Source organism: Phragmites australis, chromosome 6, assembly GCF_958298935.1.
Source record: "Phragmites australis chromosome 6, lpPhrAust1.1, whole genome shotgun sequence".
Taxonomy (NCBI): domain Eukaryota; kingdom Viridiplantae; phylum Streptophyta; class Magnoliopsida; order Poales; family Poaceae; genus Phragmites; species Phragmites australis.
In genome coordinates this window covers 5,548,220-5,617,678 of record NC_084926.1, presented here as the reverse complement: position 1 = coordinate 5,617,678, position 69,459 = coordinate 5,548,220, and the positions used below count along the sequence as shown (strand labels likewise).

Sequence of the window (69,459 nt, the reverse complement as noted above, 5' to 3'; positions counted from 1 at the left end):
CTGATGGATGAGGTAGAATTCTTATTAACTGCATACGTCCAGCTCCATATTGGCCTTCGAACACAAGCATGCCATGTGTGTAATGTGTGCATCATTGCTCTTTCCTCTATTTATGTATATTATCCCCCCATAGACAAGTTTGTGATTAGAGGGAAAGAATGTAGTTTGTGCTGTCACTACTTCGCTAATGACAGGTTTGTGATGCCAACGACTGTCCTCGTGGCTTTAGTCTAGGTAGTCCAATCTTCATGGGCCCACGCAATCTAAGCAGGCAATCTAATGCTGACGGGAAAGGTTGTTTACCAACTACTGAATTCATTATTTCATTGATTGGAGTGCATAACAAGGTCAGTGGGTTGTAGTTTAAATGGCAAATGCTGACTCATTCTTTTTTTCATAACTAATCATTGACCAGTACGACACGTGACAACGCTATCATTTTGTATACTTTTTCCTCCGTCCATCACCAATTATTCAAATTTGTATTCTGGATGCGTACATCCTTCAACAAAATAAAACATATATTAATTTAGGCTAATATCACTTGCATTCAATCTGCACGGACAAGCATGTATTGGTGTGTGCTAAAGAAGAAGCGTAGCAGATGACATCTGAAACTTGGTGAAGCCAAGCACGGAGGTGGCGGAGCAAGAGCAACACCTTTTGTCGTGCACACCAAACAGATTGAGAGCAACAACCACTGGCCAAAAGTGCACATCGATCGGCCTCATATAGGAAGCCTTGAATGGTGGATTGATTACATATGTCCCATAAGGATCCTTAAGCATCTACTATCTCTCTCAATTTTGGGGATCCGGCTACGAGATGATTAGGCAGTACTCTTGTTATGATGTGACGCCAGCCTTCACGGCCTCGGATCCTCCCCAGGCTACATCGAACTAGATCACTGGTCACTATAGGGTCCACTGCATGAGCATTTGGGATCTGTTTGGGGAGCTTCAGTTCTAATTTGAAACAACAAGAGTTTTTTTTTCCTTCTTAAGCATTCCTAGATCGATGCAGCAAATCAGTAAAACTAACTTCTATCCCTTCAAAACTGATGTAACTAGCTGCCTTTGTTTCGGCTGTTCACTAGCCGATCCTTAGCAGTTTATTGTAGAGTTGCCAGTCCTTTTGGTAGAGCTGCAACGAGATCAAATCGACCTGGAGGCCTTGGTTGATTTTCATTATTTGAACCTGCTGTAAGCTGGTAACCCCAGCCGTACTCATCCATATTTTGCTTTCAATATAAAGCACAGTCGATGCCTTTGGTCTAAAATCAGTAAAAATAATCTAAACCCCATTTTACACCACCAAGAAGTCGAGCCTTACCTTGTATCTAAAGCCCGGTTTCCGAAATAAGTTGAACCCTTCCAAACAAACCTTCGGATGAATAAGTAGGTTAAACCTAAATCTAAGGTATGAAGGTAGGCCGGGTGTCGTTGTTAACATTTGCAATATATGGTTCGGCCTTTTTCTCGCTTTGGTTGTGGTTTCTACGATTGGGGCATCAAGCGTTTGTGAAATCGGCAACAACGACGTCACAACCGCAAACTTGGTGATCCCTTGCGAAGTAGCAACATCTGCAGCATGCACGTTGCGTGTAGAGGTAAGGAATATGCCCTTGTAAAGGAAAATAATCTTAGGGTGTCGCATAGTTAAAGGTTAAGATGGCATATAATATTTTATTTTTGAGAAACTAAATTGAGATATGTCTTGATTTGTTTATAATGAGTCATTGATATCATTGGTCTTGAGTGAAACTTGGTTGGCATGAGTGTGTTCATACATGATTTTGCTTATGGCTGACCATAGTTGGAAAGTACAATGGAGTTGGTGTGAGTCCAGGAAAAATTACCTCACAGGATCATCCAGTGCTTAAGATTTTTCGCTCACCGGATTGTTCGGTGTTAAGGCGAAGAGAGCATCAGAGCGTTTTAGTGTAAAAAGAAAAGTGAGAGTAGTACACCGGATGGTCCAGTGAGAGCAAGCGATGTTATCGGACTAATTCTTGCACAGAGGGTGCAGAAGCGAGTTAGGTGGAGATGAACGCACCAGAACATCCGGTGTTTTATGCCTTGTGCACACTGGACGATTCACCGAACAAATTCTTACAGAGAGGTTGCAAATGAGAATCTGGTGTACGTGAACTGACCGGATGATCCAGTGATGGATATGAGATCACTAGAGCATCTCACCAGGGCTTTTCTTGCAGAAAATAAATTTTCTATGCGCAAATGAAGTTGAACGTTTCATGCAGTACCTCCGGAGATTGTTGGACGTTTCTTAAAGGTCTGCGACAAGGTCTGTCTTGGTCCTGCTTTTGACGACCACATCGTCCACATATGCCTCGACGTTTCTTCCAAGCTGTGGCCGGATAATGAGTTGAATACACCATTGGTAAGTGGCACCGAGGCTTTTTAAGCCAAAAGATATTTTTACATAGCAAAAGACCCCAAAGGGTGTAACAAAAGCCATCTTTTCCTCATCTTCCTTAAACATATTAATCTGATGGTACCCCGATCGAGCATCTAAGAAATATAAGAGACCGCTGTCGGCCATTGAGTCAACTAGCTGGTCGATTCGGGGAAGTGGGAAAAGGTCCTTTGGACACGTCTTGTTAACGTCAGTGAAGTTGATGCACATTCTTCACTTGCCATTGTGCTTTCGGACCATGACTAGATTAGCCAGCCATTCTGGGTATTGCACCTCCCAGATTAAGCTAGCTTTCAGGAGCTTGTCAATCTCCTAACGAAGCGCTTCATTCCAGTTGGTTGTGAATCGACGCACTTTTTGCTTTACTAGTCATGCGTTTGGTCGCACAGACAATTTGTGCTCAATCACATCCTTGGGGATTCCGAGTATATCGGACGTACTCGATGAAAAGACGTTCACGTTCGTCCGGAGGAAGGTGATGAGCGTGAGTCCCTATTTGGGGTCTAGTGCGGCCCCTATCTGGATCGACTTGGTTGGGTCAGTGTCGTTCAGGCTCACTGCCTTGAGCCGATCGTCTGGGCTGGCAATGACATGGACCTTTACCGGTTGCCCGCTGGGTTCAGCAGTCACGGGTTGCTATCTGGGAGTCAGCTCGACTATATCAAGTTGGGTCGGTGTCATCCAAGCTCACTGCCTTGAGCCGATCGTCTCGGCTGGCAACGACATGGACCTTTACCGGTCGCCCGCTGGGTTCAGCGGTCACGGGTTGCTATCCGGGAGTCAGCTCGACCATGTTGAGGCTCCTCTTATCGTAGTGCATGACTGTTTTAGCATTTCCAACAATGGTGATGGCCTCAGAGATGGCCTAGTTCGTGGTCGCGGACACTCTTTTACCCGATGAGAAGCTGGGTCAATTCAGCATGGGTAGCAAGGAGAAGGGAAGGAAGAAGGTGACTACCTCCAAGAGGAAGAAGAAGGCGGAGCCAAAGACGGACCGAACGAAGTGGACAGACAAGGAGGACGAGCTGCTCGTGTCTGCATGGTTAAATGTGAGCTAAGATCATGTGGTTGGAACTGATCTATCAAAGGATACGTATTGGGGTAGGATCGCTAAGTATTTCAACATGTATAGGAAGCCGACCATGATGCCTAGGTCAGATAAGGCTTCGATCAACCACATGAAGCTCATCACGGACGCAATTAGCAAGTTTGTGGTGCACGTAAGGAAGGTGGAGCAGCTCAATCCCAACGGGACCAACGAGCGTGACAAGGTATATAAGTTTCAATTAAGCTTTGCTTGTCACAAGGTACCTAACACATGAAACTCACAAATACTTGTATGATATTGCTTCTCTCTAGTACGCCTACTGATAAACTAAGGTAGCCTTATGCATATCTTGTGCATAACACATTGAAGTCATGAAGTTCTCTTGAAAATAGCTGAAATACTATCTGAGTTGTATTTGCTAGTGTTTGAGATCTAGATACTTTTTCTTTTATGATCTTTATGTATAGTATGGAAGTCTTACCTTGATGGAACAAGATCCATGGATCTGTTCAGTAGTCCGAACCAATTAACATTTTTCCTTTCTAATAGATGTCACATCAAGTAAGAACAATCTATGTGATCTTCAAGTGTAAGTAGTTTCGTCTTGTTCTTGTGAGGCCCTTTGAGGATATAGCAAATTTTTGTTCACCTCTACTCTGGGTTTTTAAAAACAACTTTTCAACAATTTATCTTACATTGGCAAGGAACTGGGAGCAGCTGGTTACCGGTCCAGTTCCAGTCATGTTCAGTTTTTCCCTCATTATTCTTTCAAAACTTCAAGAATTTTCACTTTCCAACAACATCTAATAGCAAATAGAGTTCAAAATCGAAGGACAGGGCATAATCCCACTAGTATTTTCTGCTCCTAGTACCCTCCAAGATTCCAGTTCCTTGTGGTCTCCAATAGGATTTGGTACCATGTGTGTAGCATTGCCTCTCTGAGTTTGAAACAGAATGATGGTCTTTACCAAATAGTAAAACATGGACCCTTTTCTCTTTTGAGTGAGATAATAGGAGTACTTAAACATTTATCTTAGGATGCAGTATTCTTGATCTTTAACTCATTTTGTGTGTGTTTTCTGCCATCCTGTGAAACTTCAATTACTTTGGTGTCATGCCATTGTGGGATGTTTGGATGTACTGGTTGCAGTGGGAGTTTTGTTAACTTTTAACAGTAGAATTTGTTTCAATACTTGTATGATATTGCTTCTCTCATGGTTTCCTCGATTTGCAGATGGCGCGGGCTTGCACAACATACAAGGGGATTGAGGGGAAGCCATTTGCTTACGCGCATTGTTGGGCCATACTTGCCGACCACCCCGAGTGGCATGTGCACGAGTCCGCGAAGGTGCACAAGATGCAAGAGGGAGCCGACGCACAATCCAGCCAAGCAACATGCAATGAAGTGCCGAACGATGCAGCATCGAACGCATCTACTGACCTTCCTAAGCTCATTGGAAGGGAGGCAGCTAAAGCGACCTGTGCTTGAAAATCAGCTTCCAATATATCTTTGCCTATCGTGTTGAGTGGGATGTATGCAAGTCACCTTGCTGAGATTAGTGAAACAAAGAAGGTTATGGTGGAGTTGAAGAAGGAGCAGATTTTGGTCATGCGTCTGTAGGCATCCGTCTGAGTAAATGATCAGGACGAGCGTATAATGAAGGTCAACTTGGACAATGTTAGTGGTCCTCTTAGGGAGTACTACAGGAAGAGGCAGGAAGAGATCTTGGTGCCATGGAGTGCTGTAGAGCACATCCCGTAGACGCTCATTGATTGCGTCTTTACAAGGTGCTTTTGCCGAATTTGCGAGAACTCTTTGTTGTGCCATCCTATGTGTAATAATTTCCAAATATTTTGCACTTATGTGTGGACTTGCATGTAATCAAGTTCAGAGAAAGCCTAGTTCATTGTAGACATGCGATTCTTCACTGACATGAACTGAAACTCACATTATGTTACATTACGATGCCTAACATTGCAACTGACATAACTTACATGCACATTACACTACATTACGATGGTTGTCATGCCAACAGCGATGCTTGATCTAGACAGAACATGATGACTGATCTACTGTACTCCATGACGACTCCATAGGTGCTCGGCTAGATCATCACGTAGTTGGTGGTGCAATGCTCGGTTCATGATTGCTTCAGTGACTTCAATGTACTAGAGGACGGCTTGGTTTGGATCGCGACGCACTATCGCTTTCTTGCCCATATAGTCGTACACCTTCTCCACATTGGCGCCTCCCCTCTCATCCTCAATTATCATATTGTGCATTATGACACATGCGGTCATCATATTGTGCAGCGTGCTTTGATTCCAAACTTTTAATGTACCGTGAATTATGACGAACCTCAATTGTAGGACACCAAATGTGCATTCAACATCTTTCTGAACTGATGCTTGCATGGTGTAGAAATGCACGCTCTTGTTCCCCTTGGTGCTGAAATTGGCTTCACTATGGTCGCTCATTCGGGGTAAATCCCATCACATAGGTAGCAGTCCATGTCATACGTGTTACCACTAATAGTATATGACACAGGTGGCGTAGTCCTGTCCGTGAGCCTGCTGAAAATATAAGAGCAGTGCAAAACATTTATGTCATTCAAACCACTAGGCATTCCAAAGAAAGCATGCCACATCCATAGATCGTACGACACAACCGTCTCCAAAACTATAAAGGGTTTGCACGTATGACCTGTATATGCACCATGCCATGCTTTTGGGCAGTTCTTCCAAACCCAATACATGCAGTCAATGCTTCCCAACATCCCGGAGAACCTTCTTTGCTTACCTATGGCTAATAGTCAAGCAGTATCCTCCACAGTGGGAGCACAAAGGTACTCATCAGAGAAAAGAAAGACAACAGCTTGCACAAACTTTGTCAGGGCGAGTATCGCTGTGCTACCCCCGATCCAAACATACTCATCCATTACATTTGCACTGACTCTGTATGCCAGCTGCTGTCACATCCCAAAATGCTAATTACGTAATTAAGCATGCATGATCATCATTGCATGTAATTATACATATTTGTTTATCAAGTTGATTTGAAATGTGTTTCAAGTACTTTAGAGTTAGTTTAGAGTACTTTGAAGAAGCCCCAAATACTTAGAAAAAGGTGAGAGTGAAGATAAGGGGACACTTAGGAAAATTTAGCAAAAACCGCCCTCACGACCTGACCAGGCTTACCCACGGTCTGACTGTCAGGTGTGCAGCCATGTGAGCTTGACATGTCGACTTATTGTGATCTAACCGGGAGCATTGGCGGTCTGGCCGTCAGAGCGCAGAGGCTCGACATAAGTGACTCTATCACTCTCTCTTGTTCTCTCTCACACACTCACTTCCTCACTCTCTTCCCCACTCCACCTTAGAGAGAGAACGAAAGCTCAACCTCGATGTCCATGATGATCGAAGATCGACGGTGGGAACCTCCCCAAGCTTTCGGAGGACTTCCTCAAGCCGCTCCCCTCTTCTCGCTCGCCGGAGGTATGTTCATCCAACGTCAAGCCCGCACGCCACCCTAGAGCCCGATCTCCAAACCGGAGCTTCTCCGAAGTGGATTGATCCACTAGGAAGCTACCATAAACTAAGGTGAGGCATCCTCTACCGTTTTCTAGTTGTTTCCGAGATCAATTCGACCCTCGTGTCGTTTAGATCCAAGTTCAACCTTGCCTAGATCTAATCCATGGGGTATTTTGAGTTTAACTCGGTGAATGTTATCCAAATCACTTTAGAAGCACTACACTAGTCTCATATATCACTTTTGTACCCTTCATCGTTGAAGGTTTCGCCAGAGTCCTCGTCGGCGACCCCGCAAGGGTGTTGTCAACAAGGTCTGGCGGTCTGATCGCCGATAGGTCCAATCTGACCGCCATTTAGGGCCAGAGAATCTGAGTTGAAAACCCTATATAAGGGTCTGACCGCCACTAGAGCCGGCTTGACTACTAGCATGCCTACGGTCTGGCTGTCAGAGACTAAAACCTTCTGCACATCGGTGGTCTGACCGCTAGTTCAATGTCGGTGTCGAGGGTAAATCTCTGACAATGATTCTGAGGTATGCTAGACAGTGGGTGCATGATCAGCGTTCCGGGTGTGCCTATGGAATGTGTGGAATGTGTATATGTTTGTTGCTCAGGAACACCAGATTATCCAGGTTTAGACCCCTCATGAGGTAATAGCCCTACATCCTATGCATTCTTCTTCATCCTCTCTTCTTTACAGAAGATATCCCTCCTTTATATTCCAGGGGGAAAAGTCTTACAAGTGGGTCCAACCAGAAGACCCATACTTGTCCTAAGAAACGATATAAGCAACCATTACAAGCCTACATTCATTGTGCCTACCCTAGGTCCCTGCGGCAGCTGTCCCGTCCATCGGTGGCACCCCCGTTTATCGGCACCCGAAGCACCCGGCTTGCCCTGTCCTGTCGCAGGCTCCCCATGCGTGCCTGCAGCGCCCCCTATCACGTTTGTGCGCCCATCCCACAACAATTAATGTATGCTGGATGGGATAAGGTAACTCTGCACTGACCATGCCGCCTTAGCTGGAGTAGACTGCCTAGGGAAGGAAAACGGCGTGAGTAGCGACATTAAATGAGTTTTAATTGGCCTAGACAAGTACTTGCCCCGCGACTAGTAAGGACTGGTCGTGGGGAACCCTACGGAGGCCCTGGTCGTGGTCATGTTGGCGTCGACTGGTCGTGCGGAGGTCATGGGTCAAAGAACGAAAGTGGGTACTGCCCAAAGCTGACCTTTGCGGGCCATCTCGGTGGGGGGCGCCTATATTCTTTACATCGACAGTCGGTCTGACTGCAAGCCTCTGAAAACTAGATGGACTTAGATTAGCTTATCCGGGGTTTCAAACTTCAAAACCCTAATCACTTAGCGATCTTTTACAAATGTTTTTGAAGCAGACGCTCTAGTATTATTCAAGCATGCGTCATGTGCACACTTTTCCATCGTTTATTATTTATGTAATGCATTCTTATTCTGTTTAGAGAGCGTTGCGCCGACAATCTAAGCGAGTGAAGGCGGCGTCAACCTCCCGAAGTTTTGCGAGTGTTGTGTGGGAAATACCAGGTCAACCCCAAAGTAGTAAGACAAATATCTAAGCATATTGCACCCTTTGATTGAATTGTGGAGTCAAAATTGATAAGTTATGGTTTATGTAAGTTTGCATGTACACTGAGTTGATGTCGGACATCTATGGGTAGAACCTATATTGATGCATTATCTCTACCTTGAGTTATTGATTATTCATATCCTTGTAGCCTTAATAACGTTATCAATGTTTAACTTAAAAGTCATCGGTAGAAGTCGAGCAATAGTTCATCCGTTTTTCGCTAGCTTAGGGGTTACTTATTATTCACAAATATTGATTATGATATTGATGGTTGGATGAGTGGTGAGGTTGAGGCGAGACGTGAGCGGTGCTAGGGGTATCTTCTGTCCCCAATGAGTTCCCCGGGGTAGTTCAGGAGAGGAGCTCGGGCACCATAGATCGCTTGCATCATTTAAGCACCATCCATCGATGCAGCTGGCTCTAGCACTTTTCGTACTAACCACATATTGATCTAATGGTAAGGTAAGCCAAATATCATACGCCATGCCGACACTTACCTTGCGGCCCTATGACGCGTAAGAGAAAAAGAAAATGAGAAGCAAGGTGGCGGGGAACCGGAGGTGTCCGGACACGCTCGCGGTAAGCCCGGTGCCATAAGGGTATTGCAAGTGGGTAGTTCAGGGTATGAGAAAGGATGACACGGGTACCCCCTTGGGTGAGTCTATGTGGTCACTCAAGCCGTATAGTCCTTGTGTCGTGTGGGTAAACTTGTACCCCTATAGGGTGTAAAAACAATTTGAATTGACATGCTCTCGGTCATAAGCATGCTCCTGTCCATTTGCATCATTCGTAGAGTCACGAATGTGGGATGATTGATATGGTTTTGGTAGGCACGGTTGTCGATGGTCGTTAATTACATGAAATGGTTCAATTTACATTTATATTCATGTTGCTTATTGATTTGAAAAGTTTTGGTTAGTTAAGTATATGTGCTCACACATATGTCTTTAGGTTGCTTATGCATATGAATTTACTTAATCTTGTGATCTTCTCCTTTCTAATGGCTCCATGCATAATTCTTAGAGTCGGGTTATCTATATGTATCATATATAGATTAAGTCTTGCGAGTATCTTAATACTCATACTGCTCTTTCATATACTTTTGGTGAGGATCTCATTTTTTACTACTTCACGTCGGTCAATGTTGGTGATAGGCCCGAGTAGGCAATCACTCTCGAGTGGTGAAGCTTTTGGGGTGGAGCCTAAGGGCATATAGCTCCACTCTTTTTTTGTTGTCTATAGTTTTGTTTCTGTTGCATAGTTATTTTAATATTTCATGTAAATTGTTATAAATGGTTGAATGCTTAAGAACTTGTAATCTAATGTTAATTACTTGCTTTTTCTTAAGCTTTGTTTTGTTGTTATACGTTTGAAAGGCATGTGTTCTGATCTTAGACACAAAACACGTGCCGGGACTACTGAAATGGTATTTATATGTTGTGATTAAGCAAATGATTCTCTTTATGATTAATTAGAATACTATTTAGACGGTTCCTCACAGTTGTCCTATGACAGCTGCCATCTTTACGAGTGGGCTTAGGCCCAGCTTCACAGTGGCATCCCTTTTGTATCGAAACCATAGGTCGTGGTTCTCCACAGTAGCGGCAATTCTCAAAGAACAATGCCCTACTCATCTGAAACCTTAGAGGGTGAACAGTCGTTAGTACGGATCACAACCTATAAATATGTTTAGTCGGGAAGATGGCATCGCCTACGACGAAACAATGTATCAACATACACAGGGCTGTCGACGAAGTAGTCCCAGAATAACCCAGCAGTATCTTCCTGATGCCCATGGTCTATGACCGCATGTCGTGGCATGGAGCCACGCTGACGGCTGCGACCTTGGGCAGCAAGCTCTTCCTCCTTGATGGCGATCAACAGCATCAATTTGTCCTCATCGTCGTTCGAGTCTGATGAGAACGGATCTTCCGACGTAGATGAGCTCATTGTGTAAATGTGAAATGTGGAGGCAAGTGTGCCTCTCTACTATGGTAGCTGCCCTCTTTTATAGCAACGACTATCTTCTAGAGCAAGCAACATGCGTCTGGCTTCCCATGCAAGGTACCAGACATGTGCTTAATTGCTTCCGTGGGACGACTCGCGACCATGAAGCCAGCATGCATGTGGTTCTTGCCTTCCATGAGAAGAATCTTGTACACGAAGCTAGCAGTGAAACTGGTTTGGAATTAAGACCGTTTATGTACAAAACACATATACATATTGCTGGTTTAGTATTTGTTGCCGCCATGGAATAGGTAGCGTGCGTTCATCTCTACTCTTTGGATTTTGGAAAGCAACAAAATAGAGAAGATAATGGTTGAGAGATTGATAACGAAAAAAGTTTAGATTCGAGACGCAACGATCCTTTTTGTCTAAAAAATACATGTGCAATATATACGTACCACGTATTGCAGCCTTAATGTATGTGTCGTAGCAGTTATGAGAAAATGATAGAATATTGAAAATTTGTGGAAAAGAAATAGGAAAAGGAATGTCGTTGAATTGCATAAATCTGAAAGAAATAAATCTGAGAAGAGAATCTTTTAAACATGGATTTTAGGCTGAGAAGGACACCAAAGGTTAGGGATAGTCTTACATGGCAACACGGTCACATCCGAGCCGAGGCTAGGTTTTCCCACCCTGCATGCACGCGTGCATCGTGCATGTGGCCGCAGCGGCAACGACAGCGAGGCCAGCCCGATGCGCCGCCCCCGCCCAGCATACCCGTCCTAACCGGAAGATCGCAGGACATGTCAAACGTCGGGTGATTTGTGCTCGGGGAGGCTAATTATTGGGGGCCGCGCGGGTCAAGATCGCATGCACCACGCGGCGAGTTCGGCACAGCGCGGCTAGCTGTACCGCCGCTCTCGTACAGGCGGATCGGATCTGAGGAGCTAGCGCGCGCGTCACATGCAGATAGGCGCGGGGCCGTGGACCGCTCAGGAACAGGCGCGCCGTGGACCGCGCGCGCCGGCCGGATGCATGCACGCGAGCGACAACGGCCGCGGGCGCGCGGCTGGTAGTGCGACGGGGAATGGCGCGGAGGGCCACGGGTTGCGTACTTGGGTGGCCACCGGCCCGCCGCGCGCGTGATTACGGCGTCGGGGGGTGGTCCATCCATGCGAGTACGGCCGTGTTGGCGTACCGCGAATGAGATGGAGCAGGACGCAGTGCCAACGTCTCAAGTCTGAACCCGTTTCCGTTTGTCTCGTCGGAGTTGGATGACCGTGGCGTCACGTACTCGCATACAGACAAAACCAACGGTGGACGATTAGGGTTCTTTAGTAGATAACACAGCTACGCAAGGAAACACCAAAGGGTAAAAGTAACACATGGACTTGAGCACAGTAGCTTGATGGCAAGTTGACCAAGCAAGGTGTAACAAAGAAGTGTTCGGTGAGAGATACTCTGCCTATGTCGCAATGTGGTGTGCCAGGTCCTGCGCGTAAGCATCCACTTGCCCTCGAGACTAATGCAGGCAGCACTGAGGGTGGTCTCAGTTAATCACTTGCTAACCGGCCATTGCCCATCGGAACTGAACTGATAGTCTTCTGACACTGAAAGCGCCACTTTTGCTCACGTGTTCATGATGATGGCCTAGCTTTTCTTCTTGCTCAGTAGCGTCCTGGGCTCTGAGGACCGCACTCTCGAATCATGGATGCATGCTGGTTCGTCGTGCTGTGCATGGAGCTGAGCATCCAATCCAATGATCATGGGTGTATTGTACCTTGCAACTTTCACACAGCTGAACTATCGGGTTAGCATCATGCTGAGCATGCAAACAGAGATCAGGTGCGTAACTCCTTTTTTAGTGAGCTCTAGCTTAGCCCAAACCTAAAATCGCTATCAAGCAGCTTCGAGTGGCATCCAGTGCATTTCGTCCTTAGTGTTTTATACTGCCTTGATTCTGTGGACCATTTGGTCACCAACACATGATTCGATTACCTCCTCCATAAGCAGCCATCATGGTGATATTATTCGGAACGAACAGTTCCATTCGGATCATCAGCGCACTGCCACTGGGCTTGACCTATTGTGTCTTGACATGCACACAACCTCCACGCGTGACAACACAGACAGGAACAGTCATAGAAACGTACTATACGGTGCACATTAGACTATGCTTATGTTGATACCCTACTGCCTACCGTCAAAAACATACTTGACGTCGTATGGTCTTTGATACATAACTTTGATCACTATTTTTAATTAAAATATATTTATAAATTTGATAAATTTATAATATTACGAAAGTAGCTTCTAAGATAAATCCACATATATAATTTTATATAATAAAACTAAATATTTTAAAAGTTACTGATATATCAAAAATTTAAAAGTTTGATTAAATCTTATTTAAAATGCCATATATTTATGACCGAAGCGAGTAGTTCGCTACTCTCTATCGTCAAACACTCCCTGTGATAACAACAATTCGCACGGCATAAGTAAAACTCAACATCTTGACAAGGACAACCATATATTTATGACGGAAGCGAGTAGTTTGCTACTTTATATTGTTAAACACTTCCAGTAATAACAACAGTTCGCCTGGCATAGGCAAAACTCAACGTCAACCTGAGTATGCAACATTACCCCTCCTACAGTCCTGCCTGCATGCAACTGCAAGCCAAAGCAATGCATAAGAACCGTGCGCCTCTAAAAAAACCGTGTGATGTGGCAATTAAAATGTTCATTCTTTTTCTTGGAAGAAAAATGCTGCAGTTTGCTTCTGAAAACGAATACCCCGGAAATGGTTTTGACTGCGATGAATGCATGGCACGATGCAGTGATACACAAGATTTAGAACGATAAAGGTTTGAAATGGATCAACTAACATGGACACCATAATGCTGGCAGCACATGCGTCCACATCGATCAAGTGCCACAATCTCGATGATAGATGATCTAAGACGACCAGGGAATAGTGCTACCAATGAACAAAGGTGAACAATAAAAACTGAAAGTGACACGATGATACATTTGTCCATACCCGGTGTCCCTTATGCAGGATAGATTAGGTAGATTGGTGTGCTTTACTGCGCCTGTTTCGAATAAATGTTGTGTTGGAAGTTTGCGTGATTTGCAGTAGTTTCAGTAGCGTATCGATTTTTCACCGTTAGTATATATTATTGGAAGGGGAACATTAGATTCATCTAGACTCATGTATACACATATACACACACATAATATATTGGTGAACAGTAGCTACGTTAGTAATACGAAACTAACAAAATTTGTTTCGTATTAGCACATTGATTTCTCCACCATTAGTATATGTTATCGGAAGTGGGATGTTGGATTCATGAATGTAATATACATATATATATATATATATATATTTTGTGTGTGTGTATATATATATAGACACATAATATAATGGTGGATAGTAGTTACGTTAGTAATACAAATGTAATGAATTTTGTTTTGTATTTTTTTGAGTTTTAGTTTTTTTTCTTTGCACTTTAGATTGTTTCAGTCGATTTATCAATATAATTAATTTTCCTTTCACATTTCCTGGTATTTCCGAAAAATAGAAATTATATTATATATATATACGAATATATATATATACACACACATTTACATATAGATATCCGTATAAATATATACATATAAGAATATAATGGTATATATATTTCCTTTCTCCTCTTGCACTCTTTTCTCCTCTTGCACTCTTTTTTCCTCCTCTCTTTCTATCTTTCTCCTTCCTCTTCCATATCAAAAAATCGGAGAAGAGACTTGAGGTGGGCTCCCAAGTGCGTCGGGTAAGAGGCTTGAGTTTCCCCTGATCACCGCCCCAAACTAAGGGCATTGTTTGCTTGACATGAATAATTTTAAAAGGATACCATAAGGGTACATACAATCTTTAATTAAAAAGATAAAATAATTATCCAACGGTGGGCATGTACATCAAGGCCTCCCACCAACCGAGGGCCAAGTTCCAAGTAGGGAGAGTTCACATCCGAATCCTTTAAATTTTGTTCAAATTTGGACTAAATTCCAAAAGTTGAAGCGGAAATACCCTCACCCAACTGTACGAATTACCGCCCCATGAATAACCCATGATTACCTCGTCATAATTTGGACGTAATCTAATCAGTAATCACTCCCGGTCCCGACGCTTTAAATAATCCAGAAACACCTCCCTTCATCCTCTCTCTCCTCCGGTTTTCAAACGCACTGTTGCGAGCAAGACAAAGAGAGCTAGTGAAGCAAAGCGCTCACCGCTCAGCAGCGAGCAACCACCCGAGCCCCGACACCGCGGCTAGGGTTTCGCCCCCCGATCGGGTATTGCGAAGGCAGCAGGCCACTTCCCGTGCGGCGGATTCGGAGTTCGCGGCGTGGGGCTACCGAGCGGTCTCGGCTGATTTGGATGGTGGGTTGCGGCGCCGGGGCTCAGATCTGATTGAGATGGCCGACAGCGGCGGCGAGGAGGGGAATGCTTCGGTGCACAAGGGCTCCACGCGGCGGCGGGGGCCGGTGCAGACGGGTCTGGATGCGGACGAGCTCCTCGCGCTGATGCACGGGTCGGATCCCGTCAAGGTCGAGCTCAACCGGCTCGAGAATGAAGTGAGAGGTGAGTTGATTTGTGGCTTTTATAGCTTGGATTCAATTTTTGGCAGATTTTTCTGGATTTTAAGGGTCTTATTTCGCAATGTTTGATTTTTTTTGAGGTTTCAGATAAGGATAGGGAGCTGGCCGAGGCGCACGCGGAGATAAAGGCGCTGCGGTTGTCGGAGAGGGCGCGGGAGAAGGCCGTCGAGGAGGTAATCTCCGAATGCTCTTCAGACTTGTGTTAAACCGTCGTTTTCAATGATCATTTCATTTGGTTTGTAGATTGTAGTAGTGTCGGCGGACGAGATATTATGTGCAAAATTTGGTGGATTTGGGGAAATAGCCTTTGAGAGGCTCGAAAATAAGGTGTTCTTTAGTAGGAGTTTTAAGGGCAAGATATTTGAACTTGTGGTTGTTTCTGGTGGTATATCATTCAGTTGGGTTGATGGATTCTAAGGATTTTTACACCTCATTTCTGGGTGGCATTTTTTTTAGTTCAGCATGTGTTTACTGTTATGTTCAAATAGTTTAATTTAGCTTTTTTGGCACTCAAAACAAATTCGTTTCTTTTTCGGCTGAGCGTCAGATGAGTAACTCCATAACGGCTTGCTGCTTCTTTTATGGTTTCATTTTTCCTTTTCCTCATGCCCTGGTGGTTTATCAATAAGGTATAGCATAATACAGTGAGCCAGAATGTCAGTACTTGGGACTAATTGTGTATGGAGTATTTGTTCTGTGCTGGCGTTTTTCCAAATATGTCGGACTGTAGGAGTTTGCTAGAGTGAATAAATTCCTATTCCCTGATCTTGGAGCTTCTTCTACAAGTTTTGTGGAACCGATTTTCAGGACAAAGCCTTAAAACACTTTTGAAGTAGTGTGCTTATAGTTTTCCCAATTTATATCCTGTCTGTGATCTATTTGTTTCTTAAACATATGATTATAGTTTCAATATTTATTGAGCCTGTCCAATTGAAATGAGAGTTAGATTTACAACAAACCATGTCCAGTGTGATCTTAGTTTGGTGAGTGAAATGTAGTCACCAATTTTTATAGAAATTAAGGTAAATCCTACATTGATATTCAGCTTTCCCTTCGAGTTGACGTAAGATGAGATATCTCGTTTTGTGGGCATTTATAATTCATCTGGATCCAAGTTTCCTTTAAGATCCTCCATTCACTTCTCCCTTTGGAACTCAAAATGTCATAGGTTTTCTGAGCAGTTAAATATATCTGGTTTTTATATCGTCCTTGCTTATTGGCAAATCTAAGTAGCTCCTGAAACGTGAGTGACTCAACTTTTGATTTAGGATCAGTTAACGAACTCAATCCTTTAATTGAGATTTTGTTCCATTTGGGTGCCAAGGTAAAAGTCTGTTCATCTTTGGTGTATAATTTTGCATTTATTTGCGTTTTTAGATGTTTCAAAGTAGCTATTTCACCAGCTAAGGAAATATTTTTCAAATGAAAGCTACCTTTTCACTTTCCACATAAAACCGGTGTGATGCAATGTTCCGTCCAGGGACAATTTAATTTATATAGATGACCTGACTCACATATCGAAACTAGTATGCTATTCGCGAAGTTAGCTCATGCTTGTTTTCATGATGAGAACTGGGCTATGTATTAAATAGATGAAGAAATCAAGGGAAAGAGCAAGTGTTCCTTGCATTTTGTTGTTGACGTTTATTTTAAATTGTTAATATGATTGTTAACTTGTTGTATTGTGATGACAGCTCACTGCTGAATATGAGAAGCTGGATGACAAACTCAAGCTGACAGAGTGTCTCCTTGAAAGCAAAGTATATATCCTATGACTCCTTTTAGTTGTTTCTGTCCCCTCTATTGGCTGCTCCCTGATATAGTGAAATTTTGCAGAACCTAGAACTAAAAAAAACAAATGATGAGAAAAAGGCTGCAACGGCTGCTCAGTTTGCGGCCGAAGCAACGCTACGAAGAGTACATGCAGCCCAAAAGGATGATGACATGCCGCCTATTGAAGCCATTCTTGCACCACTTGAAGCAGAGTTAAAGCTTTCTAGGCAAGAGGTAACACTGTACCCCGCCCTGTATCTGTGATGGGAGTAATCATGTTTTTCTCATGCTTCTTTATATATCGATTTCCTCTCTTGATTGCATAGATCATATGCATCTCCTATTTATCCAGAGGATGCATATTTGCAATAATTGACAAAAGAATGCCTGGTTATTTTCAGATTGCAAAGCTCCAGGATGACAATAGAGCTTTAGACCGTTTAACAAAACAAAAGGAGGCAGCACTACTAGAAGCAGAAAGGACTGTACAAATTGCATTGGCAAAAGCTGCTATGGTTGATGACATGCAAAACAAGAACCAAGAGTTGATGAAGCAAATTGAAATCTGCCAGGTAAATGGAGGCTATTGTATTTTAGAAGGCCTTTATAATATAATAACCAGTCAAGTCATTCTGATTAAACTATTCCATTTGTTATCTCCCTGGATTGCAGGAGGAAAATAAGATCTTGGACAGGTTGCACCGCCAAAAAGTTGCAGAAGTAGAAAAGCTTAGTCAAACTGTGAGAGAGCTGGAAGAGGCTGTTCTTGCTGGTGGTGCAGTTGCCAATGCTGTTAGAGATTACCAACGGAAAGTTCAAGAAATGAATGTAACATACTATCCTTCAACTGTCTTAATTTATGCAATTCTTCATTAATTCCTTGCACAAACATGGTTGACCTTTGCTATTTTCTGATTATGACACACTTAGGAAGAAAGGAAAATTCTTGACCGTGAACTTGCTCGGGCAAAAGTTACCGCAAACAGGGTTGCTGTTGTAGTCGCAAATGAGTGGAAAGATGCTAACGACAAAGTAATGCCTGTTAAACAGTGGCTTGAAGAGCGCAGGTTCCTGCAGGTAGGATGCTTAAACTGTTTCTTATAGCACATCTGTGCTTTTAAATTTCTTACAAGAAAATATGCTTCTTGCAGGGTGAGATGCAGCAACTTCGTGACAAACTTGCTATTGCAGAGCGAACGGCCCGATCTGAAGCTCAACTAAAGGTAGTAGTCGATGTTCATTTTGAGTTATAACTTTTAAGCCTGAGACTTATAAATTTTGAACTGATTATTAAAAATTGTCTGAACTCAGGAAAAGTATCAGTTGCGTCTAAAAGTTTTAGAAGACGGATTGAGGGGGGGCCCGAGTGGTTCTAGTCGTCCTCCTACGGAAGGGAAGAGTATATGTAACGGACCTCCCCGCCGACTTTCACTAGGTGGTGTTGATAGTATGTCTAAAGTGTCTCCAAATGGTGTGTTAGCAAGGAGATCTCCATCTTTCAATTCAAGATCCTCTCTCTCTACCAGCAGCAGTTTGGTCCTGAAGCATGCAAAAGGAACTTCAAGGTCATTTGATGGTGGTACCAGGTCGTTAGACCGGGGAAAAGTTCTTGGGAACGGACCTCATTCACTCAATAGATCTACAGACGCTGTTAAAGATTGTGAAACAACTGATAGTTGGAAGGCTAATGCAGAAGAAAAAGGTAGCGAAGCCACAAATAGTGAATCAAGTGATATGGTCTCTGGCGTACTCTATGACATGCTGCAAAAGGAGGTAGTTTCCTTGAGAAAGGCATGCCATGAGAAAGACCAAAGTCTTAAGGACAAGGATGATGCGATTGAGGTATGGTTCTTGATCAGTAATATACATAAATGTTTTCAGATTTGCCACGTGGAATTGTATTAGTGTGGTACAGGCCATGTCAGTGTCCAAAACAACAACTATAAAACAGAATGGACGCAATACTTATTATTGCATTTGTGGGAACAGCAGCTGTGGTATTATGCTTTTGCTTATCACCTATTGTTTGCAGATGTTAGCAAAGAAAGTGGATACGTTGAATAAAGCAATGGAAGTGGAGGCTAAAAAGATGAGGCGAGAGATAGCTGCTATGGAGAAAGAATTCGCTGCAGTGCGCCTTGAGAAAGAACAAGAAAACAAAGCCAAACGACTTGGTAATTTGAAAGGACCTGGAACTTCTCATCAGACACTTTCTGGAAGGTATGTCCTTTGAAATGTTCTATATGAGAACTTGATCTTTCTTCTATTGGAATGCTCAAACGCATATGCCTCAGATATGGAAAATTTGTTAAAACCTAATTATGCCATCTACTTCAATTGTAGGTATTCATATGTCAATTACTGTTAACCTTTTAATTGATGCTGTGATTAAATCTGTTTTAGCATACTTACTTTTATTCTGTCAGTTGACTGAATCTTGTTTCTTGGTCAGGGAGTTGCCTTTCTCAGGCTCAAATTATCTAGCTTGCTTATGTGTTTGTTTGTAAACAGCGAGCTACTTTTTTACTGGTGATGTTGAACAGCAGGATTCACTAGTTCTAACACTAAAAGTTGCCCTTTTTTATATATTTGGCTTCGAAAATATTAATATTAGCAACTCAAGTTATTTGCTGACAAACAAATAACACTAGGACTGTATTTATTTTGGGCAATATTTAATGTTGCATCTTCATTTGTTTATGCCTTCCTAAATCACCTTGGATTCTGTTTTATTGCTGCAGAACTGCACCACGGGGTGGGTTGACGCGCAACCTCCAATAGCATACCTCTAACATCAGGCAGCATGAAATTCTTCCATAGGCTTCATTTCCCATTGTATTTGTTCCCCTGTTCCTAATCATTTTGTGATGAAATAGCACAGATGACCCTGCGATACCTAGATTGGGGAAAGAGTAGGTTTGCATCTGACACGACTTGCTTTAATGTAGTGAAGGTAATGCTTCGGTAAGGTTTAACCTTGGGGCACGCTCTCATTTTGTCGAGGCAGTGCACGTTATGGTTGTATAGGTTGGACAATCCTTACGAGTATTCTTTCCATATGTAGTTGAGTTAGTGTGTTTGCTTTTGCATGTCTGGGTTGTGAATATCGTTATATTCCGCTATGGTCTCCTTTCTACTCTGTTTGCCCTTGGTTGGACTGGAATTGGTTCTTGGGACACCGTTTGTACTACCATCTTGTTCGACGTCGAGCTGAATCAGAATGGAGTGGTTTATCATTTGATGGCATCATGTATTATATAAGAATTTGCTAGTGCAAAAGCCAAACTGCCAAGGTCTTAGCATGGAACTTCTGTTCATGATTCGGAGGTGGGCTGCAGCCTGCAGGAATTGTTTTGGATTTCTTTGTGGTGCTGGCCGGGTTACCAGTTTGATGCTGTCTGTAAGGGTATGTAGCTAGTACATTGGAGGTACAACATGAGCGGTGGGTGCAAGTGCGTGCTCATACACGTTTCTAGACTTGATTTATGGATGCAAATTATTGTTAGACTGTTCTAACATCTAAGACTTGATTGTCATGCTGGCGTGGCACTGATTATGAGTCTAGTGTGCACCTATCTGCATGTGGGCGAGTCCGACACCCATCCACATCACTTCGTGGGCTTGAATTACTGATCTGCAAATGAAACATTGAGCTAATTTCCTTTCATCTCTTGTCTCGTGAATCCTGATGGTGCTTTACGGCCACAAACAAACACCTTGATACGGTGCCAAGGGGATAGACTTGTCGCGTACTCGTGTGCCTCTGCGTGCCCGGTGGTAGCGCGTGGACAGAGCAAGCGCAATCCTTGCTCTGAAGGCGCGAATGGCTGCACGGCTGGTCATCTTGGAGGGCGTAGCATCCGAGACGGCACTGCTGTCGTTCAGGTCACTTGTGGTGGCGATCCCGCGAGTGCAGCCACAACTGATAGCGAGTGCCTGCAGAAGCGGATGCCGTCGTGACGAGAGGAAGAAGAACAGACGCATGGCGGCGACTAGACAGTCGCGTTGCGTCACCTTTCGTGCCTCGTGTACAGTCACCGCTGCTGGCGAGTAATTGCTACACGAACAGCTGCAGCGCGCCTTGTCACCAGCTTGCCACTCTGAACCAGTTGTCATCAATGCACATGCAAATCAAGTTTAGTGACATGTTTCATGATGGCATGGCGCAGGGGAGTCCTCGCCGACCACAGTCTGAGCTCGTCGGCCAAGGCGGAGCTCGCCACCGCGGTGGAGACCGGGTGCCTGTCCTCCACCTCCTCTTCCCTCTCCCCGTTCTAATCGCCGCGGGCCCAATCGACGCCGCCACCGGATCCGGCGTCGTCTTCCCGGCGGGATCCGAGCGGCCGGCGGCCAACCACCCTCCTCCCCTCACTAGTCGGCGACGGATCTAGCAGGATCCGAGCCGCTGGTGGTGGAGCTTCGAGCTCCGCCCGTCCTCCTCGCCTTCCCTCGTCCGCCGGCCTCTCTACCTTGCGGCGGGGGGAACGTGAGCTCCCGGCTGCGCGAGGATCCCGCCAAGTACGACCTGTATCCCGCATGGACTCCGCCGTCCATCACGAAGGAGAGGAGCAGCGCGGGCCCACTCGCGTCTTCTGTTCACGCGCTTGAAAAAGAGCTCGATTTGCTTTCTGTTCGTTCTCTCGCCTCCACGTCGAACGAAAATTCCACTAGGCGGTTATCGGCACTATTTATTTAGTTTGAGATTCGTATTAAAAAAATACATAAAAAATTATATGATGGATGGAACAACTAACTAACGGATAGATAAGTATCTGGTGTGAGAAATATATAGTTAAGATAAAATGTAAGTAGGATAAATAAAAAAATAATGGATAGATGAAGAGTTGCATTTCTCTCTCCACGTCGGGTGGAATCCGAGTCAGCTAGCTTTGTCGATATCATGGAGATGGCCTAATGTGTCTTCTTCAACCTTGGTCCTTGCCTCCTTGGCATCCTCCAGCTTTCCGTGTTATAGCGCGTGGGACGGGGAGCAGGAGGCATCGTCGTCTGTTACATTTCTTTGTCCAGGCCACTTTGTGACCGTTTTTTCTCCTCGTTGCTTCGCTTTCCACCATGGTTTCCTGTCCTTACTGCTTTGTATCCATTCCACAACCGTACATGCAGCGAATGGGCTGCGGTTGCTTCGCCTGGAAGGCCCTCTGCTTTCAGTGCAAGTCAAATCAAGTCAAGGCTCCAGCCACTGAGCGAGTGGGAGCAGGATTCTGAAGCATTTCATCATTGCATGAGGCTATGGGTGTTAAAATTGCTTCTTTTTGTGGCCCTTCGTCCTTCTTTGTAGAGATCTTGGCGCGGGATCAGGAGGTGATCTTCGTCCCCTTTTCGCTGCCGACCGTCAATTGGTGGAACGGACTAAAATAGCATCGTCATCAACTCATCGGTTTCCTTTCTGTTGCAAATGGGCGATAAAAGTGTGTTTCTGGTGGACTACATATCTCTTCGTTTTACCTTTTAGGAATAAGATGCGATTACTTGGTAATAATTTATTATTTTTCCAGTACGTTTATCTTTCTTAGGAATAATATCAGAGAGAACGCATATCAATTTTATAGTCTGTTTGATTGAGGATTTATTTTTTGTTACTCATATATATTGTTTTAGTTTGGCTTATCGGATATATATATACGTCTTCAGTTTGGTCTGAGAGTAAAGCTTGATTCGAATTTTACTTCGCAGCCTGATTCGATAGAAACAAGCTGGGTCATCTATTAATGTCACAAAATCATCTTCATACAAACAACCTATCACAATCTCAACTATCAGCTCAGCTTATCCAAACAAATACAACCGACTAAACATTTTTCTTTTCAACAAATATAACTACATTTAGCTTATTTTCTCTCAACCTACTTACACATACGATAAGACTTATACAGATAACTAATTACAACCTTAATGTTTCTCTTTCAAAAAGAACTTATCATTTTTAACGTAAGGTTTGATAGTGTCTCTTGTTTTAGAAAAAAAAAATAGAATTATTATCTATTCCCGAATTTGTTGTGACATTTGATTTTGAGTTACATGATAAACTCACGAATGCTCTTCCAAATCTCAGTCCATTCAATAAGATAATTGCTTAATTGCTAAAAAAAAAGAAATTACTATTAAGGATGATATACAAATCGCTCTAAATATGTAGATATGAGGTAGGATAATAAATGGAATACCACCGAAGATCACATGGCAAAAAAACGAATGCCCCTATTCAATTACCCAGTTCCGGCTTTATCTTCCGTGCCATGAGCCCCTCCATACCGAGCAAATCAACACCGCACACGGTCCCTCGAGATCTCCTTGCACGAATCCCGGAGAGAAATCGACGGCGCCGCTAACCTCCAGCTCTATCTAATTCCTCCCCGAACTACCGGGCCCACCTTCCTGGCCTCCGTTTAAATGTTACGTGCACATTGACCCGACTCCACCCCAACTCTTCTTCCCACCAAAAACCATCGTTGCTGGCGAGAAAAAGCCGAGCTCTCATCGCCTCATCGGTGGACCGACGCAGGAGAAGGTGCGATCTCTTGCGCCGCCTCCCCACCTCCCTTCCCCTGCCGCCGTTAAGTCGCCGGTGAGCGGTAGCCCGGCCAAGCGGTCGCGGGATCTCGCCTCTTCCGGCGCGCGTGATCGTTCCCTTCACTGGGTGCTGCGAAGTTTAGGTTGTCCCTTTTAGTGTTGGTGACCGTTGCGGGGTTACAGGCCTTTTCCGGCCTTCCCAGGTGCGTGAGGAGGGTGATCTAGTGGTATCGATTCGCTTCTTCGTGGAGGTTTAATTTTTTTTTTTGGGGGGGGGGGGGGGGGGAGGTGAATGGTTTTGGGGGGTTTAAGTAGGGGTCTCTGGGTTTCTCAGTTGGGATGTGATAATCTTTTATGTTTATTTTTGGGAAGGAGTATGGGTGGAGACTGGAGAGTGTCAGCGGTGGAGAAGTCGGGGGTAATGAACGTGTTTGATGATGACCGCTGATCGCTTTATTTGGCGACAATTTTATTGCTGTGAACGAAATTTTATCTTATCATCAGTCCATGCTTTACCTCAGTAGTATTTGTTAATGCTTGATGAAGAGGGGTGTTTCGTGTTCGGTTTTCTCGCCATGTTTTTGCTACTGCATTGCTTTGATTTAGGCTCCTCGAGGGAAACATGGGATGCTTTTGTTTTGTAAGATATGATTATGTATGCATCAGGATATCAAATCAGACGCCCAATTCTCAAAAAATGTAGAATTCCTAATATCAGAAAATTATAGTAAAGTGGCGAGGTAATCTAACTGGAATAAGAGAAAAGTAAAATATGTTTTTTTCTGAAGTCAAGGCCTGCCATATATCTCCGGAGCTGTGTCTTTCCTAATGACTGATTAATTTCATCACGATATCTGTTGTTGTAGTTGTGATATGCACCATGGGCCGGACTCTTCAGGTGTCAGGATTTGCTCTAACTGACAGTGCTGACAATGTCAAGGATTTTTTGGAACGAATTGCCGGCACTGGGACTGTCTATGCTCTCAAGCTAAGGCATCCAAAGAACATCTCTGCAACCTCAAAAGCGTTTGCTATAGTTCAGTTCCAGACACAGGAAAGTGCTTCATTGGTAGAAAGTGCAGCTCAAAGAAATGTTCTTCGGAGTGGACGTTTTTATCTGAAAGTCAAACCTGCGGATCGTGACATTGTTCCAAAACCAAGAACTGCAATGTTTTCTCTGGAGGATGCAACGCTGCATCTTGGTTGCATGGTTAAGGAAAGTGTACTATCTGTTCTTTGGAGTGCAAAGGAAGTTTCTGTTCAATTTGGATTTGATATGAAAAAGATTCACTTTTACCTGTCCCACTATCATACTAAATATAAACTTGAAATTTCTTACGAGAGTATATGGGAGATGCAGCTTCATCGTCCACCTGCTTATAGGTCGCGGACAAAGTTCCTTTTGATTATGGTAAGCCTTTTTACAACGTAAACTTTATTGTACACATCGCTTGGTTCTTGTTAGGTTCTACCTTCGCTATCCTTAAAGATTTATAAATGATTGAAGTAGGCATTAGTTACTATAACTGAGTTGTTTCCTACATTTCGCTTGTCTTCTCGTATTCCTATTTCCCTTGTCTTTATGTCAATGAATTGTACGTGTGCACCATCTTTTATAGCATACTGATGATCCATTCAGGCAAAGGCTATGTTACGTGAGTTCCACATATTTTTGTATTTTGGTGGAATGGAAATGACATGTGCTGGTATAACTGATTTCCAATATTTCGCCAAAATTCTTAATAACCTTCCAACTGGTGATCCGGTGTAGTATTCTGTAACCAATCTTTAGTTACTTATAAATGTAGTTATTTGGTGAAAGTTTCAGACTTTAGAGTTTAAATAGATTCAGAACTTTGTCCGTTTCAGGTTCCGGCGGCTCCTAAAATTTATGAATACCTCCCACGACGTTCTGGTCATGTGTTTGAGGATCCTTTCTTTAACTATTTTAGGGATGACACAGATGATCAATGGACCAGAACAATTGATTTTACTCCATCAGCTAGCATTGGGCAATCATCTATTCTCTGTCTGGAGGTGCCAAAACATTGTGATCTCCCAAACATTGGTGACTACTTTGTTTACTACAAAGAGCACAATATTGACTTTTATTGTCAGAATGGGTATTCATATTCTTGTGGTACCCGCATTGTTCCAGTTGTGAAATCTCCTGATAACATAGATGTCCCCTATGAGATACTCTTCAAAATCAATCATTTGGTTCAGAATGGGACACTCAGTGGGCCAACAGTTGATGGCAACTTCTTTCGTCTGGTTAGCCCAAAATTTGTACCGATTGATCATATAAAGCGCGCGCTTTTAAAGATGTCATTTTTGAAAAGCACCTGCTTGAATCCAACAAATTGGTTATCTGTGCAATACTCAAAAATCCGGAAATTACGCCATGCACTGCAAAGATCACCTCATATATCTCTGGATGATGGATTGGTTTATGTCCACAGGGTGCAAGTTACCCCTGCTAAAGTGTACTTTTATGGACCAGAGATAAATGTATCCAATCGTGTTGTAAGGCAGTTCTATGATGACATAGATAACTTCCTTCGGGTTTCATTCGTTGATGAGGACTGTGAGAAGCTCCGTTCAACTGATTTGTCACCTCGTTCTGCTTCAGGGAATAATGCAAGGAGAACTGCTCTGTACGATAGAGTTCTGTCAGTCCTTTCAAATGGCATCAGTATTGGTGACAAGCACTTCGAGTTTCTTGCCTTTTCTTCAAGCCAGCTCCGAGATAACTCTGCATGGATGTTTGCTTCTCGGCAGGGATTAACTGCGAGTGACATCAGGAAGTGGATGGGGGACTTCCGCAGCATCAGAAATGTGGCAAAGTATGCTGCAAGACTTGGCCAATCTTTTAGTTCCTCAACAGAAACCTTAAAAGTACACAAGTATGAGGTCGAAGAAATTCCAGATATAACAAATGGCACGGAGTACATATTCTCTGATGGAGTTGGAAAGATTTCAGCTGATTTTGCAAAGGAGGTGGCTATGAAGTGCAAACTGAAACACTTTGCTCCGTCTGTTTTTCAGATAAGGTATGGTGGTTACAAAGGTGTTGTCGCTGTTGATCCAAGATCAAATCAGAAGCTTTCTTTGAGAAAAAGTATGTCAAAATTCCAGTCAGAAAACATCACACTGGATGTCCTTGCATACAGCAAGTACCAACCGTGTTACCTGAATCGACAGTTGATTACTCTTCTGTCGACACTCGGTGTTCGCGATAGTGTCTTTGAATTAAAGCAAGAGGAAGCCGTGAGGCAGTTGAACAGAATGGTAACTGAACCACAGGCTGCTATTGAAGCAATTGAACTTATGCCCATGGGACAAATAACCAATGTGGTTAAAGAATTGTTGCTCTGCGGCTACCAGCCTGATCACGAACCATATCTTTCCATGCTGCTGCAAACTTTTAGGGCATCCAAGCTGCTAGAATTGAAAACAAAGTCAAGGATATTCATCCCATCTGGACGAGCAATGATGGGATGCTTGGATGAAACCTGCACGTTGAAGTATGGCCAGGTATTCGTTCAAGCTTCTTCCCGTGCAAATGAGCATAGCAAGTTTATTGTGACAGGAAAAGTAGTCGTCGCCAAAAACCCTTGCCTCCATCCGGGTGATGTCCGGGTTCTCCAGGCTGTCAATGTTCCTGTTCTGCACCACATGTTTAACTGTGTAGTCTTTCCGCAGCAGGGACCAAGGCAAGTATTCTAGTACTTTTTAGAAGCTCTTTTCTTGGAGCATATTATTTCTCGGTTTGATATGGTAGTACCAATAGATATTTTAGTGTAATTGCTCTTCAAATTGAGATTTTAGAACCTAACCCTGCTTCAACTTTGTAAAGCTTAGATTGAAGAACCTTTTTATTAGTCCAGTTTGGGATAACTTAAGGCCATGTCTTATGTTGTCCTTTTATTTCTTCTTGGATGGATGTTATATTCTTCTCTTGTGCGGCAGTTGTTATCTAAACTATTTTCAAATTTGGTTGTTCTTGCATGCAGGCCGCATCCTAATGAGTGTTCAGGGAGTGATCTTGATGGGGACATATATTTTGTTTCTTGGGATCAATCTCTCATCCCAACTCGAATGGTGGTGCCTATGGACTATAGTCCAGCACCAACAGAAACATTAGATCATGATGTTACGATTGAGGTATTATAAGTTTCTAACCAAACCGTTCATCTTCCATGTCATTCATGCTAAAAGCTCATTTATTGACTGTGAGTTGCTTTCTCATGGGCCTGGTTTCTCTTACTTCTGAATGAAACTATTGAGTCCAATATTTTTTGTCTTGCATGATTTGGACTTGTTTATTTGCAGGACGAATAGAGAAATGACTGTGCACACTGTATATGTAGGTTTTGATTTTATATAAGATTGTTCATTGCTACCTGTTCATTATACTCTTCCTACTGCCTGTTTCTTTAATTGTGAATATCTGAAATAAACAACAACAACAAGGCCTTTTAGTCTGAAATCAGTCTGGTAGTATCACTTGTTATAAGCATAACTTTGGAGCGAAGTCAGTACACCCTGTTGCTGTACTTTGTATGGGATTCCTCCATACTTAAAAACTATTTTTTGTTGACTTAGAAAGTCAGTCCAAACATTACCATTGATTGGATTTATAAATGTCTTTTTATTTTTTTATTTATACCCCCTCCCGTCACAAATAATTGTTGTTTTGGACATTGACACGGTACTCAAGACACAACTTTGACTACTGATTTTTGCTGCAATATATTTATAAAACGTAGCAAACATATAATAATAAAAGTATTTTTCGAGACAAATCTACTCATATCATTTTCAAATATCCAAACTAAATACATAAAAAGTAATTTATAATCAAAGTTTTGTATAGTTGATTGCACGCAACCCAAAGCGACACTTATTTGTGACTGGAGCTAGTAGATAATATCATATAGGAACAGCAGCGCTCCGCTAGATTGCATTCCCTCAAAATGCACCATGTAGCCTGCTTCAAGTTCTATGTTTTGCAGTGAGTTTGCATGTGAAGAAGATGCTCATTAGCCTAAGCTACTACATGGATTTTTATCTCTCCATGAGTATCTCCACCTGTCCTCTAAATTTTGCACATTTGCGTGAAACAGTTATTGTCCAGTTAATTACATGAATTAGCAATCTTCACTTTCCCATTTGAATTAAATTATTACCAGCTTCATGTTCTTGTGTTTTAGAACCTTATTATATATAAGTTACATGATGAGCTAATAGTGCAGTTATATGCAAATTAAATAGTTACCTTTAACTTTTGAACAAATCTCATACCATGCTTTGGAACAATGTTATATCATGCAGGAAATAGAGGAGTACTTCACAAATTACATAGTTAATGAGAGTCTGGGAATTATCGCCAATGCGCATGTAGTATTTGCTGATAAGGAATATCTGAAAGCCGAAAGTGCGTCGTGCATTGAACTGGCCAAGCTCTTCTCTGTAGCTGTTGATTTCCCAAAGACAGGAGTGCCCGCTCAGATTCCACCTGAGCTACATGTCAAGGACTATCCTGATTTCATGGAGAAGCTCGACAAAGTCACCTATGTATCACAGGGTGCAATCGGGAAGCTCTACAGGGAAATAAAGAAGCACACACCTCGCATAAAGTACTTCACGAAGGATGTGGCAAGACGGTCTTATGACACTGATTTGATTGTTGATGGCTACGAAGAGTACATTACCGAGGCTATGGAATTCAAGGAAGAGTACGATTTTAAGTTGGGTAATCTTATGGACCACTATGGCATAAAAAGTGAAGCTGAAATAATAAGCGGATGCATACTAAAGATGGCAAAGAATTTCACCAAGAGTAGTGATGCCGAAGCAATTAGAATGGCAGTGAGATCTTTGAGGAAAGAAGCGAGGTCATGGTTCAGTGAGATGAGTGCAGACGAGAACTGGTATCGTCAAGATGCCTTAGATGCCAAGGCCTCCGCTTGGTATCATGTTACTTATCATCCAGAGTACTGGGGCCGAAACAATGAAGGATATGACCGACCACATCTTATTAGCTTTCCATGGTGTGTATATGACAAGCTTGTATGCATCAAGCAAGGGAGGAATTGCCTCAGGAATATGGAGCCTGATCTGGTGTCCCTCATGAATAACATGAATCAGAATTTGAGATTCCATTGAGTATGACCATCAGGTTTGCTCTTGTACATATCTTTGTGGTCGTTTGCAATGAGCATGTCGATTGTGGCGCATGATCTGAACGACGAAGGCAAGCGAACTGCTACGACTGACAAGTGTATGCTCGTTTACTAAATGCTTGTAGCTTGATTTGCATTGGAACCTTGTGTTATTTCTCGCCTTTTGCTAAACTGTGTAATATTTCCATCTCTTCCTTTGTAACCAGAAATATGTTGTTTATGAATGTTTTTAATGTTGGATTCCTATTATCGAGTCATATAGGTCCAGTAACAATAGTATCTGTGTTCTCTGGTATCTGCCGTAACTTCCGGTTACAGTTCATCCATACCTTATATTCAGGTATAGATTTAACAAGTGTTGCACTGAACTGCATGGACGACCCAAGTTAAGAATGAGCAAAAAATCTATTTGTTCCAGTACCAAAAATAAAATGATACATCTGGTTTTTAATATTAATTTGCACTAACTTAACAGTAACATTCACAGGACTCGTACCGAAACAGAACATAAATGAATGGTTGTGGGGGAAAAACATACAAGATGTGAGGTGTGTTCTTACAGTGGTTAGTTTTGAGCAGCAGAAAACTGTAAAACTCTGGATGAATCAACAGGTTGTCAAGAAACCGGGGTAAGCAGGGAGAACTTTACGTGCAGCGAGATCCTCCCCTTGTCGACGTCGAGCCTCGCACCGGTGATGAGCCAGTACCCTGGGCTGTCCTGCGGCCCCATGGTCACCTGCGAGGTGTCCACGAACCTGAGCATCTTCTGCGCCGCGACAGGCACCGGAGGCCCGCCGGCGAGCACACCGGAGTCGATGTTGACGCCCGCTGGCGAACCTGGCCGCTGCCTGTCCTTCTGAGTGCCACCTCCTCCACCGGAAGACCCAGCGGAGGACACGGACAGGAAGCTGGACTTCCCCGACAGCCTCGTCGTGCCGCGCGCCCACCTGGACTGCACGACGGCGCAGCCGGGGAGCTCGGAGTAGAGCAGCCTGAGGTGGAGCACGTCGGTGGAGTCGTGCGCCGCGACGTGGAGCTGCGCGCCGGTCACGATGCAGGCCGCCCGGCGGTCGCCGCACCACCGGGGTTCGTACTTGACCGGCGCGGTGCAGACGCGCGCGAACATCCGCCACCGCCACTGGACCGGCTCGTAGTACCGGTCGTCGGAGGCCGCCTCCGACCCTCGCCACACCGGCGGCTTGTCGGCCCGCGCCGCGATGAACGTCGGGGTGGCCGACAGGTGCTGCAGGTGGACGGCTAACCTGACGCACGAGCACGATGCAAGTGAGTCGGTAACCCTGATCTTGAACAACTGCGCTTACATAATAAAACGTTCCGTAAAGGGATCGTGTGCCGTCTCGTCGCATGTCATGTGTCAGGATGTAGGCTGTGCAAGTGTTGCGACGCTGCCCAGGTTGAACCGCCCGTCCCGTCCTGTCGCTTCGCCTCCGACAGGCTGCCGGCCACGCGTTGGCCGTTCGCACCTGCAGAAACGGCTACCGCTTCAGCTTGGCGCGTCCGCAACCACGCGCCAGGGTGACCATGGTCCGCCGTCTGCTTAGATCGTGGGTCGCATGAGGACCACGTGCGGCCTCCGCGTCCGCGCCAATTTCCAGTCCAAGATCGGTCGTGTCCCGCGGCGATCGATTTCGCAGCGCTCTTTTCTGGTGTCGCAGCAGCTGTAGAAGGCGATCCATGGAGCTCACAAGAATCCAAAGCTGAACTCCAAGGAGAGTCTGTGCGGTATGGCTGTAGAAGGCGATCCATGGAGCTCACAAGAATTCTTCGTTGCAGTATGGCTGAAGGAGTTCAGCTTTGGATTCTTGTGGGTTGTCTTAACCACAGGGTCTATACGGAGGCAATGTGGTTTTTGGATTTTGTTTTGGTCGGGCGATGGAGAGGCGTCTTTAGCGGGTTGGCTTTGACATATTACCACGTTTTTCTCTCCCAGTGTGGGTGAAGTTGAACTTTTGGGGGTTCGTCAAGATCCATTTAGTCCATATTAGAAGATTGTGGAGGCTGGAAATTGCAGCAAGCAAGCGTTCAGAAGTTACGGTGTGTATGATGAATAGAAGTTTGTTTCTTTTCCTGTTTTTTTAAGCCAATTTGTTTTGGCCTCTCTAGATGATGACAGTGTAGTAGCTATATGTATCCTTGATGTTTTGACATCATGTTGATATAGAGACCAGAAGTTATATTTTATTTATCTAGATGATGGCAATGTAGAAAACATGCATGTGGCAGCGAAAAAAGAAAAAAAAAAGGAGCGAAGAGTTGATAGAATCACATAAGAAGCCATTGATAAATTTTTGAAAAGTAAAATGGACACTATAGAATCTGGATGAGTTGATGATAATTGCTGTAGAGGAGCAAGCTAACGGGAATCTGAAAGATCATAGCCCCAAAGACCATATTGACTATGTAAATAACTATGATGTCTAGAAAGTATTTAAGATGATCTTATTTTATATACTTTAAGTGTTTATCAAAAACAATATTTTAATACATATATTTTTTATCTTAAAATTAATATATTTATTATTTTTTGATGTTTTAATATAACCGATCCCGTTTTTAATTTCACCCTAAACCACTAAAATTTCAGAACAGACCTGAAAGCAAACCCTGAATGGCCGACGGGCGACCCTGAAGAATGCCTAGCCTAGGATTCCTTCCGCACCGCGGCCTCTTCTGCTAATCCGGTGTCGGTGGCAACAAAACAACCGCAGCTCCTCACTTCGACGAGGGGGCCCACCGGATTTACTAGTCCCCAACCTTTTCCTGGTCGCTCTGCCACCGTTCCTTCGCCGCGGTGGGCTTCTGTCGCGATGTTCATCGCTAGGCGAGACAAGCCACTCCACCGCCGCGCAACATTCATGTACGTGCATTTTCAAAGTCCACGTGAGATAAGGCTGGGCATCGCGATTGTGTTTTGGTTGATGGTGGACCCAGAAATCTCTTCTCACTGTGTATGCAAGTGTGCAAGTACCCACTAAGACACGCGAACACATTCAACGCTAGGGGCAAGTTGCAACCGTTGGATAAAAAAGGTGCGGTCTAGATTGAGGTATGAAGTGTACGGGTCAAGGCGGCTCGTTGCTGAGAGCCCGAGACGGCTTCCATCCCAAAACTCTCGGCACCCAAATGAGCGGAAGGTAGGAAACGAAAGAGAAGGCGGCGGAAAGCAAGTAGGGCTGGCCCCAAGTGGGGTCGAGCGGGGCGGCCACCACGAGCCCCCAAATCTCAGGGGGCCTCATCGTGCATCTACGTGCATGTGTATTATATAGTAGTACACTTTGGTTTTTAGTCCAAAACTCCAAATTTCGGTCACACGTGAATGCTTTATGGGTCGACCCAAAAGTGGAGCACCAGAGTAGTAATCCGCAGTCCATCGTCCGCTCTCTACAGAGGCCCCCTAACCTGATCACTACCTCACCCGGATGCCTGGTTTGTTCGGTCGCACTCGCACATCTCATGTCCCAGTCCAGAGACGCAAGGGAAAAGGTCAATCGAATTGCTTTCCTCCTCCCAGCGCCGCCTTCTTCGTTCGGCCTTCAACAAGACACGATCAACAATAGCAACTTCGTGAATGAAGGTATGCCCTAACGCAGAAATGTCTCACCTGACGTATGATGATCTATTGATGCTCCGGTACTCCCCACCCTAAGTCCTATGGTTGCATGCTCATTGCAATTTGCTGATTTGCAGCATGCCATCAGAGATACACATTATTGCGATTTGCGAATTCTACATGATAATTGATAAGATTTACTTTAGTCGATTCAATGCTTTTATAGATTTGCACTAGTTTTCAATCGCTAATGTGTTATATTTTCAATTTTTAGCACATTCTTATGTTATGTTGTCTAGAAAACATACATCTGGCAGCGAAAAAGGGGGAAAAAAAAAAGAGAAAAGGAGCAGAAGAGTTGATAGAATCACATAAGAAGTATTGACAAATTTTTGAAGAGTAAAATGGACACTTTATGGAATCTAGATGAGTTGACGATAGTTGCTATAGAGGAGCAAGCTAACGGGAATCTGGAAGATCAGAGCCCCAAAGATCATATTAATGATGTAAATAGCCATGATGTCTAGAAAGTATTTAAGATGATCCTTACTTTTATATATGTAAGTGTTTATTAGAAATAATTTTTTAATACATATAATTTTATCTTAAAATTAATATATTTATTATTTTTTGATGTTTTAATATAACGGATCCTATTTTTAATTTCATCGTGAACCACTAAAATCTCACGACCGACCTGAAAGAAAACCCTTGAATGGCATACGGGCGACCCTGAAGAATGCCTAGCCTAGGATTCCTTCCGCGCCGTGGCCTCTTATGCTAATCCGGTGTCTTCGGCAACAAAACAACCGCAACTCCTCACTTCGATGAGGGGGGCCCACCGGATTTACTAGTCCCTAACCTTTTCCGGGTCGCTCTGCCACCGTTCCTTCGCCGCGACGGGCTTCTGTCGCAATGATCATCGCTAGGCAAGATAAGCCGCTCCACCGCCGCGCAACATTCATGTACGCGCATTTTCGAAGTCCACGTGAGATAAGGCTGGACATCACGATTGTGTTTTAGTTGATGGTGGACCCAGAAATCTCTTCTCACTGTGTACGTAAGTGTGCAAGTACCCACTGAGACACGCGAACGCATTTTTTATTAGAATCGGTCATTTTTATTGAGATTTATATAAAAAGTAGGTGAAAAAAATTATAAGATATGTAAGAGAATCAACGAATGAATGGATATTAGGTGGAAGTGATAAACCGTCGAGATAAATCATGTGTGTGCAAAGCATACGGAAATGCATTCCACCTAAATCCTATGTCTTTCGTCCTTAAATTTTTTAAAAGATTTGGGCATGAAATGATGAAAGGTACTAAAGTTATCAATGAGTATTCAAATTTTGGTATTTTGGCCCTGGCTCACTGCCTTCTTACCGGTTGTTTTTCTTGCCCTCCAGGTGCAGTCGCATCCCAGTGACCGGCAACGTGGGAACTATCACCTGCATTTTGTTGTTTCTCAGTGACCATGCCATTTTTAAAACGAGCGATCACGCGAAATCGATACTAGAAATAGAATACAGATGGTTCTCCGGGAAGTTAAAACATCGGGCACATAAAAATTCCTCACCTCACTTGAGCTGACATAGAGCTTGGAACCCAGCAGGCTGAAATGCAACGCCGGGCTGGTGCCCTGCCGGTGCGAGCACGGGCCGAGAGGCAGCTCGCCGAGCACCGGAGCCCACATCTTGTGATGCTGGAAATCCAGGAAGTACTTCAGGTCAGCTACAGGAGGCTTATCTGTGACAATAATTTCATCTGTTATTTCTCCCTTCAAATAAGAATTTTTCTAGTTATTAGGTGTCAGTTGCTCACTTATGAATTATAATAATATGATTTACTACTACTTGAGATGGTCACTTGTGTGAAGCCGAGTGTGTGTGTGACAAGGCTGTTCTTTTAACGGCGACAAAGTCTGTTCTGTTCTTACATCTGAGATAGAGGTTGATGGCGTGGGAGAGGTAACCGGCGCCAGCCACGCCCCTGATGAGGGAGGTGATGGGCACGGCCTTGACGTTGATCACGTCAGGCGTCGCCGGCACGGTGAGGAGCCACTCCGAGTGGCTGCCCACCGTCGTGTCCCCTCCCCTCTTGGAGTATATCACCGTCACGCCCTGAAAACCAGCTCAAAACCTGAGTGAAATTAATCCTCTCCATAAGCAACCGAAATAGCTCACAGTTGGCGATCACAAGATCGTAACAGTAGCTACCTCTTTGGAAGATACCAGGGTGGTGATCCCTGCTTGAAGCCGTTGCTGTGCTACCTGGGCGTCGAACACATTGAAGGCCTCTGGTATCTGACACCATTGCAGTATTTCCACCGATTTTTAGCAAAAAGTTTCAGCCTTTTGAGTGTGAGAATTCTACAGAAGTAATTAACACCGTTAACTAATTTCGACCTTGAACTTGTCTTTGGACTTGCAGTGCAGCGGAGGCACCGGGCATGCCCCGGTGAAGAGCTGGTCGCCGAGCCTGTCCAGATGCTCCTTGATCTCTGACGGCGACAGCGGCGACGACCTGTCCTGCTTCACGCACACCACGTCCTGCCCGCCCATGCTGAGCCCTACGATCACATGCGTCCCGTACTTCTCGATGAACCTGCGTGCCCATCACAGAATCGCGTTGCATCTAGATCAAGTCAGTAACGTCAGTGCAGTTCCCTTCCCTCATAAGCAATGTCAATGTCAATTCAGTATCCGAAAGCTATGTGTCGTATGCTTTGCTTCCATTCGTCAATGCTGACATGTTCGGAGTTCAGACTAGTTCAGATTCAACAAAGACGGACAACAATGGGGGGGAAAAAAGGAGATATGTGTGTGTACACGTCTGGACATGTTCCATATTTAATTTGCTGAAGAGCTGTCACGATATCAGACCAATCTATTTGTTCTGTTGAGATAATTATGCTTCGTGTTATTTAGAGCTAATACCGTACCCAATTTGTTGCAGCTGGCTTGGGCATCTGAACTGCTTGGTTCAGTTACTGACTCAATTGCTGCAGACTTGGAGCATGTCCAAGTCCTGCAACTGATTTCGCTTTTTCAGTATCTATCGTGATCTGAAGGTTTTGGAAAGGTGAAAACTCTTCTTGTTTACGGAACCAAGAAGTCTACGTCGTTCTTCCGCAGACATCGATCTAGCTAGCCTTTTCAATCTCTGTCCACATCACCACATGACAAAACTGTGTCCAGTGGGGTGCTTGCTTGGTCACACGGGACGCTGAAGGACGGCCCCTGATGCCGCCGCCGTCGTGCATGGCCCCCGATGAGCAGCCGGCTTGTGAACAGGCTTTTCGATTGGAATCTCCCAAATTAAATGCAGAAGGCTAAGTTCAGAGCTTTTAATTTCCTTTTAGGTGTGAACTTGCTGTTTGATAATTTCTTTCATTCTGCCGGATAATGAAAAATTCTCATGTTTGATTCCGCTAAGGATGGATCTTACAGAATTCACCTATCCCAATAACAAAGAAAACTGACTTAAATGATGTTGTATCAAGAGCAAAATTAGCTAAAAGGATGGAACATAATTATTACAAGAACCTACGTGACATAACGATCTTTATATATTTCCAGTAGTAATTCTAGTTACTATTGGATGTAATATAGGTTTAGTGGTTCTCAAGCCGTCAATAATTAGTAAAGCGGCGGATCTGTTTGCAACTTCTCTAGAAATATTGGCCGAGTGGTACTTCTTTCCCGTATTTCAAATATTGCCTATCAAGATCATGGCCGCAAGAACGTGCACGAACCTTGCGATGGCCGAGGGGTCCCATGCCGCTGGCACGTCCCTGAGGACATGGTCGGCGAGCGCGAGCGGGCGGCGGTCGAGGCGGAGGTCGAAGAGGGAGATGAAGTAGCCGTCCATGGCGAGACATTTCGTGGCGGGCGCGTCCTGTGCCCAGGAGCCACTGTCCAGGTCGAAGGACGCGTTGAACAGCCCCGACGGGATCTTCCCCTCCACCGAGCTCCGCTGGCTGAACAGCTCCGACATCTGCACACCATGCCTCGAGATCCGTAAATTTTTTACTACAGGTAAAAATTACGTGTACTCAATTGGGAAGATGAAGAGGTCAAAGTCAAACGAGACAGTGTCCAACTCGACGGGCTGTAGTTTATATGGAGAACTACCAATTTACACTAAATTTGATTCCAATTCACAAACTCGTCTAAATGTATTGCATTAAGAAAAAAAGATACATTTGACTGTTTTCTTTTATCTGGATATTTTCTCTCTATCTGTTTGGTACTATTTCACTGAAATGCAGCATACTAGACACCGACAGTACACCGAAATAAGAATAAATGTTTATTCTCCCTCCAAAGTGCTGAAGGTACTTTGATGAGTGGTTCTGCACGCGATATAACGTAGAATCGCCCAAGTCTAGTCAACACATTCGAACGATTTTTTTCTCTCTCAGTGTCATTGTATTCACCGAACCTAAATCTTACAACTTGTTAATTTTGCAATTTTGTCCAACTTGGATGTACTAATTTGGCATCTGAATTCTGGATTAGAAAGCAACTCTCGTGCAATCAGTTTCTTCATCTTAGAAGAACGAAATGAGATTCAGCGCTGAGGGCTGAAGATATCAATCTATAGACAATGCAAATTCAACCAAAGTTTTAAAACACCTAGTTTCTAATTGAACAGCACACTCCTTGATCAGGTTCAAACAATGAACTAACAAAGAAACAGCCCAAATATAATCTTTTATTTCCATTTTGCTACAATGTATTCATCATTGCAGCTTCAAGCAGAATCTTAATCTTCTGAAAAACAAATTAAGCTCAAATCAATCTTCTGCTGATAGTAAGTATTTCACGCAAGGCACTGCGCAGTGCTCACCTTGTTGAACTCGAGCACGCCGGACTTGAACCGGACGCGGTCGCCCTTGCCGCACTTCACGTCGACGGGCACGCCGACGACCGTCCCTACACCGGGCACGCCGAGCGGCGCCGTCTCGAGGCCGCTCCGCTCGACGATGCACCCTCCGGCGTCCTTGCAGAACTTGAGCCTCATGTCGCACGTCATGTCGAACCCCCGGCCGAGGCACCTCACCGCCTTCTCGGCCGCCGCGACGGCCATTTATCGCTTTCCCTCGCCTCTCTGCCCTGGTCTACTATGCACCAGCCATGTCTTGTTGGTTGCCTCCTACTAGTTGACTATATATGCCATTGCTCTCTCCAATCAAACTAGGATTATTCTCCTTTTTTTTTTTCATTTTTCTTCTTCTTTTTGGTTGAAATGAGGCTGGTTCTTGAGGTGTGTGACTCATGACTCATGGTGAGTTAGTGATTTTATATATGGGCAGAGAAATAGGTATGAAGAGGAGACAGGAGAGGCGATGCTAGTGGGAACTAATGTTCTTCCCTGAGCTTTCCAAGGGGTAAATGTTGACTGACGGCGTGGTATTTACTAATTTTTAGTTCTGAGTTTTATTCATGTTTGCCGGCACTACAAAACCATCTTGAGTTCTTGGCCTAATATGAACTAAGAATTTGTGAAGGAAACAACGGTCTTGCCCCATGTTTCGCTCAAAGCTACCAGATACCTAAACACTTCCAAATATGATGTGAACATGACTTCTCAGAGAGACTGAATCCCTTCTCCAAAAGATCAAGACCGTGTCGCTCGCAATTGCCACATGTTCACCAGTTACGCAACAAGTGTTACACTAAACGGCAGGCGTATTTGGTGAAGACTTGAAGTTGGACCTGACTTGAAGCTGAGCCCATCATTTGCTCACACATCACCCAGGTACAAACTCCAGAGACCCTGCACTGGACTTCAGGTCTCGAAGCTTTGCCAGGTCAAGTCCAGACTATCCCTTAGCCCAGTGTTGCTAATTCATGTTCACATGACAATATAGGACACAATGTTACTGGAAAACGACTTGTGAACTCATGACTTGTTCTATAGCCTGATGAAGGCCCAAGGTTCAGATCCATGTACAGATCAGAATTACATGCTTTGGTACGGCATTCTGGTGTGCTTTATTTAACAAGATGAAGCAAATGTTTCCACTGTCTTTCCTCGAACACGAACCCGGTTTAGTCACAAGGTGAAGTATGGTTGAAGGTATGGGAGTTCAGCGATGCATCAGTTGGATACCATGCTTTCGGTCTCCTTGACGAACCCATCACCTGTCCAGTCCTTATCTGATTGAAGGCCCTTCCTTATGGCCTTCCTCTGCTTGATCGCCTCCTGTTGACGCTGTACCAAATCGGTGTGCGTCGTGAAGTATGGGAGCGAGGCCCTGAGATGGTGAGAAGATCAGGTTCAATTGGTGTGGTTCAACAATAGAAAGCGGAAAACAACAGCATGTTTCTCTTAAACTTGAAAAGGGGCAGCCCAGGTATTTTCTGTAAGTGGTGCACATATCAAGCACTGAACTACTGATATTTCTGAGAAACTTCCTTGCGACAACAGAGTAAAAAGAGGTCAACGTGATAAGGAATTAATCATGACGCGGTAGACAGACTTTTATCTACATCATTCACATAGAGTAGGGTCAGGCGTGCAAAGCAGGACATAATGAACATGTCTATAGGAGGCATAGTTAAATTAGGACTTGATTTGATTTTTTTAATCAAGTCCTCATTTAATGGTTATCTTCAACCCATTTCCACAAGATCTTTTTCTCCTTTTGGAAAGGGTAGTCTTCTTTGATATTATTGCCATATACTTTGTAATAGCATGTGGGGACAGCAAGGAAAAAAATATGTGTGCAGTCCTGACCGTTTATTTTTAACACGGAGGGTCCTGAGCCCTCATGTTGATGATTTACTAACAAGGCTGTTATGCTTTAGTAATGGAATGGTGCTCAGACGCTTGGGGTAAAGAGTTGAACTTCAGAAGGTAGCACACCATACTCAAGCACAGAATGTACAACATAAAGTAATTCCACCAGATGGGTTTTCAACATCATATCAAACACTAGAATCAGATGCAAAGTGGTTACATACCCTCGAAAATCTTCAATCGATGCAAAGTTGTGCTCTCTCATGAAATCTTGCAACTCCGTGCAAAGCTGCTTCACAAGGCCATAACCATGCATCATTACACCTGTACATACCTGTGAATTGTGATGAATATTCTAGTCTTGGTTAGACAATACCCAAGATATGCATGGTGAAATGCTGATTATTGATAACTGTGAAAATGATGTCTGAAAAAAAAAACTAACTCAAAATCAACTACATGCAAAAAGCGACATGGGGGTGTACAGTAAAAGGCTGAGCCATATTGCCCCAATTTAGTTAACAAATATGCTGATTATCATTTCTTGAGTTCACCTGTACTGTATCTGCACCAAGAAGAATAAATTCAGCAGCATCATTGCCAGTCTCAACACCACCAATGGCAGAGAGAGACTGTCCATCAGCAAATTCTTCTTTCATCATCCTTGCTATCTGCATCACTTTCGCAAGTGCTATAGGGTGAACAGCTCTCGCAGAATAACCCCCAGGTGTAGAATACCTGTGAAACACAGTGGCATTTCAATTGGTAACAGCAAATAAACATGTTAAAAATAACTCAGGGAACCGAATTTAACCCCTCAACGCAAGGTTCTGGACGCAGCGTTTTAAGATTAATTCCCATCACACTCATGATTGTGTTAATAGCAGAAACTCCTTCACATCCTGACTTAAGAGCTACTCTTGCAGGCTGCACAATGTGAAGTCAAAAATGAAAAATAAAAAATTAGTACAGAGAAAGTATGGAGTGCATTACTAATTTTCTAATCTGACTTCTGCTGGAGGATCAACAACAGTTAAATCAGAGGACCAATCTACTTAAATCATGTAAAGCGGCGTAAGGCTGTGAAAAGTAGGGGTAAAATTTGACGTAGGACTTCATTAGTTGTTGACATAAGTGAACAGAAATAATGTGTGACTATTAAGTACTGCATAGATTTATATCAGTATATGTTCAACTAACCTGTGTAATATCTGTAATATTAGGAGTCATCTTTGCCCAAACAGGCACAGTGGCCTTCTCATTTATCCAACCACAAACCTCTTCTAATAAATCACAGTCTTGACCCACAGCAGCACCCATTTTTCTCTCAGGCATGCCATGTGGACATGAGAAATTAATCTCAAGAGCATCCTAACAAAAAGATAATATCAGTAGCATTCCACTATCATAACTCTGATTAAGCATGCACCAAAATGCACATATGGAAAACCATTTTACCACTCCAGACTCTTCAACACGTTCAATAAGCTCATGCCATGCAGCTTTATTGTACTCCTCCATTATTGAGCCAATGAGTATCCTGTCAGGATACTCTTTCTTCAACTCCTTGAACTCGTTCAGCATCGTCTCCAGAGGCCGATCACTGATGAGTTCAATGTTCTGCCATCCAATGATACGGCTCCTGGCATCCCCATTTGGTTCTGCCCGGAGCTTGGCATAGCGAGGAGTTACGTTGATAACTTTGTCAGCATCCAAAGACACCTAAAAGTCATACCAATACTTAGCCACAATGTTAAGGGATCCAAGGAACAGATCAGTGGTGAAAGTGATGACTAAATAGGTCTAATGAAGAGTGGGACCAACAAAGTTAAATTCATGATGAGAAGGTCCAATGCAGAACTGGATCGGTAGAGTGAAAGCTTCTTTCTTATATTTATTAGTAGCTAATGAGGATATAATGTTCATCTGAAAAACTGGGCTATCCAACTCCAATGTGGTTTGTCACATTTCATAAAAATGGCTTATCAGAAAAGGTAAAAAGAAGCTTAGTAACTAGGACAAGTGAACTATGTTAGTAGATGTCAAAATGTAGAAAACGTATGTACTGCAGCCAATTCTCCTATCATATGCAAAGATCAGTTTCTTAACAAGCCAAATTGCTGTCAATTCTTACTTGGGTACCCACCCTAAGATCTGTCCCCAAACTAATGAAACTAACGCGATCAACACATCCACGGTTCAAAGATTCCATTTCCCTCAACCAAGAACACACCTCAATACCGCCGCCAGTCCGACATCACTAGCTCAGTAGTTCTCAGCAACCTTGAATTGGTCCCCCACTACATGTTCCACCCCAAATCGGAATCATACAGCCGAAATGTAATGGCGTTAACTCTTTGACGTGATCGAAGTAATCTAACACCGAATTTCTCAACTACAGTCCATAGATCCTACCCACGTGCACCGTAACGGCAACAAACAAATCAGAGCAAAAAAAGATGGCAACTTTGTGACGCAATCACGCAAGCGAGACATCAAAGCGATTGAGGGAGTGGTAGAGACTCACGGTCTTAGCGATGACGGCGCCCCAGCCCTCGTCGAAGGCGCGCTTCATGACGGTGTAGTTGGTGCCCGGGGGCCCTGACCCGATCACGAACGGGTTGGGCATCTTCAGTCCGTTCACGCGCACCGACAGGTCCGGCTCGCCGGCGGACGCGGAGGCCGTGGCGCGGACGGACGTCGCACGCCGCCCGGACAGACGGCGCTGCAGCGGCGAGGCGGCCGCCGGCGAGGCGCGAAGCGTCAGCGACTCCATTGTGGTTTCGGTTTCCTTGCGGGGTTCCTTTCTTTCGATAAGAATCTGTGGGAGTATCACGGTCTCACGGATGAGTGGGAAAGCTAAGAACCTTTTTTTAATAGAGTTTTAGCCTTTTAGGATTCATAAATGAATTTTATTAGGAGTACACGTCATCTTAGTTAAACCTGATAATTATCTTCTGGCACACTCTAATCTCTACTATCTAAGTATTAAACAAAAAGAAAAGACTACATCACCTCGTAAACCTTACCTCCTCCCGTAGGTGGCAACAGTTTGGGTTCCCACAGGTTCTACATCGGATGGTGCGGGTTTGGATTTAAAATTTCATCTACAGATCTAACAGGTCAGGTATTAATTTCTAGCAGGTGCGAGTTTAATATTTTCCCGTGGGTAACCAGTGGGCACCCGACCCATTCACCCACCTTATTCATTTGCCCTGCTTGACACCTCACGCCTCGACTGCCCGTCAGCTATGCACCATTGTGCCCACCCACCCCTTTGCCCCTTGCGTCGCTGTGCGTCGGCCCCTCTGCGCCGTTGCCCGTCGGCCCCCTCCGTGCGCCCCCTGCGCGCCAGCCCCCCTCGGCGCCAGCCCCTTCATGCCACCCTCATCCTCTGCGAGTCCGCGCCCCCCCCCCCCTCCGATGGGAGAGATGGCCATATGTCAATGGGGAAGGAGCGGGAGCAAGAGGAGCAAACTCGGAAGTGAAATACCTTAGAGAGGAGAGGGAGCAGAGCGTCTCTGGCGAAGCCAAACCGGACAAGGCGAGTGGGAACGAACCTGCTCTCTGACGAGGAGCCCGGACGATCATGCTGGGAGTCTAACTCCACAGATCTGAAGTTCCCCAAGCACCCCAGTCACCAAGGCGGTGTCAAGAAGGAGGAGGTGGTGAAACATGAGGCGTCTGACGAGTCAGCAGTTGCATCCAAGGAGAGCAACGACGTGTGGAGCTCGGCAAGCCTATGCCGTCGGCGCCTCGCCTCCCCACTCAATCACAATCGTTGGCTACCTTGCTTGATGCGGTCGCGGCTAAGCTCGATTCCATGCTGCAGCAGCCGCGCCCATGCCTGGTGCCGCCCCTTAGTGCTCGTACCCAGCGTCCGCCCCCTCGATGCCTATGCCCCTCCGCAACTCCTTTGTTGATAAGACTCGACAGGTCCCCGCCAGGTTTCAGGTTCCAATCAGGTTCGAGTGTGAGGGCACGTTTCAATCCAATTAGCACTTCAGGTGCAAGTCAGGTTTTGAGATTCGGGTTTTAGGTTGGATGTGTTTTTACCCCACCCGCCCCTGATTTGATCCGTTGCCATGCCTACCTCCAGGAGCTCAAATACAATGTTTTGAGTAGTCCAATTCATTCTTCCTTTCTCTCTCCTCTCCAAATTTCGATATCAATTCCTGCTGATCGTCCCAATACATAACTCAACATTTATATTATCTGAAATCCTAATATGAGGCGCTATATGCGTGCTTGATTGCAATCTAAGGATGCCACGGCTGACCTCAACTTTAGCTTTATTAGAGTGCTTGGTTGCTGCTACAACTTTAGCTTGTTTAACTTTTGAACCTCCTGTTCGTTCTGTCACGCTAGCAATTCTTTCTTCTTCTTTTTTTTTGCCAAAGCTTGCTTAAGGTTAAGTGAAGAATTTTCTTTTAACAAAAGCGTGGTAAGACTAATGTTAAACTAGAATGTGTGGCAAAGTTAGTTAAGTACATCTGTGCCTTTTTTTTCCCCTTCTGTTCTTGCGATTTTAACTTTGTGCTTTCCAAGAGCCCTTGAAATAAAACGAGAGAGTCGCATAGTGCTAGGATACTTGCTCATGCTTTTGGATGGCCTTTTTAGAATCCATGGATCAGGTTTGTGAGGGCTGCCAACAGTCCAAACCATTCCGTGTGACTCGATCGACAGTCACCATTCTCCAACCCAGGAAAAGGCAGTCTGATTTGACAAGCAAAAAACTCTGTTGGCGTGTGAAGGAGAAACGACGTTAACAGTAAGCTCATCGAAAAGATTCTCCACGGTGGTTATCCATCCTCACCGGCGAGACCGATTAGAATAATCTAGTTGTGGTTCGTGCAAGATGATGGAGGCTGATGGCTTCGTTGTCCTGCTGCGCTGTTCACGATTGCGGACAAAGCCGCCGCTCGCTTCTGCCAGTGAATCCCCCGATCTGTCGCTTGTTCCCGGCCGGATTTGTGACGCTCATTGCTGGATTAGCCTCCAGTGGTTAAGCAACGGCTTAGCTTAGGACGAGTCTCCAAAGCCTACCTGCAAATCGGGGTACTCATCCACTTCGCTCGGTAAAGTTACAAATATGAAAAAATTAGTTAGATACCACTGTAAATATATTTATATTGAAAAATATCAGCATATTCGATGATATTTTTTTAACTTAGATGACCTTTACGATGTTATTTTCCAAATTCACCTAAATTTAGCAGAAGCTACACACTACTACACTAGGGCATGTGAAACGGGTTTGATCGAGCCGATATATCGAGTGAACGAGAAGCATGTGGCACGTGGTGAATCAGACACCGTCGGTGGAGAATGATATAGGATGGGAACAACCCTGATGATCTGAGAGAATTGGTATGGCAAACCACCTCATCACCCAATCAGGATGCGAGTACCAATATTATTATTGGAGTGCATGTCCGCATAGAGCCCTGACCTGAGGAACAAGACGTACGCTACCAAAACTGGAAGATGATACGTGCACGAGAATCCACCCCAATGGTTCACGTATCAAGAGAAACACATCTTCCCGGAAGCTCCTGATGGCCTATCTACCAATCAAGTGCAAAGAAGTGACAGGGGAATGGTACAGATTAGCTGGAAGTCTGCATCATGCTGAGGGGTTACAATCATAGGCCGCTACTGAGCTGGAAGGCTCCATAATTCCGTGCGACTTATGACATTGCATCTCCTATCACATGTCTACATACAGTGTTACAACGCAAATTTTGCAACTCAACTCAATTAACTATGTTGTCAAGCTCAAAACTCCTAAAGCACACTGCGTATAAATCGCACAATCTCACAGCCCAGACTCCAACCATTAGTGGAGCAAGTGAATGATGCTTCAGTCGCGCTTTGTGATCTTCGAAAGGTATGATCCGCCAACGTGTACCGCACAATAAGACGCTGCAGTGATACTGAACCCGGCAACCAGAACAAGCCAATCATAAGTTGTATCTTGCACTACGTAGACCCTGAGGCCAATAGTATTCCAGTAGCTTTCAGTCCACACAGGATCTGCGGCACTCATTGGATCTGACGAGTTTGCTGGAAGAACATGCCATACATTGTCCTCAAACTTCAGCCGTGTTGAATACGCAGGAACATACCTGAGAAGTCATGTTTACAACAATCAGTAGATCTCCAAGGGGGGAAAGGAGAATACATGAAAGCAACCTTTTGCCAAAACACAAGGATTATATAAGTGAATTACTTATAAGTTGGCTAACTAACATAAAAAGTATTAAAACGAGAGTTCAACTTGATTCCACAAATTGTTATTTCAGTAGCAGTTAACTAGCTAGATATAATTAAAAAATACACAAAGATTAGCTGCACAACCAGTAAACACAGAAGGTTACCTAGTTGTGGATACAACACATCTACCACCACCCTCCACCTCTGCCCCTACGCATACTTCGCCTTCATCACTACATTTTCCAGTACAAGAGCTTTTATTGCCCGCTAAAGTAGAAGTTCTGTCTGCCAAGAAGTTCCACACAAACCGAGAGGTATCATCTGCATATGAAGGAAATTGTGTGCCCGAAGGGGAGTCCAGAAAAACACCAACATAATGACTAGGGCAGGAATTGCTTGGAGAAATGAAGCTTTTCACAAGGCCACAAGAAAGACCAGGATTGCAAGTAAGTAGACATCCAATAATTTCTTCGACCAACGAAACATTCACTCTTATATTGTTCAGTGTCATGAGATTGACAGGTGAGTCAGCACTAGCAAGAATATAGAGCGATCTGGCAACCAAAGCAGCAGCAGCTGCTATTGATGAAGAATTGATGTTTGCTGCAGAAAAAGGAAACATCACAAGTTAGCAGATGGGTTTTGAAGAGGCATGTTGTCACATTTATGCATTATCAGCTTACCAGGGCTATCCAAATAGCTATGATAAAATCTATTGGAAAAGTGTGAATCAAAGTCCTCCAACACAACTCCAGAAGTTGACGTATTCTGCATTCATTAATCGATAACAAACAGAACATGACGCAAAAGTATTCACATAAAAACATATTGAAAAAATTACTGTTATGATTGTTCAAGAGAAAAGAAAATTGTTCCTCAAGCAATGATTTGCACAATGAGGTCACTACCAAAGAAGGAAAGGGCTATGAATCATAGATATTTGGTAAACATAAGTGGTTTTACCTTTCTTATGAATGACATTAATGAGGATGGTGGAACACCAGGATTTGATGAAGCTGCTTCTTTTACTTTAACATTATCAGAACCAAGCGACTTGCTGGCACTTTGCAGTGCATCCAATATTTTCTTTGAAGCTGATGAATTCTGTACCAGCAGAAGACAAATAATTTAAATACCATTTTTAAATTCCTAAATCCACAATTATAATCACAAATACACGCACATCCGTTACTCGGAAACCCAGTGTGCTTTACGCCTTTACTCAAGAAAGAAACAACAATTACTCTTGTAGATCTCTTCTCATAAGTATCTTCATAACATGATCTAACGAAACATGTTTGCCTATAAATTTGACAAAAGTTCTTTTTTCCTAAATCAAACAATCAAAAGGACCGCGGACAAAATTAGTTGTAAGGGATGTCACATAGAATCTCAACGCAAATGTTCAGTATATGTTCATACGGTTATTTATTAACTAAATTCTCTAAAATGTGGACTAGCTACCAGTACAACACTAAGAATTTACATTGCCAGTCTGTGCAATGACAAGAACAACTAGCACAGAATGAATACAATTTCCATGTTCAATGTAGCCAGCTCAAATATCATTGTGTCAAGAAAATGGTACGGTTGTTTAACATATAACAATGTACTAGCACTAAAACATCATAAAAATATTGAAGGCAATATTCTAATTGCACCATGTGGTGATCAGCCATTTCGGTTCTCACAGTCACACTTCAGAAATCCTTACCCCTTCAGCATGTGCATAAAATGATGGATATTCTTCAATTAAAGCCTTGCCAACAGAACCGATCTCCAGTACCTAAATCATGCCCAAAGAGAGTGCTCAGATAATTACACAAGTGACGTGGAGAATGATATTAAAACAGATATGTCTATCGCTAAAGATTTAAAGTTGCAATTAAATTTCGCAAATGAATATTCTTACAGTTAGTAGCATGCAAACTCTGCAGAAAGCTAATATCATGACACAAGGCCAGAAAACAAAGCCTTTATATGTTTGGAAATGATAAATAATAGTTGGAGGCTGTCGTTGCCAGTGTCAACTCGTCTGGCACTCACCTGGTCAATCATTAAGCTGCTAATTCCATTAACAGAATCAGCACCTTCATCTAATTCCTGTAAGAATTTCCTACTACCAAGATAACCCCAGGCTTCACCATTAAAAACAGCAAACATAAGCTGTATGACAAATGAGAAAATGTCAGGAATAAGAAGATGTTGATTTAGGAACCAATCATAACAAAACCTTAATGAGAGTGATACAAAGAACCACATTAGATCTACCATTCGCAAGATACCAGAAGCTAGAAGCTCACAACGAGTATAAAAAAGTAAGATAAATAGGTGGAGAAGATCTGCTGGATACCTGCTCTAAGTAAGAGAGGAAAGAATACCCAGAGTAATAACAAGGAAACAACTAGCATAAAAAATTCCATTGGTCATATCGTACCTGTTTCTTAAGGTTGCTTAGATCATGAAGGTGAGAAAGAGCATCAACAGCAGTGAGCAAGGCAATCAATCCCTGTGAATAACTGAATGATTATTTTTTTATGCAAACAAGTAATACAAATAAGACAATCACAAAGCAGTAGCAGCTTACAGATATGGAAGAATCTGCACCAAGACTACGGTCCCGAAAAAATGATGCAGAATCTTGAGAGGTGATAGCCAATATTATTGGTTTCTGATGCTCTGTAGATTCATTTTTGATTGGCGGTAATGAAGCCCATACACTGCCCTTCAAATATGCGGATCAAAAAAAGATATAAAACTAAATACAAAGATATCACACTCAATAGATACAGGTAGTGACTTCCGAAGGACAACTTGGAACTTTACTGTACACTGTATACATGATTTTGTAAACATAAGAGCAATGCTTGCAAAATAACTATGAAAGAAAAAGTACCCACCTGTGTCCTCCTAAGGGCAAGCATGACTGTTCTTTGAGGCAGGATGCTGAATCATGTGTGTGAGTTTTAGTTGTCTGAAGTTCATGTCAGTTAGAAGAATTATAATCCCGCTTGATCAAAGACGTACTTCTGTTGTCAATAAGACATATTAATAAAAGACAGGAAGAACTATTCAAAAAATTCAAACCTGCATAACGAGGTCGAATTCTCCAACATTTGCTTTATATCCATTGCCACTCTTCTCATTTTTTTCTGAAACCTTTTATTGACAGTCATCATCAATATATAAGCACAGAACTAGAGATCGGACAAAAGGACTTTGAATATAAAAAAGTATATTACAGACAGCAGTAAGACCACCTTTCGCAGAGTCTGTGTACTCTCCTCTGAGAGTAGAAATACAGGAAAGTCATATCTGTTCCACATAATACCTGATCCCTACAAGATAACAGAGAAACTGACGTACATTCAACGCATGATTTAACTTTTACATTGCAGGGAAGCAGCATGTTTGACTCTTGACAGGGTGGTATCCTTGTAATCAACCCTGTTACTTACAGCAGGATTCCAATCATGACTGAGATTTGAGTAGGGTGCAAAAGCATCTTGTGGAAATTTTCTATCCGGCGAAAACTCTATACAGCCACAAACAGCACTTTCTTAGGGATGAGGCAAAATATGCAAATAACACACAAGAAAATGGAGAGATGCTGCTACTGACCTTGCAAGCTGTTCACACCATTTGATTCAACCAGTACACCAGCCACCTTCTGGTGAAGTTCTGGGTCATTGGATACCCTGGATAATAGCACACAAATTTACTGAATATTATCATTTCTAAACACGTCAAAGGAGATATGACTTTAAAAGACAACTACAAAATTGTGAATAAGCTTGATTGTATTTGTTTTTCTAACAAGGCAAAGAGACACAAACTTCAACACTTCATGTTTCACAAGCACATACAAACTTAAAAACATGCAAATAATTATAATTGTGATCACATGTACCTCAGAAAGAAATCTGGCATCTGATCTAAGGGAAGAAGAACAGTGGATGGTTGAACCAACTGATCACTGTTGTTTCTGAATCTTACAATTGGTGCAATGATCTTTTCGCTCCCAGGATCTGACAGCATAAAAGTCATTCCAATAACCAGCTACTCTTAACGACACGAGTAGGTCAGCTTTTACTGATGACAGAAGATGTCAGATGTCTCTATTTAAGCAGACATCATAAGAATTACTGGAGAGTGGAGACTCACTAGAACAGCCAATTTCACCAGAAAGATTCAGCAGCCGCACACAAGGGAAGCTTTCAATGTTTAGGTACATTGCCTTCACAAGGTCTGGAACTGACTCCAACGTGGCACCGTCTCCTAAAAAATGGAATGGCAGTAGCAACTTCCAGTTATAGTAGAACAATATGCCATAACATATCACTCTATTTGCAAAATTATTTCCTAGGTATAGAACGAAAAAATGATAAGTATGTGAACATACACCATTACAATCATAACTCATTTCTACGAGTTTTAGAATCAACCGTTTACTCTAAGAGCCCATGGTCACAGTCTAACAACATGATGATAAGCTGTAGTCGAGCAGTGGCGACAGTTACTAGTATGAGAAGTAAAAAAGCATCAGGGGCATCTCAAAGCGCCATATGCGCAACTCCAATCTCGACTTCCTAGCACATCAGAGCAGGAGTTCACCAAAGCTATAGAGCTAGCTAGGTCTACTACTTTACTGCATAATTCACCTCGAGGTCGCACTGAGACCTCACACCTAAGCCCCATAAAATTCACCCGAGAAACTCAGAATCGCGTAACGGAGTAGGCGACGGAAGCAAGCGATCGTCTCGATTCGACAGAACACTTTCCGCACAAACAGCCCGAGTAGGCGATGATATTAGAGGACCGACTCACCGGAGGCGGCGGGAGCGAGGACGGCGAGGGCGACGCAGACGACGGCCGCGAGGCGGGGCGCCACGGAGCCGGCCGCCATGACCGCGCCGGGCGAGGAGGAGTCGATCTAGAGGAGCCGGGGACGAGGAGTGGTGGAGGCAGGAGGAGGCGGAGGTCGTTCGTTTCGACGACCGGGACCGGAAGAAAGGAGGGGCGCGGTCGTGGGCCTTGTGAGGCGGGCTGACCGTTTGCTATTGAACTATGGGTAGGCCCAACAGGCCCGGTGCGGATTCCTCTCCGTTCTGGTTTGGATGGCTCCATCGCCACCGTCCGTTGCCTCCTCCTCGTCCCGGCTTCCGACTCGCCACGGCCGCCGTCCACTTAAAAGGAGCAAAGCTCTCGGCGGCGCCGGCGAAAAGCTTCGGCGTCATCGCGCTCCCCAGCCGCGGTGCCGCCTTCCTTCCCAGCAGCAGCACACTTCTGCCTCCCCCCCCCCCCCCACACAGACCCCGCGGACGCCGGCGGGCACAGTAACGAGGTGAGTTCAGCCTCAACCCGCTTCTGTATCTCTGAGCTTTGTTTGAGATTGCGGCATTTGCAGATCAAGCATGGAAGATAGCAACGCTCTGATTTTGCCCTGCAAGAGGAAGAACAAAGCGCAGGGGAAAGCCAAGGTAAGGTCGATTTTACTTGAGCCCATTCCTTGAGTTTTCTATGCAACGCAATGGTTGGGATGTGATTCTGTGAGCTCTGTAACCTCTGAATTGCTAGGATGGTAAGAAAGACAAGAAAAAGGAGGACCCGAAGATGAGCAAGAATAAGCTAAAAATGCTGCAGAAATTGGAGGTGCGCCTGCTTTGCGTTGCCAGTTAGTACGCTTTGTTTCCCCCCTTTCTGGTTCGATGTTTACAGCTATACCGGTTCTCGTTGTTCCCAGGAAGAAAAGAAAAAGAAGCTGCTGCAAGCTGAATGCATCGAGATTTTGCAGTATGCTACCCTTAGCTTATTCTGCACAGAATGATATATGTTTACTATGATGCTTTCGTTGTTTTTCTGACTGTTGTGAACAACACTGGTCCCGTACAATAGGAAACACAAGATCTCAGATGATGCATATTCATTGCTGCATGCTTCAGGGACTATCGGTCAAGTATGGTAGATCTAGCTGTGGCACTCAGAATTTAGTTGTTTTTGAATATACAAGTGCATTTGCTCAAAGAGCTCTATTATACTGCAGGCCGAGACTTTGAAAGAAAAACGTAGGCGTGCTGTGCAGTTCTCCAAGGCTGGTTTGGATGTTCCTGGAGAACTCTCGCTATTCAAGAAAAATGGTGATCGAAAAATTTCTGAAAACAGCGACACTTGGGAGCAAGATTGCCCAGCCAAGTTTGTTGAGTTTGAGCCTGCAAAAAGTGAGAATCCTGGTAGAGAACATAAGAATAACAATAACATGAAGAACGGTTCAGTGAAAGCTGTGGAACACCAACTAATGATGGATGTTGGAGTAAGCATTCCAGAGTCAATAGCTGAAGAACCTAGTGATGATGCTCATATGTTGGAAAATCAGAAAATTCAGTCGTCAAGTCCAAGTTGCTCGGGAGCAGAGCTAGATTTGCAGGTGATTAGTCTACATCCGAACTATGTTTAGCTCAGTTTTCGCATGCTCGCCAATATTTAGATGATTTGAAGGCATACTGGTTTTACCTATTCCTTAAGTGGTGCTATGATCAGAACCTGTTGTACTCATTTTAACAGTTAGTTGATCATATTCTTTCATTTCGTTTGGTAGGATAAAGAACCAGGACAAGGGGAAGCTACTGTACAGGAGTGCATAAATCCTCCAATTGTTGTGCCTGTGTCAAGACCACATGAGGTTGAGAAGGCAAGGAGGGATCTCCCAATAATAATGATGGAGCAGGAAATAATGGAAGCTATCTATGAAAATTCTGTAGTAATTCTGTGTGGAGAAACAGGCTGTGGTAAAACTACTCAGGTTCCTCAGGTGAGTAACATGGTGCTTCTTGAACATGCATCCAAACTAAGAATTTTGGTATTACCTGCTTCTGTTAACTGTTAAATAGTTGCCAAATTTGTCATTTCTCCTTATGCTTTTGTGTTCTCCAGTTCCTATATGAAGCTGGCTTTGGCACAAGTGATCGTGCTGATAGAAAAGGGATAATTGGTATCACCCAACCACGACGTGTTGCTGTTCTTGCCACAGCTAGGAGGGTGTCCTATGAGTTAGGACTTAAGCTGGGAAGAGAAGTTGGTTTTCAAGTTAGGCATGATAAAATGATAGGAAGTAAATGCTCCATCAAGTTCATGACAGATGGTATTTTGCTGCGAGAGCTCCAGGTTGTGTATCTGTCTACTTATCTTGGTTGGTTTTACCAATATATTTATTTAATAGACATATTTTCTATCTTCACTCAAGTTCTTGTTGATCCTGGTAACTTATGCCAAAAAGGATAGCCTGTAATAAAAACGTAGCTGAGCGATGTGTCTACAGTTTTCAAGACCACCACTGTAGTTGCTGCAAAATTTATTGTGTCTACTGGTCCACATAAACAATTATAGTAAGGTTTATTCATGCTGTCAGCGGTTTACTCTGATTGCTCAGTTTTAGTTGTTCTATAATTGTGTAATCACAGAATCAGTTGTCTTCCGTAGAGTTTGCGCGTTTAAGTGATACAAGAGATGATGATTGGCCATCATGAAATGTATATTTGACAGTTTTCTGTTCCTTTTAATTGATTTTTTGCTAGACATAATCAAAGTCATGTTCATCATCACATAATTTACTAACCTTCTGCAGAGTGACTTTCCATTGAGGCGCTATTCAGTGATCATCTTGGATGAGGCACATGAAAGGAGCTTGAACACAGACATACTTATCGGGATGCTATCCAGAATCATAAAGATTCGCAAGGTTGAAACTTAAGGCTTTATTTCATTTAATGAATGGAAAAGAATACATTGCTAACCTTTGTGCTCTTTGCAGACTTTGTATTCAGAGCAGCAGGAAAAAATACGGTCTGGGTTGAACATCAAACCAGAGCATATGATTAGTCAGTTGAAAGTGGTGCTCATGAGTGCTACTCTGCAGTTGAAGGACTTTATTTCAAACAGAAGATTGTTTCATGTGATCCCACCAGCTGTTAAGGTACCTGTCCGGCAATTTCCGGTAACAGTTCACTTCTCAAAGAGGACACATGATGATTATTTAGGACAAGCTTATAAAAAGGTTATGTCAATCCACAAGAGGCTTCCACCAGGTGGAATCCTTGTCTTTGTCACTGGACAACGGGAAGTGGATTACTTATGTAAGAAATTGCGAAGACCATCCAAGGCGCAAACTGCTAAGATGCCTGAAAAAGTTGATGGTGATGAAATTGGTCCATGCCCAGAGGTAGACGAGAAAGAAATTTTTGAAGCGTATGATATTGATAGGAGTAAATCTGAGCACCAAGATGATATGTTTTCATCATACGATCAAGATGATATGAATGCTGGGCCAAATGTCGATTCTTCTGACAATGAAACGGAGAGCGAGATGGATACTGACAGTGACGATGAAGAGTCTGTTGCTTATGAAACCACAGAAGAGGATTCTCCCGTATTAGCATTTTTGAAAGATGCTGAGAGCTCATCTGCGCTGAAGGCGTCATTTGGAGCTCTATCAGGAATATCAGGAGCTCAGGAAAGTGTTGAGAAATTGAGTGATACTACAAGTGAACAAAAGTTCAGTCCTTCTGTTCGTTCTTTCAGTAAACGTACAGAACATATGTCTGTTTCGCATGGTAGACTTCGTGTCTTGCCACTTTATGCAATGTTACCAGCTTCACAGCAGCTTCAAGTGTTTCAGGATATCCCTGAGGGGGAAAGATTAGTTGTGGTGGCAACTAATGTTGCAGAAACCTCTTTAACAATCCCTGGCATAAAATATGTAGTCGATACTGGGAAAGAAAAGGTTAAGAATTACGACCATGCTACTGGGATGTCAAGTTACGAAGTCCAGTGGATAAGCAAGGCATCAGCATCCCAGCGTGCTGGGAGAGCTGGAAGAACTGGGCCTGGGCACTGTTACCGTCTCTACTCAGCTGGAGCATATGGTAAAGATGATTTATTTCCTGAATTCGCTGAACCTGAGATAAAGAAAATTCCAGTCGAAGGCATTGTGCTAATGCTCAAGTTTATGGCTATTGATAAGGTGATTATCTTAAAATGTTCTCATCTCTATCAGATAATCCTCTTTTCTGATATATCACATTTTTTTTGTGCTAATATGGAACGTATGATAAATTCCAGGTTGTGAACTTTCCTTTCCCGACGCCTCCTAACCAGGAAAGTTTGGTTGAAGCTGAGCGTTGCTTAAGGACACTAGAAGCACTTGATAGCCTGGGCAGACTTACACCAATGGGAAAGGCTATGGCGCAATACCCCATGAGCCCACGACATTCCCGTCTTCTTCTGACAGTGATTAAGATTCTGAAGAGCCAGCGAGGCGTTGTTAGATCTAACTTCATATTGGGATACGCCACCGCCACTGCATCAGCATTGAGTTTTACTAATCCTTTTCTCAAGCAGTTGGAAGAATGTGATACTAATGGTGAATCAAAAGAACATAACACTGATCCGGAAATTTATGATCCACAGGAAAGGAAGAGACAAAAGAAGCTCAAGGTCATGGTTAGAGAGGCGCAGGAAATTTTTTCCAACCCGAGTAGTGATGCTTTAACTGTCGCTCGTGCCTTGCAGTTATTTGAGTTGTCAGAAAACCCAGTGGAATTCTGCAGAGTCAATTCACTTCATCTCAAAACAATGGAAGAGATGTCAAAATTGAGAAAGCAACTTCTCCGGTTAATATTTCACCATGGCAAAGTTTGTGAGGAATTTGCTTGGAATTTTGGAGATTCTGAGGATGTTGAACAGGCCTGGAGGAGTGAGTCCAGTAAAAGACCATTGCAAATGAATGAAGAGGAACTTCTAGGGCAAGGAATTTGTGCTGGGTGGGCTGATAGGGTTGCAAAGAGGAATCACACCTATTCAAGGTCATCAGAAGATGATCGAAAGGTTCAAGCTGTTCGTTATCAATCTTGCACGCTTAATGATACGATATATCTCCACCGATCATCTTCTGTTGCTCAGATTGCCCCAGAACTTGTAGTTTACGCAGAGCTACTAAATACAAAGAGGTCATACATGCATGGTGTAACCACTGTAAAGCCAGGGTGGCTTTTAAAGTATGCTAGTTCTCTCTGCACCTTCTCTGCGCCGTTGGAAGATCCGAAACCCTATTATGACCCCTTTAATGACCAAGTCTACTGCTATGTTAGTCCACTCTTTTCTCGGCATAATTGGCAGCTTCCCTTGCATAGTCTACCTATCAAAGACCACACCAGGCGGCGGCAGGTATTTGCATACGCTTTGCTTAAAGGGGATGTCTTGCCATGTCTAAGGGATGTTGAGAAGTACCTGGCACTGTCACCATCTGTTGTCCTGGGGCCTGCCAGCCAAACAAGAGTTGGAGATCTTCTTAGCAGGATGAAGAAAAAGTTAATCGACAGCCGGGCAGCACTAAGAGATGCATGGAATGCTGATCCAGATTTTCTCTGTCCTGAGATCAAGGTGTGGTTCCAGGATAAATTCCATAGCCGGTTTGGCGAAACATGGGAGAAGATGCACCAAGAGGTTCTTCTCGAGGGGCGTGAGCTTTTTCCAAAGAGGTCCAAGAGAGTTAAAGGTTAGTCAAGAAAATCACGGTGCATTTTCTTGACTGGTTGTGGTGAAGACATCTTTCAGGAGGTACCCTTTGCATACTCATATGACGCCGCCCTGTACCTGTAGTGGAATAGATACAGAGAAACATTTGTCATGATAACGTTCGTTATGGTTGAGATCGCTCGTCAGGACTCAACGTAGGATAATTGCAGTTGGCCAGTAACATGCAGACCCAGTCTAGTGCATATACTTTTCATTGATGCTGGATTTGCTTCGTTGCGCTACCGTGTTATTTGTGCCTGTTCGGCGATCTTTTTCAGTAACCATGCAGTCTGTGTCAGAAGTATGACTGCAACAATTGGTAGTCTTGCAGTAGCTTGTAAAAGTTCATTCAGTCGCATCGTGAGAAACATGTAGAGCTCTGATCATTTCTCATTGCATCTTCCTGAAGATCATCGCATGCAGCGGTGCTCCTCAACTACTTCGACCTGTAGGGATTGTTTTCTTTGTATTAATGTCAGTATAAACCAAGTACTCCGACTCTCCGAACTTCTAATAAAATGGATCAGTTCGGTTCAGGATTTAATAAACAGAGGGAGGACTAATCGAACAAGTTAAATAGCCAGTGCTTGAAACGAGGGATCATTGATTGCATAAGTGATGCCTGCTCAATTGCTTAAAATTAAATCTGTAGAGAAAAATCACAGCACAAACAGGTTGCCAAGACGCTGCAGATCTGTACTGGTAGTAACATGCGACGCTACAACAGGACTACAGGATCAGAGCACAAACAAGCAGAGCGTACTACGCGTTAATGACGGACATCGGCCGGCCCAGATAAAAGAGTGGGTCGTCGCGAGCCGATCGTCACCACGCCATCGCCTACTTCTTCCCCTGCTCCGCGCCATCGCCGCCTGCCCCGGGCGGCCCCGGACGCACGCGGCAGCCCCCGGAGTTCACCGGGGAGATGAGGAATAAGCAGCTGAGCATGCCGCGAACGATCCGCTTCAGCACCGCCCCTCTCACCGGAACGTAGCGAGGGTGGACTCCCGGCGCTGGCGCCTTCTTGCAGTCGCCGTCGCCGCCCACGCGTCCACCGCCGCAGCGCATGGCGTCGGCTACCTTGGGGAGTGGCGGGCTGAAGCTGAGGGCAGGTGGGGAGCGCGAGCAAACGGGGAAAGCGAGGCCGCTGCCGGGGGCAGGTCCGCTCATTTATAGCACTGCGCCGCTGCCACTGCGGTGGCGTACTGACGAAGCACGTAGAACCAACGGAAGGAGGGGGAAGAAGGCAAGAGCTGCGAAGGTGAAGTAGTGAAGTGGGGAGTGCGAGTGGAAGTTTCTTTTTTTCTCGCGTGCGTACATACGCTGGTGCCTCCTTGGTTTGGAAGACGACTTCTTTTATGCAGGTGAGGGAAGGGGTTGGCCGACTGGGAAAGTTTCAGGGAAGGAGCAGCCGGCCGGCGGCCAGGTGGCGCCCGGACCGTGGGAAAAAAGGTCGCTGCCCTGCCCCCACGGGCCCCTGGATTGAGGTGCCGCTCTCCTGTCCTCCACCCGAGCGCTTTTGCTCAGTTGCTGCTCTTTCCAACCTGGTCCTGATGTGAGCAAAAGAGCAAGGAATTTGGCGATTTGCCTCACCTTTGCAACGTTGGGAGAGCATGTAGATCATGACGGATTCGTGCACTGAATCCCGACCAAACCAGGCAACCCGTTAGTTTTGCCAACTTTTCGTCTGAGCCACATGTCCAGTCGCATGCCGTCGTTCGAAGGAAACTGGCTCGAAGTGGATGTGGCCATGAGATGGATGGATGCTCTGGTCATGAGAGATGCCTAAATGAGTCTATTGGGTCGGCCCAGCATAGACCCGATTAGATATAGTTCGGTTACAGCACGGTCTGACAAGTCTGGTAAGATTATCGTTCGACCCACATGTCAATGGCAATGACAAGTGGCGACTCGGGTGATTCGATCAGAAAGCACGACCAATCTGCTGTCACTAATCGGATGGCCAGATAAGACTGTTAAGGACAGGCATTAGGAATAAAACGCCCAGGAAGACAACGAAAGAAAGAAGTGATATGGATAAGTGATTGATTCGGCCATCAGTGACCTTTCTCTCTCCGCATACGACTGGAGTCCAGTGCAGCGCCAGAATGGCAATTGGGCAAATGACCAGGTGACTAGGTGACGAAGTCTGGGGTGGACTTTTGAGTCAATGCTGCGAAGAAAAGCTGTCGGGTTCAGATGCAATCATACTTGATTGCTTGTTAAGCAACGCGATGCTAGCTAATATGTACACGGGAATGCTCAAATCTTATGAACCAATCTGACCACATAACTGCAGCTAACAACTGTAGCCAAACAACTGCAGATCCGACCACCAACCATGGCAACAGAGAGAAAGAACTTAAATAAGTCAAAAAAGCAAAGTCTAAAGGCCGACCTTGACTGCTGACTTTTCTCATCATTTATTTTGTCCTGTCTATGTAATCCCTTTTTTTAGATGTATGCAGTCCTTTCATTGTAAACAAGTCGTACACAATTCTTCCACTGACCGTTTCTCCCTTTTATGTTGATTTCGGTTATTAGATGGCGCAGGGATGCAGTTGTGACAAAGTAAAAGTCTTTGGCAAGTCACAGAACATTCCACTTGTTCCCCTCTTTAGGTATGTGGTTAATAGAACTAATCACCTGAAACTGAGACCTCAGAAGTTCATAGTGCACCGAAGCATTCAGTAATATATGCATGAAAAATCAATATTGTACCGAGTCAAAAGGGCAGCATACAGTTCACCAATTCAACAAGAGATGATTACATACGAGTGAATAAAATATCCTAATTTATAGACAGAAACAATTACTAATGGAAGAAAGAGAGAAAAAAAAAATAGGGCTCACTCAACAAAGAGGAAAAAACTCGATGAGAAAGGTTCTGGCTAAGCTACATTGGTAGGCACAGTACATCGGTTCTAATAAACCCAAAAAAGAAAACGCCAGCATCATGGCTTCTGTTTTAGGTCCTTCGCGGTCCTCCGAGACGATCTGTTTGTGGCATGTCGCCCTTCCTCGGCCGGTGACCAATCGGCCAAGACACCGGTGTGCTCGCCTCACCGCGGCAGAGACTGGGTCTTGGCCGGGCGGAAGTCACCGAATACTGCTCCCAGCATGTGCTTGAGCACTAGCCCCCTCTCTGGCATGTATCGCGGGTGCACGGCTACCGCAGCCCCGTCCCTCTGCCCACCGAGGCAACCGGGCTGTAACATTTCCACGACCTCGATAGTTGGCGGGATCAGGAACGAGACTAGAGGAAGAGAGATAGCAAGAAGGAGATGTGGAGAGGAAGCATTTCTATAGTTTGGAGAGGAAGCATTTCTATAGTTTGGAGGAGTTTAAATCACAGTTGCCAACAATCGTTACAACGTCGGGCTTATAAGCCTCTAGGTGCAAGCCCTCTGGGCCAAACCACCCACGCAACGTGAGCCCGAACGCACACACGTGGTTCAAGCCAAATGACGGAGTCCAGTGCACGCCCGTGCTAGAACGCACCCAACGAGTCGACATGTTGAGCCACCCGGGACCCTCACATTACCCTCCCCTTTAACACACAGCTTGACCCCAAGCTAGAGCGGACTGGAAATGGCGGTGAAGGTCCAGCTCATCCTCCCACGAGGCCATGGAAGGGGGAAGGCCACTCCATTGTGTTCGGACTTGTCGAGCGGTGGACTATCCTCAGGACACCAACATCGTCTCCAGGATGTCCACTGGAATGATGACGAGAAAGGGATCAGTGGAAACTGAAAACAAATTAGTGCTGACTTGAACCAGCAGAGGGACATGACGCTTATGCTGTGACACATGAACGACCGGATGAATTTGACTGGACGCTGGGAGATCCAACTTGTAAGCTGAGTGGCCAATGCGTTGCAGAACTGTAAATAGGCCATCAAACGGAATAATAGCTTGTAATTACTGCGAGATGCCACAGAGGACTACAAGTGAGGTTGAAGCTTCAGATAAACCAAATCGCCCTCGCTGAATTCCCACTCAGATCGATTGGTGTCAGTGTGATGCTTCATCCTTTGTTGAGCGCGAAGAAGCTGCTGCTGGATAAGCTGAGTTAGAAGATTGTGATCTGTTAGCCAAGCCTCCAAATCAAGCACAGTACAATCTTGTGGATTGGTGATGTTGAAGTGACGAGGGGGATGACCATACAACATTTCGAATGGAGTACATCCCCAATGTAGAATTATATATTGTATTGTACCAAAACTCGGCAAGAGGGAGCCACTTACTCCATTTTCTTGGACAAGAGTGAACTATGCAGCGCAAAAAGGCTTCAAGTCATTTATTTAAATGCCCAGTTTGATCGTTAGTTTGCGGATGATATGAAGAACTCATCAACAATTGAGTGTCCGTGAGCTTGAACAACTCTTGCCACAAATGGCTAGTGAACACTCGATCCCGATCTAAAATGATGGCACTGGGTAGACCATGCAGCTTCTATATATTGTTCATGTATAATTGAGCAATCTGTATAGCAGTATATGGATGCGAGAGGGGGAGAAAATGGGCATACTTAGTGAACTTGTCAATCACCACCAAGATCACATCAAATGAGTTGGATTTAAGCAGCCCCTCAATGAAGTCTAAACTAACAGTATGCCAAGCCTGAGATGGCAATGGAAGAGGTTACAAGAGGCTAGGTAACTTGACATTTTCGTGCTTGGCATGTTGACAGACTTGGCAAGATTGCACATATTGTTGGATTGTCTCCTTCATCTTCGGCCAAGCAAACAACAACTTAATGCGATGATAAGTCGCATGAAAACCTAAGTGTCCCCCAATGTCACTGTTGTGAAGGGCTTGCAGGATATGTTGCTGAGTTAAAGTATTGTTGCTAACCCAGACTTTGCCTTTGTAGCGGATAACACCATCAAGAAGAGAAAAAACTTTGTCGGAAACATTCGACAAACTTAACTCAGTCAATAATTTCTGGCAATCAGGATCGTCAGCATAGCCAACAACCAGATTTTCAATCCAAGATGGTGTACAAGTGGAAACTATAGCGACAGATTCATGTAAAGGATGACAAGACAATGTGTCGGTCACTACATTCAAGCTTCCTTACTTGTACTACATCGTGAAGTGTAAGTCCATAAGTTTTAGCATCACCTTTTGTTAGAGACGAGAGGCAGCTCGCTGTTTATTGAGGAAGTGAATACCGCGATGATCTGTCTCGATGATGAATTTCTAAGTTTGCATATAAGTGCGCCATTTCTGCACATCCATCAGAATAGCTAAGCACTCTTTCTCATAAGTAGACATTGTTCGGTTCTTGTCACAAAGAGATTGACAGAGAAAAGAAACAGGGTGGCCATCTTGCACTAGCACAACACCAATTCCAACATCACTTGCATCAGTTTCGACAATGAAAGTTTTGGTGAAATCAGGCACTGCCAACACAGGTGCTTGCACCAAGGCATCCTTGAGTAGTCTGAATGCTTGGTCAGCTGTAGAGGTCCACTAAAAATGAGGACACCTTTCTTGAGCATGTGTATGAGAGGCTTACTGATCATGCCATAATGACGAATGAAGCGTCGATAATAACCAGTGAGGCCCAAGAAACTGTGAAGTTGCTTGATAGATGATGGTGTGGGCCAATTAGCAATAACAACAACTTTAGAAGAGTCAGTGGCAACACCTCGAGCAGAAATAGAATGACCCAAATAATCAATTGATGATTGGGAAAAGGCACATTTGGAAGGCTTCACCAAAAATTTGTGCTATCTGAGAATGGAGAAAACTTGATGGAGGTGATCCCAATGCTCAGACAAGGTTTCGCTATAGACTAAAATATCGTCCATGAACACCAAAACAAAGCGATGAAGCATATTAGCAAAAAAAATGTGCATTTTACCCTGAAATGTAGCCAGTGCATTGGTCAAACCAAATGGCATCACCAAGAATTCATATAAGCCATTATGAGTGTGAAAGGCTGTTTTGAATTCATCTCCCTCAGCTATGCAAATCTGATGAAAACCAGAGCGAAAATCCAACTTAGTAAAAATTGTAGCACCAGCCAGTTCATCAAGTAATTCATCCATAATTGGTATGGGGTGTTTGTTCTTCACGGTGATCGTGTTAAGATGACGATAATAAACACAAAAATACCACGACCCATCCTTCTTTTTCACCAAAAGAATAGAAGAAGCAAAGGGAGAAACACTAAGGTGAATAACACCCTGGCGCAACATACAGTCCAATTGCTTTTCAATTTCGGACTTCTGGTGAGGAGCATACCTGTAGGGACGCATGTTAACTGGTTGAGAACCAGGAAGGAGAGTGATGTGCTGATCGAATTGTCGTGGCGGATGCAGCTCCACTGGTTCTGGAAGAGATCAATAAACGAATTCAGTAAGGATTGTAGCTCAACCGGCAATTTGGCATTGCTCACATCAGAAACAACATCCAAAGTATCCACTGGCATAACAGCAAAGCACTGAGAGAGAGCCCCTCACTTGAATAAACATTCAACTTCTTGCCAGAAATCTTAGAACAACGATTGGCCTGATCGATGACACCTTGAAGAAGAATGGGATGACCTTTATGAGTGAAACACATTTGTTTGTGCCCCCAATGTATCAACATGGGACTATGTTCTTCTAGCCAATCAGCATTGAGGATAAGATCATAACACTTGAGGGGTAACACCTTCACATCCTGAACAAAATTATATCCCTGAATGAACCATTGCAGGCAAGGAATCACTTGAGAGAAAATCATCAACCCCCCATCAGCAGCAGAGAACTTCTCCTCTGCCATTGACTAACAGACCAACTGCATGTGATCCACCAGTTGCTCACTGACAAAAGTGCCCACACTACCTGAATCAACCAACACCAGAATAGCTTGTTTACCAATAAACCCGTGGAACCTCATTGTCTTACGTGGCTTCTTCACAGGCTGAGCTTGTTCTTGCACAGCCAAAATAGTTTCAGTGGAATCATCATCTTCAGTAGGTTCAGAATCAACTTGCTCATGTGTTAACTGAAAAACCTCCAGGACCTCCTCAATCACATGCAATGGTACTTGATCTGGGCATTTGTGCATCTTACTCCACTTTTCCCCACACATGAAACATAATCCTTTGGATCGACGGTATGCCTTCAAAGATTCTAGCTTCTCATCTACGGAGCGGTCAGGCCGCTTGAGCTCATCCTTTAGTGGTAGCACCTTGCTCTTCTCGCTGGTAGAGAATACTCGGCTACCAGAACGAGAGAACTCCTTGCTGCTGCTCCGCCTCCGTTGAGACTCCAGATCTTCCTAAAACAATGCCAAGGCAGAAGCATTAGCGACATCCTTGGGAAGATGCAAAATTATTGCAGACTGAATTTCCTCCTTAAGACCCCCCAAAAATCTCACCACAAAGTACGCATCGTCATAAGAGTTGTTGTACAGAAGAACATTGTGGAATAATTGTTCAAAATTACCATAATATTCAGAGACCAATCCTGATTGACGCAGACCATCTAATTGGTGCAAACTCAATTGGTATTGATCCTTGTCAAATCGCTCACAAACCTTTCAACACATCTCTTCCCAATCCAACACCCTATCATGCAATTCCAGCATCTGCAACCATGAAGCTGTAGCCCCAGTAAAATTCAAAGCCGAGAAATGAGTCTTCAGACCTTCACTCACCAAAAACACCTCAAAATACATCTCGCATCAATCACGCCACAACCTAGGATTCACACCGTCAAACTTAGGAAACTCTAGCTTTGGTGGCGGACCCGATTGACCACTCAGACCCTTCTGATCGTCAGAATAACCAATCATCTTGAGTTGAGAGGTTCCAAACGCACCTGTGACCGGGGGAGGCCACAGGGATTTGAGGATCCTGGTGCGATGAATCAATGCGGTGCCCTTAGGGCTTCTCTAGGCGCGACGTAGGTGGGCACACCATCCTCATCGAAGCAATTTCAGCCGGACTCGACTGCAACACCGACGGATGAGGTAGTGACTCTAGGTTCTGGATTCATGTCACCGCTTCCTCGGTCTTCGTCACCAACACACTCAGTGATTCATCTGTCGTCGATCTCCAAGCCTGGAACCCGCTGAGCGTGTCAAGGGTCTGCTGCATCATCAACTAGAACCCCTGAAATTGCTTTGCGAGATCGTCCAAGGTAGTCGTCATCTGCGCCTCCAGCTTCGTCGGCTTCTGTGGTGGCGCTAGAGTGAGGCAGCGGCTGACTCTGATACCAATTGTAACATTCTTGACGACCTTGATGGTCGACGGGATCAAGAACGTGACGAGAGGGTGAGAGATAGTAAGAAGGAGACACAGAGAGGAAGCATTTCTGTAGTTTGGAGAAGGAGTTCAAATCTCAGTTGCCAACAATCGTTGCAGCGCCGGGCTTATAAGCCTCCAGGTGCAAGCCATCTGGGCCAAACCACCCACACAACGTGAGCCTGAATGCACACACGCGGTCCAAGCCAAAATGACCGAGTCCAGCGCACGCCCGTGCTAGGACACACTTGTCGAGTCGACCCGCCGAGCCCCCCGAGACCCTGACACATGCATTCTCGCCAGTTTCCTCTCATCGAAGACAGGCCAAGCACGAAGAACTTCATGGCCAACTGCTGCCGCCTGCTCCTCCCTTGCTCGCTCGATAGGCACCAAGAGCTTGGTGCTTCGAGCGTGCGCTAGTGTGTGTGTCTGTCCGAATGGTAGCTGAGCTGGTTGAGTTTATGGGCTTGGTGGGAGGGCAGTGAGCTGTATTTAAAAATCGTGCACGCAAGGCGATGGATCTACACTGTACTTTTCTAGCCACAGATAGGTTGGTGTGTTGGCGCCTCGGGATCAGCGGACCGGGTTGTTGTGGCCGCGGACGCTGGGGTGACGCACCTGGACCTGGACCCGTACCCTCTGTAGTACTGCAGGGAGGCACTGAGTATATTACTGATGATACAATATATAGAGAGAGAGATATTGTGATGCGCTTTCGTACTGTACCATTGAGTATTGTAGAAGTAAATCTTAGCTGTCGTGCTCTGATAGGACAGTTCAGATTGTGCAGTACTGCAGAGAGCTGTTCAAACAGTGACTCTTTCTAGCACTACAAAGGATACGAGTCTCACGCACCCAGGCTCGTGGTGGAGGTTTTTTGAACCCCAGGCATAGTTTTTCGAACTTTTTTGTCCATGCCACACGTCCAGTCGCATGCCGTCGTTCAAAGCAAACTGGCTGAAAGAGTCATGGTCGGGCCACCTTCGAGTCTAACTTTTCACACTGGCGGTTGCAAGTGGCGAGTTGATCAGAATGGAGAATTGATCTACTTTCACTCACTGGATGGCCAGATAAGATTGTTATGGTGTGTCTGGTTGGATGGCGAGGTTGGATAGGATATGACAATTTATGTTTTTCTAGATGAGATGGTCTAATTTTTTGTTTGGTTGGGATGGATGGGATGAAGTAGTTTTTTGTTTGGTTGGTGAGATTAGAATAGATAGGATGAGTTAATTTTCTATTTGGTTGGTGGAGTTACAGTGTATAAGATGATCCATTCATATTTATATGTATTCTATAAGTATATAGATGAATTTGTGCATGTTTGAATTTATTTAAATTTAAATTAAATTAAAAAGAGAATATCACATAAAATGATAAAAATACATATAAATATAACATTACATAGAAACTCACTTTTTCACCAAATAATATAAGTTTAGAAATATTTTTATAAATTAATACATCACATAAGAAGAATATTAGTGGATCTTTTCATATTCTTGTGAATTTATTTGAAGCATTAAAATTGCTAGAAATTACAAAAGTAAGCTTTTTGGAAAATTTTAATATAAATATTGGCCCATGCTTTTTTATTAAACTAATTAAAACAGGTTGCTAGTGGGCCTTAGTTTATTCATAAATTTTTTTATAATTTTTATACCACTTTTATACTTTTAAATACAATTAAAAATTAAATAAAAAATCACAACGTACGCGTGCGAGAGTACGGACTAGCACGGACGAGGCTGTATCGCCCGATCCGACCGATTTTTGGCTAGATCGGCTCATCTCTGATCTAAGAAAATATTTCCACACCTAACCACCCCCATCCACTCTGGCCACCTAACCAAACATTACAAAAAGTGGGTGACCATCTTCCGGCTTGATCCGTTTATCCAAGCACACGCTCAAGGACAGATTAGGAATAGAAAGACACGAAACAACAGAAGAAATACTCCAGTGATGTAGAAATGGAATATTTGGTCATAATACGATTCAGCCATCAGTGACTTTTCTCTGCATAGTACTGAAGTCAGGTATTTTAATTTTTTTTTTATAATTTTTTTTACCATGAAAAGAACAAAATTCACTAAATTTTGGTTATTTTTATCATCTGCTCTGTAGATCTTATATATCAGTAAAAGAAAAATCCAAAATTAGATATTTCATTCTCCTTCAAAATTCATGATATTTCCTCAAAATTTTGTTGAAATTTTAATGATTGGAGTCCAATGCAGTGACAGAGTTCTAGCTAGGCAAATGATCAGGGTTGTTTGATTCTTGCCTCAATAAACTAAGCCAAAATTTGACAACGTCTAATAATTTTAGCTTCCGTTTGAATCAAGTCCAAAATTTGACTATCATACAAAAAATTTGGTCGACTAAAATTTTTCTTTAATAAAACTAAGCAAGATTTTAATATTTAAAATGGCCATCCCGATTTTTGATCGACTAAAATTTTAGCTCGATCTTAAACAAATTATTACTAGGTATGATCAAATTTTAATATAACCTTAATTTTAATGTAGACAAAATTTAGCTTGGTTTGATGGGGGCGAGAACAAACAGCCCCGGTGACTAGGTGACGAGGCATGGCGTGGACTTTTGGATCAACGCTGTGGAGAAAAACTGTCGGTTCAGATGTAAAATCATGCTTCTTAATCTTAAGCTATGCGATGTTAGTTAATATGTCTACGGGGAATGCTGAAATTTATCGAAACACTCTGTTTAGGCTACTGGCAACCCACCATTGCAACAGAGAGAAGGAACTAAACAAGTCCAAAAGGCCAAGTCTATGCCAAGGGCCAAGTCTAAAGACTGACCTTGACTTTGTACTTTTCTCATCATTAATTTTGTCCTGTCCTATGCAGTCCTTTCATTGTAAACAAGTCATAGACTATTGACAGTAACACCTCTGACCGTTTCTCTCCTTCCTGCTCTGTTTTTTTTTTTTTTAGTTCATTTTGGTTATCAGGTGCTGCGGACACGCAACGCAATGGCAACAGACTAAAAGTTTTCTGTAGCCACAGACCATTTCGTTTGTTCCTTCCATCAATCCAACTAAGCACCTAAAACAGACTTCAGAATGCACCAAAGCATTCAGGAATGCAAGAAAATAAGTACTTCTTGAAAGGGGCGCAGTACGTTCAGTACAGATGGGCCAAATTAAGACAATCGAATTTTTGGAATGAGGCTCACGCAGGAAAGAGATAAATCTCAACGAGCTGTCCTTTCAGCTACATTGGTAGGATAGTACATCGACTCCAGTGACCCAAAAGAAAAAGTCAGCATCGTGGCTTCATTTTCAGCCTTTCAGATCCTTTGCTGTCCTCCGACAACGGGCTGTCCCCCTTGCCGCCCTTCATCGGCCGGTGGCCCGTCGAATCAAAACATCGGCGGCACTCGCCTCATCGAGGCAGAGGCCGGGTTTTGGCCGGGCGGAAGCAGCCGAACAACGCTCCTAGCACGTGCCTGAGCACCAGCCCCCTCTCCGGCACGTACCGCGGGTGCACAGCCACCGCAGTGCCGTCCTTCTTCCCGCCGAAGCAACCAGACATTCTCGCCGATTTCCTCCCCTCGAAGACCGGCCAGACACGAACAACTTCGCGGCCAACTGCTGCCGCCTGCCTCCCCCTTGTTCTCTCCCGAGGCAAAGAGAGCGAGAGCTCGGTGCTTCGAGCGTGCGTGTGCCCGCGTGAGCTAGTGTGTTTGTCGGAATGGCTGCCGAGCTGGTTGCGATCTGCGTGCTTGGTGGGCGGGCAGTGAGCTGTATTTAAACCGCGCGCGCAGGGTGACGGGGTCTGCGCCCTACTTTTCTAGCCGCGGGTAGTTTGGTGACTGGGCGCCTGGGGATCGGCGGGCAGCGTTGAGGACTTGAGGTGGACGCGGGAGCGGGATCCAGGTGAGACGTACCTGGACCCGTGGTCACCGAGCGGGTCCTTAAACAGAGGTTTGAGTGGATCAACGCCCACTCGGCGCGGTGACTCGGTAGCCGCGGCCTCGCGTGTGGCGTGGCGGGCAGGGGCAGGGGCAGGGGCAGGCTCGGCGCTCCGCTCGCTAGCGAACCAGTGTGTGTGAGCCGAAATGTTGCTCGTGTCGTTGGCTAGAGCCCTACACTATTCTGGGTTGGGCTTTTGGACGGCTGAGCGTTGGTTGTGCTCCCACTCGACGAATTTTTTTATATTTTTAATATTAATATTTAAATAAATAGATTTCTGATGAAGAAATTTATAAGAATAGATGTTACCGTTTTCTTATGATGAGGTGATTAGACTCCTACCATTATTTGAGAGGATGATAAACATCTATAATACTATAAAAATATCTTACCGTCTCATCAGAAGACGGTAAGTTATGTATGAATAGTACTATGCTAGAAGTACTGTTCACAATTTTATTCT

The 69,459-nt window shown here is 44.1% G+C and overlaps 6 protein-coding genes across 8 annotated transcripts; 3 read left to right on the top strand and 3 right to left on the bottom strand.

Annotated features, from left to right (window-relative positions):
* The first annotated feature begins 14,782 nt into the window (after positions 1 to 14,782).
* Positions 14,783 to 20,231, top strand: LOC133921293 (microtubule-associated protein 70-2). The gene is made up of 11 exons (XM_062366105.1): positions 14,783 to 15,197; positions 15,302 to 15,387; positions 16,909 to 16,974; positions 17,051 to 17,221; positions 17,389 to 17,559; positions 17,660 to 17,815; positions 17,918 to 18,064; positions 18,139 to 18,210; positions 18,299 to 18,829; positions 19,020 to 19,207; positions 19,729 to 20,231. Exons 1-11 carry the CDS (start codon positions 15,032 to 15,034, stop codon positions 19,766 to 19,768), a joined length of 1,794 nt encoding a protein of 597 aa, XP_062222089.1. The 5' UTR covers positions 14,783 to 15,031; the 3' UTR covers positions 19,769 to 20,231.
* A 3,157-nt stretch (positions 20,232 to 23,388) lies between these two features.
* LOC133921289 (probable RNA-dependent RNA polymerase 1) lies at positions 23,389 to 29,952 on the top strand. The gene is made up of 5 exons (XM_062366100.1): positions 23,389 to 23,516; positions 24,385 to 24,929; positions 25,388 to 27,234; positions 27,535 to 27,685; positions 28,856 to 29,952. The coding sequence occupies exons 2-5, from the start codon at positions 24,399 to 24,401 to the stop codon at positions 29,687 to 29,689; spliced, it is 3,363 nt and encodes a 1,120-aa protein (XP_062222084.1). The 5' UTR covers positions 23,389 to 23,516; positions 24,385 to 24,398; the 3' UTR covers positions 29,690 to 29,952.
* Positions 29,953 to 30,133: 181 nt separating this feature from the next.
* LOC133921290 (MACPF domain-containing protein At1g14780-like) lies at positions 30,134 to 39,029 on the bottom strand. Of its 3 annotated transcripts, none has more exons than XM_062366102.1 (8): positions 38,131 to 39,029; positions 37,034 to 37,275; positions 35,685 to 35,883; positions 35,496 to 35,582; positions 35,216 to 35,399; positions 34,856 to 35,025; positions 34,663 to 34,727; positions 30,134 to 30,968 (listed from the first exon to the last, which is right to left on the bottom strand). In XM_062366102.1, exons 1-8 carry the CDS (start codon positions 38,368 to 38,370, stop codon positions 30,323 to 30,325), a joined length of 1,833 nt encoding a protein of 610 aa, XP_062222086.1. In that variant the 5' UTR covers positions 38,371 to 39,029; the 3' UTR covers positions 30,134 to 30,322. The 3 variants fall into 3 exon arrangements, with proteins under 3 accessions (XP_062222086.1, XP_062222085.1, XP_062222087.1); XM_062366101.1 differs by having other exon boundaries at positions 30,134 to 30,963; XM_062366103.1 differs by having other exon boundaries at positions 30,134 to 30,963; positions 37,034 to 38,054; positions 38,131 to 38,270.
* Positions 39,030 to 39,163: 134 nt separating this feature from the next.
* Positions 39,164 to 42,890, bottom strand: LOC133921291 (dihydropyrimidine dehydrogenase (NADP(+)), chloroplastic). The gene is made up of 7 exons (XM_062366104.1): positions 42,554 to 42,890; positions 41,485 to 41,748; positions 41,227 to 41,397; positions 40,841 to 40,953; positions 40,581 to 40,764; positions 40,251 to 40,360; positions 39,164 to 39,541 (listed from the first exon to the last, which is right to left on the bottom strand). Exons 1-7 carry the CDS (start codon positions 42,800 to 42,802, stop codon positions 39,385 to 39,387), a joined length of 1,248 nt encoding a protein of 415 aa, XP_062222088.1. The 5' UTR covers positions 42,803 to 42,890; the 3' UTR covers positions 39,164 to 39,384.
* A 2,736-nt stretch (positions 42,891 to 45,626) lies between these two features.
* Positions 45,627 to 51,367, bottom strand: LOC133921288 (nicastrin). The gene is made up of 16 exons (XM_062366099.1): positions 51,070 to 51,367; positions 50,407 to 50,520; positions 50,153 to 50,270; positions 49,864 to 49,940; positions 49,701 to 49,777; positions 49,503 to 49,580; positions 49,330 to 49,401; positions 49,143 to 49,216; positions 48,830 to 48,962; positions 48,680 to 48,751; positions 48,289 to 48,408; positions 47,957 to 48,028; positions 47,206 to 47,346; positions 46,926 to 47,010; positions 46,407 to 46,845; positions 45,627 to 46,154 (listed from the first exon to the last, which is right to left on the bottom strand). Exons 1-16 carry the CDS (start codon positions 51,146 to 51,148, stop codon positions 45,890 to 45,892), a joined length of 2,016 nt encoding a protein of 671 aa, XP_062222083.1. The 5' UTR covers positions 51,149 to 51,367; the 3' UTR covers positions 45,627 to 45,889.
* LOC133921287 (ATP-dependent RNA helicase DEAH13-like) lies at positions 51,360 to 57,347 on the top strand. Its single transcript, XM_062366098.1, has 11 exons — positions 51,360 to 51,586; positions 51,650 to 51,722; positions 51,820 to 51,894; positions 51,986 to 52,035; positions 52,138 to 52,198; positions 52,286 to 52,666; positions 52,838 to 53,050; positions 53,173 to 53,403; positions 53,864 to 53,977; positions 54,050 to 55,258; positions 55,357 to 57,347. The coding sequence occupies exons 1-11, from the start codon at positions 51,360 to 51,362 to the stop codon at positions 56,794 to 56,796; spliced, it is 4,074 nt and encodes a 1,357-aa protein (XP_062222082.1). The 3' UTR covers positions 56,797 to 57,347.
* The last annotated feature ends 12,112 nt before the right edge of the window (positions 57,348 to 69,459 follow it).

Bases quoted from the DNA above. Each gene is read 5' to 3' on its own strand.
- LOC133921291 (XM_062366104.1), bottom strand. From the start codon at position 42,802: ATGGAGTCGCTGACGCTTCGCGCCTCGCCGGCGGCCGCCTCGCCGCTG. The intron at 41,749-42,553 runs GTGAGTCTCTAC...TATGACTTTTAG, and splicing joins GCGCCGTCATCGCTAAGACC to GTGTCTTTGGATGCTGACAA. The intron at 40,954-41,226 runs GTTAGTTGAACA...CACATTGTGCAG, and splicing joins ATATTACAGATATTACACAG to CCTGCAAGAGTAGCTCTTAA.
- LOC133921290 (XM_062366101.1), bottom strand. From the start codon at position 38,370: ATGGCCGTCGCGGCGGCCGAGAAGGCGGTGAGGTGCCTCGGCCGGGGG. The intron at 35,583-35,684 runs GTCGAAATTAGT...CAATGGTGTCAG, and splicing joins AGTCCAAAGACAAGTTCAAG to ATACCAGAGGCCTTCAATGT. The intron at 34,728-34,855 runs GTGAGGAATTTT...AACAAAATGCAG, and splicing joins TCTATGTCAGCTCAAGTGAG to GTGATAGTTCCCACGTTGCC.
- LOC133921287 (XM_062366098.1), top strand. From the start codon at position 51,360: ATGGCTCCATCGCCACCGTCCGTTGCCTCCTCCTCGTCCCGGCTTCCG. The intron at 51,723-51,819 runs GTAAGGTCGATT...CTGAATTGCTAG, and splicing joins AAGCGCAGGGGAAAGCCAAG to GATGGTAAGAAAGACAAGAA. The intron at 53,404-53,863 runs GTTGTGTATCTG...AACCTTCTGCAG, and splicing joins TTTTGCTGCGAGAGCTCCAG to AGTGACTTTCCATTGAGGCG.
- LOC133921289 (XM_062366100.1), top strand. From the start codon at position 24,399: ATGGGCCGGACTCTTCAGGTGTCAGGATTTGCTCTAACTGACAGTGCT. The intron at 27,235-27,534 runs GCAAGTATTCTA...TCTTGCATGCAG, and splicing joins TTTCCGCAGCAGGGACCAAG to GCCGCATCCTAATGAGTGTT. The intron at 27,686-28,855 runs GTATTATAAGTT...TATATCATGCAG, and splicing joins ATCATGATGTTACGATTGAG to GAAATAGAGGAGTACTTCAC.
- LOC133921293 (XM_062366105.1), top strand. From the start codon at position 15,032: ATGGCCGACAGCGGCGGCGAGGAGGGGAATGCTTCGGTGCACAAGGGC. The intron at 17,560-17,659 runs GTAAATGGAGGC...CCTGGATTGCAG, and splicing joins AGCAAATTGAAATCTGCCAG to GAGGAAAATAAGATCTTGGA. The intron at 19,208-19,728 runs GTATGTCCTTTG...TTATTGCTGCAG, and splicing joins CATCAGACACTTTCTGGAAG to AACTGCACCACGGGGTGGGT.
- LOC133921288 (XM_062366099.1), bottom strand. From the start codon at position 51,148: ATGGCGGCCGGCTCCGTGGCGCCCCGCCTCGCGGCCGTCGTCTGCGTC. The intron at 48,409-48,679 runs GTACGATATGAC...TTTGTCATACAG, and splicing joins TAAGCAACCTTAAGAAACAG to CTTATGTTTGCTGTTTTTAA. The intron at 47,347-47,956 runs GTAAGGATTTCT...CTGCTGGTACAG, and splicing joins TTTATGCACATGCTGAAGGG to AATTCATCAGCTTCAAAGAA.